Source organism: Falco biarmicus, chromosome Z (genome assembly GCF_023638135.1).
Source record: "Falco biarmicus isolate bFalBia1 chromosome Z, bFalBia1.pri, whole genome shotgun sequence".
Taxonomy (NCBI): Eukaryota; Metazoa; Chordata; class Aves; order Falconiformes; family Falconidae; genus Falco; species Falco biarmicus.
In genome coordinates this window covers 24,725,705-24,797,793 of record NC_079311.1, presented here as the reverse complement: position 1 = coordinate 24,797,793, position 72,089 = coordinate 24,725,705, and the positions used below count along the sequence as shown (strand labels likewise).

At 42.2% G+C, this 72,089-nt stretch overlaps 1 protein-coding gene across 1 annotated transcript; it reads left to right on the top strand.

Annotated features, from left to right (window-relative positions):
- Positions 1-33,587: 33,587 nt before the first annotated feature.
- On the top strand, positions 33,588-48,838 carry SLC25A46 (solute carrier family 25 member 46). The gene is made up of 8 exons (XM_056325030.1): positions 33,588-33,945; positions 35,893-35,935; positions 38,425-38,482; positions 38,990-39,067; positions 39,774-39,874; positions 42,841-42,897; positions 43,362-43,419; positions 46,588-48,838. Exons 1-8 carry the CDS (start codon positions 33,693-33,695, stop codon positions 47,164-47,166), a joined length of 1,227 nt encoding a protein of 408 aa, XP_056181005.1. The 5' UTR covers positions 33,588-33,692; the 3' UTR covers positions 47,167-48,838.
- Positions 48,839-72,089: the final 23,251 nt, after the last annotated feature.

The following is a 72,089-nucleotide window of genomic DNA, read 5'->3' as shown; positions in this document are numbered from 1 at the left end:
CTCTGCAGAAATAGGGATGGTTTAGCCCTTATATTTTATCATTGTTTCAAAATATTTATGATGGTTCAAAGAAGGCTCATCGAAATTAAATTTGCCTTGTATCTTTAAAAGTAGTATTTACTATTCTTTTACTGTCTTGAAAAATCTTTACGAGTTCTGATTAGTCTGCCTTTCTAATAATTCTTTTATAATTTTCATGAATTCCTGGATGATTGTCATGCAAGACTAAAATATTAAAAAAAAAATTCCACAAGGTCTTAGACACTCTTTGCCAAATTGCAATACAAGTGTTTCCCCTTTTTTCTACTATGTGTACTATCTGCAGAGAGCCAGCACTGCAGTTCAGTTTTGGGACATTCTTCCCACAGAGTTAAAGTCATAATGGACTGACTCCATACAAAATGCTTTAGAGGCAAAATCAGCTGGAGGCTGAAATAGATGTCACCCCAGGTATAGCACTTTTCTGACGGCTTGCTGCACTTTCCATTTCTGAGTTAACTGCCAGAGCCAGTTGTCCTACTGGCAGCAAATGGACTACAAGAAGAACCCTGCTGTCTGGTCAATATGTTTCCAAGCAGTCATGCTGTCAATTTGTTCTTTTTTAATATAGAATTGTTATGAAGAGCCATGCTATGATTTGAGGAAAAAATAAATCATATCATATTATTATCAACTCTATGTTAAAACTGTTGTTCCATTTTGTAATCTTTCTGTGTTAACAGAAAGCAAAATCATTTTGACAAGCAGGCTGGCGGATTTTGGGGAGCTTTGTACAGAATTTCTATCTGCCTCAAGTCAACTTGACTTTCATTGTATGTCTGATGGGATTGGATCCTCTAAAATTGTACACACTTTTTGACTTTTCACATAGATAATGTAACATCTCACATTTCTGAAAAACTAGCTTTACTGGAGCAAAAGAAGTTCTGAGCCAAAGAATTCAGATCAGAACAAAAAGACCTGGGATGCTAGAACTGAGCAAATGAAAAATAAACTATTGACATAAGGAGAAGAATCTCGCAGTCCAAAGATCTTGTGGGGTGATTATCAGTGATCTCAAGCCATCTAGAATTTAGCATGGTTAGATAACAAGAGATCTACAGTGGTTTGTTGGCCTGAGGGTTCAGAAAGCTGAATGTCTATATGCTCATTCCAACATAGTAGTTATGACTACCAAACATGGCATATTGAATAAAATAATAAAATCTACTAGCTTTTCAAATTGGTAAGAAAAAATAAGAGTATGCTATCATTTTATTGCACATACTACATCTGGTATAGGTAGTATTAATTCTAAATTTTACAATCACTTGCCTAAGCTCTTAAAAAAAATGGTAGAGGAGAAAAGAGTTACTGGGAGCAAATAGCAGCAGGATCCTCTCTATTTTGTACCTTACAGATAGCCTAATTTTGCTTTTAGCAGGGACATGCCCTTTATTTTCAAGTCTTAAAGAACCACATAGTAGAGAGATTTAGTAGGTAATGCAGTACTTAAATCAGAAGCTCTTTGTGGGAAGTTAATGGTCTATAGGAATGAAAATTTTAACCACATATAGTTCAACAAACTTTATAAAAAATGTTCTTACAGACATTTATTTAAATTCCACTTACTTAGGTTTTCCTTTCTTGATTTTATGTAAAGAACTTTCAAAATACTCTTTGAGAAATCTCTCTTGTATCCCTTCATATTGTGTATTAGACAGTATTGCAACTCTGTAAACCACTGAAAATTTAAGAACTGACATCTTCTGATGCTGTGGTCGATTTAAGAAAAAAAGGAAAATTAAATACAAACTATATTACAGACCTCTGAATTGGTTTTCTGAAATGTGTACTAATAGAGAAATTTCCATTCAAAATTGATATCTAAAAATGCCAATATACTGCTATATTCCCATTCTTCTTACAGAGTTATACTTTTCAAAAGACATTATTATAATGAGCCATATAAGTGTAACTTAAGATAAATCACTTCCCCTCTTTATTGTACACAGCTTATATTTAGGTATGTCATGGTTTAACTCCAGCCAGCAACGAAGTACCATGCAGCCCCTTGCTCATTCCCCCACCCGCTGCCTCCTGGTAGGATGAGGAGGAGAATCAGAAAAAGGTACAACATATGGGTTGAGATACTAACAATTTAATAATTGAAATAAAGTAAAAATAATAATAACAATAATAACTGTAATGGAGATGGAGAGAGAGGAATAAAAACCAAGGCAGGGGGTGCAGAAGCAATGCACAATACAATTGCTCACCACCCACTGACCGATGCCCAGCCAGGCCCCAAGCAGTGATCAGCCCATCCTGACCAGCTCCACCCAGTTTATATACTGAACATGGCATTCTATGGTATGGAATATCCCTTTGGTTAGTTTGGGCCAGCTGTCCTGGCTCTGCTCCCTCCCGGCTTCTTGTGCCCCTGCTCACTGGCAGAGCACGGGAAACTGGAAAGTCCTTGACCTCTAGAGTAAGCACTACTCAGCAACAACTAAAATATCAGTGTGTAATCAACATTATTCTCATACTAAATCCAAAACACAGCCCTGTACCAGCTACTATGAGGAAAATTAACACTACTCCAGCAAACCAGGAGAAGGTAAACCAAAATAAAAAATATCTCCATTTTAATGGCATAGGGATGGAGGGTCTGAGGAAGCTGTATTGGCTGTATTAACTATAGTTAATACATGCATGAAAAATTCTAGGTATGATCTGTGTTCAGTGGACTTTTATACATTTGAAATATATTGTAAGTGAAAAATAGTCGCATTCCTTATGGAATATTTGAGCAAAACAGGAATGCTCTGTCAGCATAACTTTAAACATCATGTTTACAAAGGGCCCCTTTCTGTCTTCTATACAGTATTTTCATGTCCAAAACTGTGCACATACATCTAATAAACTGCATCCACATAAATATATTTGATCTATTGTAGTTGCAAATTACTATGATCAGGCAAACATAGACACCAGACATCCATTCATGTAGGTACAATAAAGATACCATCACCTAACAGAGCTGGTGTTTCAGCTTCTGACCTGAAAATATTGTGCTTGCTTTCTATATCCATGGATCTGACCTGAATCAACAGAAGATATAAGATTAAATGTGAAACTAGGACTTAAACATGCTTCAGTCTGGGACAGATTCAGTAAAAATGAATCTAATTTCTGTAAAATCAGAATTTTGAAAGCAAAAATTTCATTTAATTATCCCCTGCTAGAAAGAGCATCAAATGAGCACAGGGATAAAGATTACATGTAAAAGAAATGTTCCCACACATTTAACTGTGACTTTGTTGGAGCTATGCTATTTAAATAAATCAAATACCAAAATAATCTAGAATCTTTCTTTGACCTTATTTTGTCTTGTTCTTTTTTAAGGTCTGTACACATTAAAAGCTACTAGAGAAGTTCAGGAAACATTTGTTCAAGAGAACATCCTAACATAGTGACTAGCAGGTTCCACAACGCTCCTTTAAAAAGTGCTGTCTTCTAGCATGGACCAAGTAGAGCTGATAGTCAATTACCACACACTGGATATAACTCAGAGAGGAAGCAGCAAGCAAATTACTCTGATGGTAGGACTATTAGTAGGGCATCAAAATGACAGCAAGTACCAAAACCCTGAAAACCAATCAGGCTCCAGAAGAATAAACTTTGGGAAGAAAACATGGCAAAATGCTTTATTTTGACTGACTCTTTGCTGAGTTAATGTAATACATTGACAAAAATACTGTCTATGCTGCTGAGGTTTGACAGAAATGGAAGTCCCTACTCACAATAAAATCTACAAGCACAAAACCCCTGGAAAACAAACTCAAAAACAATAACAAAAATTCTGTTGGATTTCCCTAGAGAATTTGGGTCAAGCATCCTCATGAACTGTATCATTTTCACATGCACAGTGACCAGTCTCCAATTTGCACTGAGTTAGTATTTCAGGCTTGCCTATTACTCAGTCTCAACCAATCCTGCATATAATTGCTAAGGCAAACAGGGTAGAAAAAATAATATTTGAGCTAAACAGGTGAGGAGAAAGCTGATAGACAACTTCTGGCTTAGATTTAAGTCTTTTCATGGCCTGTTAGTATTTAGTCACCTCATTACTGTTTGCAAATTTTGGCTCTTATATACTAATTGCACATTCTAAGAACATAACATTTATACAAATCTAGGGACTGCTTTTACATCCCTGTAATACCATTGGGGGAAAAAAACCCAACACCTAAAACCAAATAAAAAGCAAGCAAACAAACAAAACCAGCGTTGGAGCTATCATGAATAAAGCTCCCTTTTGCTACCTTCAAGTAAGTCACTCTTTTAATTATGCAAAGGGATTTTGCTGAGAATGCAAAAAAATAACTTTTCATATGTTCATCTGTCCTTCAAACAAAGTCTTCAAGCTTTGATTCACTAGATCTAATGATTGAATATCCATTTACGTTGGAAGCCTGGTGAAAGTGGTCATATCTTTTTGCGTACTTATATTTAATATTAAGACTGTAATCACTGAGGGGAGTGGTGACAACACGCAATTTACAATATAGTATTCAAAACTAAAATTAAAAGTGAATTTGACATATGAAACAGAAAAAACTATACATCAAATATGAAATATTTTACAATATATTTTATAACGGACCATAAACAATCTCACACAAATTTTTAACAACACATTAAGTTTGAACAAATAAGGTCCCTAACAGCAAAGCTGGAAGTAGCCTGAAGGAGGAGAAATTTTCAGAACATGCTATTCACAGCTGATCATCAACTGCAATAGCACGTGGAGTCCCAGAATGTCTTGAACACTATGTATTCCATAAAGTGTCCTGCATCACTAAAAATACATCATAAGAGATACTATAAGACTTTGTTTGTGGTCAATCAAATAAAAATATTGACACTCATATTTAAAAATCAGACAGTTATTTACGATAATGTTGAGATGGCTTTAATTGACAGCATAAATTATCCTGAACAGCTTCCCTAAGAAACTTGTTTTAGGTGTGATCTTAGGGATCAGTATAACGAAATTATTATATTCTTTCAGGCTTAGATCCTTGTGTTTAATACTAGGAAAAAGCACAAACCTGTTTAGGCTTTGACATAAAAGGTTTTGATAAAATAGCCTTTTGCACAACAATACACTGTATTAAAATAGAACGAAAAGTCTGAATCAAATGCTTGGTGGTTTATAAAGTTATAATGAATACTGTATCCTATTTTAGGAGACATTCTTCCAGATGTGGGGATTTAGGGATTAAATTGCAATAAGAGTATTAGCCTTCCTTATCGCAAAATGGAAAATTCTTAATCTTTCCGCATATAAAGCTAAACTTCTGCAGCCAAGCTCAGTTAGGTTCTAATCAGTGCCCTCAGTACGTCCTACCAGACAGCCAGTGACCTATCTGTTGAAATATCTGCAGGACTTCACGCACTGACGAAAGGGCAACAGACCAGCTTTGTGATTGGCAGTAAACCTGTGTGGGAAGCAGATCTACAAGTAGGTCTTGTCCAGGAGAGTCATATGTGAGGTCTCTTACTCATTCTTGCCCTTTGAAAAGGCCATTCCCAAAAAGTATCCTTGAGCTACCCAGTAAGGTCATCCTTTCCCAAATAGAAAAGGATTCAGGATTCAGGCATTTTTACAATATTAATATTTTTAAAAAATTAATAGTAACTGACAGTTAACTGTCATTAAATACCTCTTGGTATTTTAATCTTCTTTTTTGAAAATGGCTACATATTTTCAGTTTGTAGAAACATTGCAATTATTGTGCTATAAGTGCAGTCTCTCTTTCTCAGTCTGGTTTTGGGATGTGCTTTTTTCTTTTCAGGACAGCACTGTCTTCATGGAATATTCTTAAATCAGCTGGATGACATTGCATTACAACTTCAGGAAGCAAGAAAATCTGTCAGATCACATCTAGTAAGGCAATTTATTACGGATAATTTTAAATGTTGAGTCAACACATTAAAGTGTCAAGACATGTCAATGTACAAACATCACCCTTTTAAAATTAGAAAATGAACAAATAGACAGTAACATAAATCACTATACAAGATTTTGGGACTTCAAAGGTTTTAAACTACTTAGGCTTACAGAAGCTTTAACTATCACATACCAACAAACATTTTGGTAAGGTTACCACAGAACCCCAGAGTTGTTCTCTTTTGGCCAGAGACAGCACATGAATAGCACAGTGCAAAAGCTTGTTCACTGGTTATGGGGTAGCCAACTGTGGAAGAAAATACTTGGCCATTTACCTTAAGAAATGCTGACAAGCTCCTGTGGTAAGTGCGGTAGGTGAAGCAAATGGGCAATACACATCTCTGCGCTCCTCGCCCTTGACAAATGCATCTCTGGTTTGGGCACGAGTGTTTTCAATAACAAGAGGACTGTTTGCAGGCAGTCAGTGGTCATCAGTCAGAGCTGTACAAAGTCCTGTTTGAGTTTGTTTTCAGGATTCTCCCTGTTATGATAGGATTCCTTTGGAAGTGAATGCACAAGAACCTGTTTGACTTGATCCAGTTTCTCTGTTGGATTATTAAAATAGTAATTTATAAAGACAGCCTAACCCAGCGCCTATTGCACTTGGTAAAATTCTAAAAATCTTAAAGTTAAAAAAAAATATTAAGTTTTGTATGGGGGAGGAATTAAAAAAAAAAAAAAGATGATGTTTCCAAGCATTCTGGATTTCACCATGATGGTTCAGACTATAAGAGAGTAGTTGCATAGGGAGGAGCAGTTATGACTTCATTGCATGCATTAGGAATAAATAAGAAGATACTCAACTGGTAATGGCTATACTTGTTCCTTACAAAAAATACTTTAATCACTGACGAAAACAGTGAGTGGAATTGACTGAAAGAAAAAATTTAGACAGAATAATATGAGTGAATCAGAGGGTCATCAAAGGAAAGAGAATTAACTGCCTCTATTCCTCAAAAAATGTAAAAGGAAAATAGTAAAAGACCAATCAAATTACAAGTGAGCATAAAAGCAGAAATTAAGATCTTTGTTTATGCAACTTGGGAAACATGGAAATAGGTGGCTGTCATCAAAAGGTAAAACTTAGAAACTGACTAGAAAGGCACAAAGGAATCCATCTGCCTAGAAGAGGCAAGGGGATCTCTGGCAGCGGGCTGGCCAGCGGGGTGAGGCGGGCTATAAACTGAAGGACTCGGGGGGAGGGGTCCAAAGTGTCACTGATCATATCATCACATCCAACCAGGGAACAAGCAAGGCCAACCAGAGCACCGATACATGTTCCTTAGCCGCCTCCCAAAATGAGGACAAGAAGGCCAGACACCTCAAGCGTGGGCATGGCTACGGTGGATCTTCTTGCATCCCTCCTGGGAAAGCCGCGTGCTGGATTACCTCTCTGCACTGCCTGTACCCCAGCGCACACAGCCTGGGGAATAAACTGGAAGAACCAGAGATCTGTGTGTGGTCGCAGGGCCATGATCTCGTTGCAATTACAGGGACACGCTGGGACAGCTCGCACGACTGGAACTCTGCCATGGGTGGCTATGTACCTTTTAGGAAAGACAGGCCAGCGGGGCGAGGTGGTGGAATTGCTCCTCATGTGAGGGAGCAGCTGGAATGTATCGAGCTCTGCCTGGGGGTGGATGCAGAGCGAGTCGAGAGCTTATGGGTAAAGCATTAAGGGGCAGGCCAGCACGGGGGACACCGTTGTGGGTGTTTGCTGCAAGCCACCTGATCAGGGAGAGGAGCTTGATGAGCCCTTCTACAGACAGTTGCAGGTAGCTTCACAGTCGCAGGCCCTGGTTCTCATGGGGGACTTCAGCCACCCGATACCTGCTGGAAAGACAACAGAGGTGGGAACACATAGCCCAGGAGGTTCCAGCAGGGCATTGATGATAGCTTTTTGAGCAGGGAGTGGAGAAACCAACAAGGCGAAGTGTGCTTCTGGACCTTGTACTCACAAACAAAGGACTGGTTGGGGATGTGAAGGTTGGGTGCAGCCTTGGCTGCAGAGGCCATGAGTGGGTGGAGTTCAGGGTCCCATGTAGAGGAAGCAGGGCAATAGAAGTAGGATTGAAACTGTGGACTTCAGGAGGACTAACTTTGGCCTCTTCAATGACCTGTCTGGAGGAAACCCATCGGTCAGGGGTCTAGAAAGTAGGGTGGTCCAAGAAAACTGGCTAATATTCAAGCATCACTTCCTCCAAGCTAAAGATCAGTGCATCCCTATGAGTAAGAGATCAAGTAAAGGGGGCAGGAGGCCTGCATGGATGAGCAAGGAGCTTCTGGAAAAAGTCAAACTGAATAAGGGAATTTATAGAATATGGAAAAAGGGACAGGCCACTTGGGAGGAATATAGGGATGTTGTGAGAACATGTAGGGAGGCAACGAGGAAGGCTAAGGTCTATTTAGAATTAAATCTGGTGAGGGATGTCAAGGACAACAAGAAGGGCTTCTTCAAGTACATCAGTAGGAAAAGGATGACTGGGGAAAATGTGGGCCTGCTGCTGAATGGGGTGGGTGCCCTGGTGAGGAAGGACACACAGAAGGTGGAGTTACTGAGTGCCTTCTTTCCTTCAGCCTTCATTGCCCAGGCCAGCCCTCTGGTTTCCCAGGCCCTGGAGGCAAGAAAGGAAGTCTGGAGAAAGGAAGATTTTCCCTTGGTTGAGGATCATGTTAGAGGTCACTTAAGCAAACCTGATACCCACAAATCCAGGGGCCTTGGTGGGATGCACCCCCAAGTGCCGAGGGAGCTGGCAGGTGTTATTGCTGAGCCCCTCTCCCTCATCTTTGAAAGGTCCCGCAGGACAGGAGAGGTGTCTGAGGACTAGACGAAAGCCAATGTCACTCCAGTCTTCACAAAGGGCAAGAAGGAGCACTCAGCAAACTACAGGCCGGTCAGCCTCACAGCAAGTCCTGGAGGTTATCTCAAACGTGTGGAGGAAAAGAAGGTTGTCAGCAGTAGTCAACATGGATTCACCAAAGGGAAATCCTGCCTGACCAAACTTACAGCCTGCTATGATGGAATGACTGGCTGGGTAGACGAGGGGAGGGTGGTGGATGTTGTCTGCCTTGACCTCAGCCTTTGACACCGTCTCCCGTGACTCCCTCACAGGTGAGCTCAGGCAGTGTGGGTCAGGCGAGTGGATGGGGGGTGGACTGAGAACTGGCTGGTGGCAGAGCTCAGAGGGTTGTGATCAACGCTGCAGAGCCTGGCTGGAGGCCTGTGGCTCACGGTGCTCCCCAGGGGTCAGTGCTGGGCCCAGTCCTGTTCAGCTTGTTCACCAGTGACCTGGGTGAAGGGGCAGGGTGTCCCCTCAGCACGTTGCTGATGGTGCAGAACCGGGAGGAGCGGCTGATGCACCAGAGGCTGCGCTGCCATTCAGGGAGACCTGGTCAGGAGAGCTGGGGCAGAGGGACCTCATGGAGCTCAACAAAGGCAAGTGCAGGGTCCTGCCCCTGGGGAGGGACAGCCCCAGGCACCAGCACAGGCTGGGGTGACCTGCTGGAAGGCAGCTCTGCGGAGAAGGACCTGGGAGTGCTGGTGGGCAGCAAGGTGCCCGTGGGCCAGCAGTGTGCCCTGGTGGCCACGAAGGCCGGTGGGATCCTGGGGGGCATCAGGAGAAGCGTGGCCAGCAGGCCGAGGGAGGTGATCCTCCCCCTCTGCTCTGCCCTGGTGGGGCACATCTGGAGTGCTGTGCCCAGTGCTGGGCTCCCCAGTTCAGGAGAGACAGGGAACTACTGGAGAGGGCCCAGCGGAGGGCTACGAAGGTGATGAGGGGACTGGAGCATCTCCCTGATGCGGAGAGGCTGAGGGAGCTGGGGCTGTTTGGCCTGGAGCAGAGCAGACTGAGAGGGGATCTTACCAATGCACACAAACACCTTAAGGGTGGGCGTCAGGGGGACGGGGCCAGGCTCTTTTCAGTGGTGCCCAGCGACAGGACAAGGGGCAACGGGCACAAACTGCAACATGGGAAATTCCTTCTGAGTGTGAGGTAGAACTTTTTTACCTTGAGGGTGACAGAGCCCTGGAACAGGCTGCCCAGAGAGTTTGTGGAGTCCCCTTCTCTGCAGACATTCAAAACCTGCCTGGGTTTCTGTGCATCCTGCTCTGGGTGAACCTCTTTTAGCAGGGGCTTGGACTAGATGATCTCCAGAGGTCTCTTCCAGCCCTGACCATTCTGTGATTATGTGATTCTGTGAATAAGGGAGGTGAACAACATCATAATAATAACCTTAACTGCCAGGGGAGGTGAAAATTACTCAGTCATGTATTTTCCAGTGTAAGGTTCTTTGGTCACACATATGTATTTTACAGTGACTTTTCCTTTAATTCTTGATTTTATATCAGAAAGAAAGCAAATAAAAATATAATAATTGATGCAAATAGAGTGCTGACTCATGCACTGCACAAATACTGTGCAGTGTGCACAAAAGTGCACTGTGTACCACTTAGCAGGATTACTGCTGATAAATTTAATATAAATATACTGAAATGCAGAAATGCCCGAGAAATAAACTACTAACTTACCCAGCTGCAACTAGAAGAAAAGCAGGAATACTATTACCACTGAAAAGGACAGTTAACCAGCATTTTCTGAATTTCTCATTCTCCTGATGAAGAATCAAACTCAGCCTAAACTAAAAGGAAAAAAAAAGAAATATATATATATAACTTATGCTGAAAGCAAATTAATTTGAAGGGGTTTTTTCATGTAAGACTGTACTAAACATATTTTTGTTTCACCTGAGGCACCGTAATGATCTATCAACCTAAAATGGCCAAAATCAAAATGTTCTTTAAACATCCTAAGTCTATCGTAATTACTTAAATTTCTGTACAGATAGATGGATAGATATTTAGTTGCTAAATAATTAAGATTTTCACTGGTATGATAAGGTAAAAGCAAAATAAGTTTAAAATGAGTTTGTATTGATGAACTTGTGCAGTGACTCTTTAAAGCCTTTATGACCTATACTGTTGAATACATGGAAGGGTATATAAATATGTGCTTAGACTATTTCAATTTTCAGAAACATTAACTATGAATTTAACAAAAAAAAGTCTTGGTAAGCAAAATTACCTCTACAAGTACAGATTTGAACATGTTAACAAAAGAACTCAGGATGCTCCATGGTTAATTTTTGGTTTATTTCTTCTCCCTTTCATGGCTATGTCATGTGGGAATAATGTCATACTGAATGGTCTGACGTTTCTAAATCTAATCTCAACTTGTTCCAGCAGAAGTGCCATTTTCGGTTTTAACAAAGGTAGGTTTTTGTTTTTCTAGTTCTCTTCTATGCATGTATCATTTTTCTTAGGTCAAGGAAAACTGGAATTTACACGCTTAACTTCAACAACACTAACAGGACTTACACTCAGTTAATCTCTGTGCAGAATGTCTTCTGTTTCAAACTCTTCTTGAAATAAGTAAAAGTAGTGTCAATTAAAAAAAAAAATAAGAAAACCACAGCACAAAAAAATAAATAAAGAATTTATTTAATTTCTCAGTCATCTTAGGGCTGTTCCACATTGTACATATTCTAGTGTTGTAATGCACCTTTTAAACTTTCCTTGGGATACTACTCTGCACTCCATTATTAAGATTTATTGTGATCACGTCTCCAGTTTTTTAAAAAAACAGTCAATAACACTATGGGAAAACTCAAAGAAAACTCACCAAACTTGCTTCTCTATCTTTCTCTTCTGGAAGGAAAGAAAAAAAAATATATGATTTTCACATTGCAGAATGAAGAGCAACTCAGCTTCCCAAGAGATGTTGTTTTCCCAAAATCGCTCCAAGTTTCCTAAATGCCATCAATGCCCTTAGTTGTATAAAGACAGATTTACTTATGTCACATACTTGACCAGATGACACATACTTGACATTTGATTGCTGCTTTTAGTCCTGGGAGAGCAGCTCCCACAAAGTTCTAGGTCCAGTGAACTAGAACAACCTATAGACACACAGTAATGGGAATGGCATTACTGCATTAAGGAAATGTAAATTATTTCTTATACATTGCAAATAATGCTAACATACAGTCAAGGTAAAGTTAGTCTAAAGTCTCCAAAGTTCAGACTATGCACTGAACTAAACTGAAATAACAGCTCTTTACTATTACAGCCAGGTACATCGTGTTTTAACAGTTTTCAGAAAGCAGATCAGATAGTTTAACCGCAAAGTGCACCACACAATTGTAAACAATCTATAAAAGATGTATTCAATTTTAGAAGAAAAGTTTTAAAAACAGATTCTGATCCTCTAATCATTTCAACACATGTGTATTTGTAATGTTGCTAATAGAAATTGGCATTTGCAAAGCTGATACACAAAGGCATTTCATAAATCTAAAATTCTTCATTACAAAAAGATGAAAGGTTGTTTCACATACTGTTATGATCTATTTCTCTTATTTCAATCATTTTTTGAATAAAAGACCTATTAATAGTAAAAAAAAAATCTAATTACAGTACAATAGAGAAGAAACACAGCAAACTCAGGAAACAATTTTAAATTTTCTTACGGGACATTATGTATTTACTTTACTACTCTACTACTAATACCAAAAGGTTCTCTCAAAGAATAAAAATAATTATGTCCCTAGGTATTTACAGGAGACCCCAAACCTACAGACCAGCCAATCTGTTATCCTGAAGGAATTCATGAAGTTGAAGTGAACGGGACAACGCACTACATGAAACTTTTACAAATCAGATTTTCATTACCTCAGTCTGCAAACATTCACACACGTGTATACCCTCATATTTGTGAACAGGGAAGTCCTTTGGCTTCAGAAAGACTACAGACCTGTGTGAAGTTATGCAAGTACATATTTATAAATCAGAAGTCTATGAAGGAAGAAGACCAAAAGTTTGTTCTACACTGTCATTGGATCAACAACTTTTGCAAGAGCTTAGGTGTCGATGGGTAAGCAGAGGCAGGAAACAATAAGTTGCATTTAGAGAGTAATGAAAATGATGTGAGAAGACCAAGGAGTTGCCAGGGGGAGTATAGAATGATAGAATCATTTAGGTTGGAAAAGACCTCTGAGATTAGCAAGTCCAACTGCTAACCTGGCACTGTCAAGTCCATCACTAAACCATGTCCCTAAGCACCACATCTACGTATTTTTTAAACACCTTCCACCACATCCCTAAGCTGCCTGTTCAAATGTTTGACAACCCTTTCAGTGATTAAATTTTTTCCTAATAGCCAATCTAAACTCCCCCTGGTAACCTGAGGCCATTGCCTCTTGTCCTGTCACTTGTTATCTGGGAGGAGCAACCTACCACCACCTGCCTACAGCCTCCTCTCAGGGAGCTGGAGTGAGCAGTAAGGTCCCCCCTGAGCATCCTCCTCTCCAGACTGAACAAACCCACCTCCCTCAGCAGCTCCTCATCAGACCTGTGCCCCAGCCCCTTCCCCAGCCCCGCTGCCCGTCTCTGGACACGCTCCAGCCCCTCAATGTCCCTCTTGCAGAGAGGGGCCCAGACCTGAACACAGGGTTCGAGGGGCGGCCTCAGCAGTGCCCAGTGCAGGGGGACGGTCACTGCCCGGGTCCTGCTGGCCACACTGCTGGGGACACAGGCCAGGGTGCCGCTGGCCGCCTGGGCCCCCTGGGCACACTGCTGGCTCCTGCCCAGCCGGCCGTCACCCAGCACCCCCAGGCCCTTTCCCACCAGGCCCTTTCCAGCCGCTCTGCCCCAGCCTGTAGCGCTGCGTGGGGCTGGTGTGACCCAAGGGCAGGACCCGGCACTGAGCCCTGCTGAACCTCATACAACTGGCCTGGGCCCATCGCTCCAGCCTGCCCAGGTCCCTCTGCAGAGCCTCCTGCCCTCAGGCAGGTCAGCACTCCCACCCAACTTGGTGTCATCTGCAAACTTACTGAAGGTGCACTTGATGCCCTTGTCCAGATCATCCATAAAGATACTAAACAGGCCTGGCCCCAGTACTGAGCCCTGGGGAACACCACTTGTGACTGGCTGCCACCCTCTGGGCACAGCTCTCCAGCCAGCTTTTTACCCAGCATAGAGTACACACATCCAAGCCATGAGCACCCAGTTTCTTCAGGAGAATGCTGTGAGAAATAGTGTCAAAGACTTTGTCATGTGAAGGGAGGGGGAGATTTTCTCAACCCCCATTGTTTGATCTGCCTATCAGCGCCCCAGGAAAGCTGAGACCCCTGTGCCCGACCAGTTTGCCAGCATCCCATTGTAGGGACCCTTCACTGAACAGTCCTGCTGGATTGGAGTGTGATTTGACTGACTTGTTCAGCGAAGAGCATCCACAGCATCAGGGAGACCCCTCAGCAGGTCTTTCCAGTTTATTCAAATATGTTACCCACTGTCAGCAGCTGCTAGCACCACAAAAGACTAACACTAACAGTTTATGGAATAACACTCTTTATTATAAAATAGTGACAAATTAAAGATTGTGATTGCTGGTGATAGGGACTCTCTGTAAAAACAAGCTTTAAGTGACACACAACCAAACTATATACAACCAAACATTAATCACTAGTAACAGCTAGCATAAGACAAAGTTCTTACCCAACAGGCATCCCTATGTGGGAGAAGACAGATTCAGCCCATTGACTGATCCCAGGAGTTACGATGGAGTCTTCCCTAATTTCTCCCCTCATTCTTTCACTTCTTATACTTTCCTGCGCTCTCAGGCAGAGCTTGTGTAATTCTAGTCATACATTCTTTTATTATTGATTGGTGTAAGGTTCTCTCACTTTTCATTTAAAGACATAGTTGATAAAAAATACAAAGCACATACTCAGTGAGGGGTGGTCGTACCTTGGAGGTGGGTAACTTTGGGATTCAGGTGTGTGTTAGTATTAGAACAAGATTATAATGAGCAAGATTCATCTAAGAAAAATGATTCCACTACAGTTGCTGGCTCAGGAACCGACATCTTCTCTTATACCTCACATTTGACAGCTGCTATGCAGCTTATCAGTTGTAGGGTACCATCAAGTTTCCAACCCTGCAGGGAGTACAGCACAGCCTGGCCATGGTGTCTCCACTCTGCTCCAGCCTCCATTACTCTTCTAGGATAGCAGGTTGTGTTGCCTAGCAAACCATGGTGGAGTAGAGTCCATGCATGCCAACCGTCCTGAAAGTGGCAACTGTATTTTACCCTGAACAGGTTTCTATAATGCTACAGCTTCCTTTAGGTCCCAGTTCTCTCTAGTTCCCTCCTCCAAGAGATCTTCCCACAGGCTTTATTAAGGTCCCAGTAGACAACATCCACAGCCTTTCTGTCACCCACTAGGTGGGTCATCTTGTCATAGAAGGAGATCAGGTTTGTCAAGCAGGACCTGCCTGTCACAAAACCCATGCTGGCTGGGCCTGATCACCTGCTTGTCCTGCACGTGCTGTGTGATGTTGCTCAGGATGATCTGCTCCATAACCTTCCTCAACACCAAGGTCAGGCTGACATGTCCATAGTTTCCCATATCCTCGTTCCTGCCCTTCCTGTAGATGGGCATCATACTGGCTAACCTTCAGTCTGCTGGGACCTCCCCAGTTAGCCAGGACTGTTGATAAATGAGAGAGCAACTTGGTGAGCTCTTCTTCCAGCTCCCTCAGCACCCTCAGTGGATCCCATCCAGCCCCATAGACTTGTGTGTGCCTAAGTGGAGCAGCAAGTGCAGTATTAGTGAAATCTGGGAGGTCTTTCTGAAGTAATTCCATATTAACTAGCAAATAGCTTCCCATGGTAGCTGTGTTTGACTTGGTGAGATTAAAAGCAGCTACCAAAGGAATTCATTTGCCTTAATCAATAGATTTAAGTTTCTTACTATGATAATAGCATTTTAAACTTGTTTAACACATAAAGCAAATAATGTTCTGTCCTAAACTGATTAGAAAAATTAGATTATTAATGGTAGGAAAAGTAGAGGTAATAATGTTCAAATGCCACACAAGAATCAGAGGTGTAATGGTGGGCTTAGCATGATGCCAGAAATGGAAGAAAGCAGGGAGATCTGCAGGGCATCCTTTCCTGTCCATGCATATTCTGTATCCTGTGGGTTTGCCCATTGCAAAGCATCAATTTTGAACCCCTTCCATAATGTGTCTATAGGACCAGAAACCTCTTCAGAGACCCAAAGGATGACACAAAGCCCAAGAAGGATGGCCAGCAATTTAGAAGGACTTGTGCTGCATTTCTTCACACTTCGACATGGAAAACTACCCTTAAAGAGGGATGAAATATGCCCCTTACTCCACAGAGACCTGCTTTCATCTCTCATTATTCAAGACTGTTTTGTTGTGGATTGTGGAAATGTGGAAGGCACTTATAGTAAAAATGAATCCAAAATCATGTATAAATCAGAGATTCATACAGCAATCTCATTCATGTTATGACAAGAGGCAATGACAAAGGCACTAGGCATACTGAGCAACTAGCTTCACTTTCTTTCAGTGTCCTTATCAGGGCCAGAAAAACCTAGTCCATACCTGCCATTGCAGCAGTGTAATGACTATGGCAGAAAGCTGGTATTTTGAAATTCCCAGTGGTCCCTCTATCGTTCTCTCTGAGACTGCTATCTGCTCATTTCCTTTCATTTCAGTGTATTGGGTTTTTTTCTAGCTGTAACCTTGCCTGTGACTAATTCAGTAAGAAAAAAAGCCAGCAGAAATGTATCATTTGCTTTCTTCTACTGATTTGGACAGACAATAGTAGTCTGCAAGTGCTTCTGTCATCACATTCAGAAATGAAATTTCTCTTTTTTGTTTCCAGTGACATTTTGTGTCAAGCCTATCACAAATTCACCACAGTGTTTTGAAGACAAAACTGCAGTAATAACTTTGGAAGAGCATGACACTCATATAATATCATTAACTATGTATGACATTACCAGCTGCATTTGCCCATTGTTGTGGATACTTAACCTTTACTCTCCTTCTACAATTTGAAAGTGCTTTTCAAATACATGTTACAGTGTGATCAAACAAATTTAGATAAGGCTGACACAGACAGTTTCTTCGTTTGGCATTGATTTTTCCCTACCAGAAATTCTATTAAACTTAGGCAAAAGATATTTTTCTTGAGCACAGCTTTAGCACTTCAGTTGATTGAATTTAAAGTCTATATTAATCAGTACAGGCCTCACTGTAAATAAACATGAAATATGGTAAAGTTTCAGAAAGTTTCTTGCCACAAAAACACTGTAACCTGGAGCAGATAATAGTATGTGCATCTTTGTCACAATAAGTTACCCAGATTTCTTCTCTTTTTGCTTTGAATATGGAGAAACCTGTGTTTCCCTCACTATGCTTGAGGCTTTCTAAATGATGGTTTGGAAGCTGGGGTTCACAAGGAGTCAGAAGTGGTGCCTGTGTCCTTTAGTGGTCCTTCTGTTACTGATCTACAGAGCATGTTCACATTCAGCCATGCTAAAAATCTGTAATTGTGCCTTCAGTGGTACTGCCAAAATTAAGGACTATTCTACTTCAGATGAAGTTCCCTGCTCTAGTTCATGCCACAATCACACTAACAGTTGCACTGATACAGCTGAGAAGCAGGATAAATCCTTCCTTTAGCCCGGAGACAGGAACAAGTGGCTGGGGAGGGGGGAAGCAGGCCACACGTTACATCGGTGTCACCCCTGAACACTTCACAATATGAATCCACGTGCTAAGATGCATTTTCTTAATATTATAAAACTAAACGACATACAAACTATATATATTATACAACTAAGTAATGTGCTTCTTGCAAACCACCACAGTCAACTCATCTAAAGCAGTGATCCTACTGTATGCTTGTTAATGGTATGCAGTTCCCTTAAGATGACTTCCTCCCCTTCATCCAGTAATCCATCTAAATTGTCTGTAGATTCTGTTTGGCAATGGTTACTTTCCTCCAGAAGGTTCTTAAAAAGGAGGTAACAATACAATCTGCACAAAAGCCTGTCATGGTTATCCTAGCATTAAAGCAGCCAGGTGACAATGTGTTCACCTGGACCATGGCTGAAAACTTTTCACACATCCCACAGCTCACCCAGGAATAGGGATGGAATGGTTGCCTCTCATTCTGCCTCTTCCTCCTGTTCTTGTGATGTCCCTAATTTCTCCTCCTTTGCTAAAGGAGTTGTCTTTCATGCCCATTTCTTTTTGTGTATAGGGGTGATTGATACCGGCACAGGTTGGTCCTCTGGTTCAGCTGGGGTCTGAGTAGCTGCAGTGCCTGTCATCAGCATCTGGGTAGCTGCAGAGCCTGTCACCAAGGTTTTAGTAGCCACAGTGCTTATCATGGGGGTCGGCGTAGTTGCAAACAGTTGTTTAACCCTAAATAAGACCTGAACCACATTCATGGTTCCTAGCAATAGGACCATGCTGTTTTCAACATCCCAAGGATATTAAACATTTTCAAAGTTCTAACACTGTTATAGTAGCCTGGAGGACAGCAGGAAGATGTGGAAGATATCTCCTCCAGAAGCTGGCTCTCTGAGAAGGCAAAAATTGTAATTATTAATAGTTTCCAATAGATGGCTCCCAAAGTATGGAGTTGAGTGCAATGCTGAGTACATCTACCAGATTAGTTTCACGACCAGCAATTCTATCATATCATAGGCCAGTATTACAAAATACAACAAAATTATAACCTAAGCCCAGATCCTAGAGGTGATAAACATCACAACAGTAAACACATGCTGCAAGTAAGGTGTACATAACACAACCCTGAGGATACGCACAACTCTGAGAGCAAATAAATCAACATTGTGACCAGCAACTGTTAAAGTAATGTAATGAATGGCTATAACAAGTTTTTCTAACGAATTCCAGTCAGATTTTTCAGTATTTCAACCTGCTGGGCCCCATGCTGGGTCCCGAAAAGGACTGTCATGGTTTAATCCCAGCCAGCAATTAAGTACCAGGCAGCTTCTCACTCACCACCTGCCCTGGTGGGATGGGGACGAGAATCAGAAGAAAGGTAAAACCCATGGCTTAAGATAAGAACAGTTTAATAATTTAAATAAAGTAAAATGTAACAATAATAATAATAATATAGTAATGAAAAGGGAGATAACAATAAGAGAGGGGTATAAAACCCAAGAAAAAAAAGTGATGCACAATGCAACTGCTCACCACCTGCTGACCAATGCCCAGCCAGGCCCCAAGCAGTGATCAGCCCCTCCCAGCCAACTCCCTGCAGTTTATAAACCGAGCATGGCATTCCATGGTATGGAATATCCCCTTGGCTAGTTCAGGCAGCTGTCCTGGCTCTGCTCCCTCCTGGCTTCTTGTGCACCTGCTCACTGCCAGAGCATGGGAAACTGAAAGACCTTGACTTAAGGTAAGGACTAATCAGCAACAACTAAAACATCAGTGTGTTATCGACATTATTCTCATACTAATTTCAAAAACACAGCACTGTACTAGCTACTAAGAAGAAAATTAACTCTATCCCACCCAAAACCAGGATAAAGCCCTAAACGGTAAGCATTGTCATTGACAATTGTTTCCACATGGCACCAAGTGTGGAGAATTTTCAGACATGTTACTTTGTTGCGACAGAGGGAAGACACAGTCACTCAATATGAGTGATCAGCAGACTTCGTTTATTGTACCTTACAGTCACCTTTTATGCCTTCTTATAATTAGCTCATACATATGACAAAAGTTAAGCTCATTATTGGCTAGTTGCCTAAATACCAAGCCCACCCCTAGTTTCTCTTCTGTAGTTTTCTGTTCCCACCTGCAACATTCTTTTCCCACCAAAATCTTCCTGTTATTGTGTAACAAGGACAGCCAAAGACAGTGTATTTTGCTTTACTTCAGATAAGCTGAGAGCGATGTGCATTTTTGTCCAGCCAGCTGGACTATGTCTATGTGACCCTTTTCAGCTAGCCAGTTATCCACAATTCCCCCGTTTTTATGTTGGGCAACATAGGCCTGGTTGACCATTTTCAATAACAGCGTTTTAACACAGGAAAATACACAGCCAACTTATAAAATCTCAGTTCAGAAGTATAATTCCAGAAATACTTGAAAAATAAAGTTAGCTTGAAGCTTTAATTTAGATGCTCTTTCTGTTCCAGTGATATAAAAAGTTTAAAAAATTCAAAGGTAATTTTAAAGTTCTGAACCTGGACTAATGCAAGCTCAAAACCCAAAAAGAAACCAAACTGATGTTTGACTAGGAATATTTGCAAATATTTTAGTGGAAAATCCCTGACCATTAACAATTTTCTGTCCAAATAACAACTGCCCTTATGCAACCAACCAGTCCATACAATTTCTGAAGAATACCTCATTGATATCAAAGAATTAACAAAGGGGAAAAATTAGTTCTAAGCTATATACATTCATAAGTGTTTTTTTCAATAGTTACGTACAGATTTACACACTAAGCCATAATGGCTTGTAGGTCATACACACAAGAAGAGTACGTTGCTTATCTGTCTGAATGTCTATGCTAAATTTGACAACTATGCCACAAGCCAAGCCTACATGGGTGCTGTGTGTTATGCACGTTCCTTAACAAACAGAAGTATAATAGACAAATTCCCAAGATCTAGTCCCCAACCTAATTATATTATTTTGTAGCCAATTAAGGAAAATAACACAAATGTGCATATCTACATGTGCACACACCTTTTAGTTCAGAACCAATCTGTGATAAAAGGCCTTAGCTTTATGGCATCATCGAATCTTAATGAGTACAGTAATTAAAAATGCAGTCTTAATGTAAGTGCGATTTATGCTGACATTCCCTCAAATGCTACACGTGAGTATTTCTCACTCAACTGCCTCAAGTTAAAATAGTAGTATTTGTTAATATGTATTAAAAAATCATTAATTCTCTACAATAGCAGTTGACTTCCATAACACTATGTAAGCAAAAGAGGCTTAAGATGCGTTTTCTGAATACTAACTATTTATTTTAGACTGTCTAAACTCAGGTCTTGAAAGATTTCACTCTGCCAGACGTAAAAACACTGTTGCACTCCAGTTGTGATATCCCTTTTCCCAAGTTGTCACATGCACATCTCGCTCAAGCAACATTATTGTCAAAGTTTCTCTCTGCTACATAAAAGCATGTTGCACTTGTAGATATAAAAGACAGCACCCTTACTTAGATTATTACCTTATTACCTCATAACTCTTAGTATACCTTGTATCTCTGATTTCATCACTTCAATAATTCACCAGAAGCAGATAAAACCACAGCCTCAGACTAAACTACACCTTAACTGCTGATTCAAATAAAGGCATTCTCTTCAGATATGCCTAATGCTTACAAATAATTTTGGCTGGTTTTGATCAAAAAACTATTATTACAATAATGATCAAAAATAATAATCCCGTTTGCAAAATGCCTTTAAGCCAGCCTCCTAGTCCCAACCAATTTCCACATTCAGAATACAGCATAAATACAGAATACAGAATAAATTATCTCCATCAAGGCAAAAAGGCTTCTTTTTAAACACGGAGATGTTTGCTAGTTCAAAGCAGAAACCCGTTTCTTGTAGGTGACATCTGAAGCACTTTTTTTTTTTTTTTTTTTTTTTTTTTTTGGGGGGGGGTGTTGGTGGGTTTGTAATCAATTCCGTATTTTTCCTTGAGAAGCTTAAGCTGTTCCTCTTGTTTCAGGAGTGTTTCCAACTCTGAGTTGTCGAATAGGTCCGTATTTCCCAAATAAATCATACATTTCCTCCGCTGTGATTTTATACGGCAGGTTCCGAATATAAAGGACCCGATTGACCTCTGGGGGCAGCCGGATGTCAGCTCGCTTGGCCGCTTGCATCGCCATGGCGCGGATCAGAGCGGGGGGGGGGGTGGGGGTGGGGTGCCGCCTTGGAGAGAAACCGCGGCCGGGACGGGGCCTGCCGGGCCGCACCGCCGCTCGCCGCTGCCGCGGGGGTCCCGGATGCTATCCCATACGCTAATAACCCGGGTAATGCCTTTTTACAATCTATGTCCCGAACGCTCCGCTTTTCTAAAAAGCATATGAGCGAATCGTACGTCGCTTGTCCCTCCATACCGTCGTCAGCGCTGTTGCAGCCTTTGCGAGACTTCGGCGACGCGTGGCCGGCGGGACCCTCTGTAGGTGCTCCCGGGCGCGGGGACTGTGCCCTTCCGCCTCCTGCGCTGCTTTCAGCACCGGTACCCGAATCTCCGTCGAACCGTGGCTCGCAGGTTCAGCCCTCTCTAGGGTCCCTGTTCGGGCGCCATTTGTCGCGACGGAGGGAAGACGCAGTCGCTCAATATGAGTGATCAGCAGACTTCGTTTATTGTACCTTACAGTCACCTTTTATGCCTTCTTATAATTAGCTCATACATATGACAAAAGTTAAGCTCATTATTGGCTAGTTGCCTAAATACCAAGCCCACCCCTAGTTTCTCTTCTGTAGTTTTCTGTTCCCACCTGCAACATTCTTTTCCCACCAAAATCTTCCTGTTATTGTGTAACAAGGACAGCCAAAGACAGTGTATTTTGCTTTACTTCAGATAAGCTGAGAGCGATGTGCATTTTTGTCCAGCCAGCTGGACTATGTCTATGTGACCCTTTTCAGCTAGCCAGTTATCCACATTACTTATCCCACAAAGTCTTTCTTCATCCATGACATCTATTTTCATCAAATCCTTCTTATCTATATGTATGCCCTTAGCAGTGACTTACCAGTCAACCCATCAGCCTTGGTATAAATTAACCAGTTTGTGCCCTGATTACTTCCATCTATTGCAAGAACAAGCTGCAGTGGGAGTCACTATTTCTGACTTTGGATGTAGGAAGAACACCAGTGGACAGCTATAAAACCTTCCAGAGACACCGCTTCGAGAGACATGTCATCTTATGCCACAATTTCGCTTATGTTTCAGGACAAAGCAATCCTCAGCCTCCTCACTTAAACCCTGAAAGACACACACCCAAACATTAAAGCTCTCTGAGTCCTCTGGAGTGGCACAACTTCATGTCTTGCTGCTTGCCAGACGGACCTTTGGAAAACAGCTAAAGGAAACAGAATTTCACAGAAGTGAAAGAAATTCACACTTCCGAGCGACTGATGTAAAGAAAAGTTTCATCATGTTCTTTTACTAGACAAGGTCAAATTTCTAGCTCCCATTAGGTCTTCTCTACCAAGCTTACTCTTTTGAGAGATGCTTCAAATAGTCTAGCATATATGCAGATTGAGCAGTAGGAAAGCATGAGATGCAGTAAACTACACAGGTCTCAGGAAGGGAAGAGTGGATTTCATGTCAGTCACATTAACCCTGAAAGGCAGCCTCACATACTCTAAGACAAGAGCGGGGAAATCTCAGAGGAAACAACTAGGCAAGTTTCAATGAAACATAAACCCATGTCCATTAACCAATCTTTCCTCTGTGAAAGCTTCCTCCTACTGACAGTGTTACCAAAAATCATTAAGCAGCAAAACTCTCCAAACCACATGATAGTTTAGAAAGCCAACATTGGTTTATTGCAGTGCTGGGTGCATGAGGTATTTTTCCTCCTAATATGCACACCAAGCTACTCGAGGGCACACATTATATACAGTAGAGTACTTGCGTATTCATAGTACTTTGTCATTCATGCATAGGACTGGTAATATGTTTCTTGCTTTTAATGCAAATTAGCACACATCCTCAGATAGCGCTGTTGAAGTTTTTTACCAACCATGCATGCTCCCCAAGGTGGGGTTTGCCCTTCTTCAGGGGGAGCTGTTTGAGTTGTAGGTCATGATCTCCCATTACCACAATTACCCTTGTCCTACTTTCAACTAATTTTCTGTGGGTTGCAACACCTTATCTCCTCTAGAGGCCAGAACTTTCTCACTTGCAGGCTTCTTTCTGCATAATTTAGATAACAGTGTTCTTTTCCCCATCTGTTCTTTGTTTCCCAAGGCTGGCTCCCTTGATTAGAAGTCCTTTCATTCATCAGTTTTGATGACTTTAGTGGGTGGGTCAGCTTGACCTAAACTTTGTGCACATAAAAGTTTAACATATAGTTAAACCCTAAATCAGCATTCAGTAATTTGGGAGTTCAGGCAACAACAGGGCAAAGTCCTACACCCAAGAAGTTTGGTTTTCACAGAAGGTTTCAGACCTGCCTAAGCTGTAAGCATATTAATGCTTCACCTAGCAGGTTGTTAGAAGGAAAGCTGGTTTAAAAAGCTTGTTAACAGCCTGCTAAAAAAGCTATCTTTTGTGCATAGTAGTTAATAAATAATTGCTTTGCACTTGAAGTAGTCATAAAATCATAGAAACATAGATTATCTCAGGTTGGAAGGGACCCATAGGATCATAGAGTCCTACACCCTGCTCCTCACGGGACTGCCTACAACTAAAACTAAACCATATGAATAAAACACGTGTCCATTGAACTCTGGCAGGCTTGGTGCTGTGACCACTTCCCTGGGCAGCCTGTTCCAGCGACCAGCCATCCTCTCAGTGAAGAACCTTTTCCTAATGTCCAGTCTGAACTTCCCCTGACAGCTTCATTCCACTTCCCCATGTCCCGTTGCTGGTCACCAGAGAGAGGAGATCAGCGCCTCCCCTCTGCTGTCCCCGTGAGGAAGTTGGTAGGCTGCAATGAGGTTGCCCCTCAGCTTTCCCTTCTCCAAGCTGAAAAGATCAAGTGACCTTGGCCACTCTTCCTAAGTCTTGTCCTGAAGACCTTTCACAATCTTGGTCACCCTCTGTAGAGGAATGAAGCTGGGTTAATTAGCATTGATAATATACAGCTGTGGGTTGCTGCAGGGGCAGTGGGGCAATGGGTTGGCCGATGTAGATAAGGTGCAGCTGTGGCTGTTCTTTTAAGAGGTAGGGCAGCCAATGAAGAGAGGGCAGCCGAGGAAGAGAGAGGAAGAAGCAGAGAGAAGAGAGAGAAAGAAGCAGAGAGAAGAGAGAGAAAGAAGCAGAGAGAAGAGAGAGAAAGAAGCAGAGAGAAGAGAGAGAATGCACACCTGGGATGAGGAGAGACAAGGAGAAGGCAGCAGAAGGACTATATGAAGAGTAAGTTGGTATGAGATGGTTAAATACTTTGTTGCAGCTTGATAGTTTGGAGAGTGCTGTGACAACCTTCCTCTGGACACACTTGCATAGTTTGATGTCCTTCTTAAACGTATCCTGCTTTCAGGGTGTCTCTAAATAGGATAAGGTTGCCTGAGCAAAGTGACCAAAGGAGAAGGGTTACACATATGGAAGAGGGCTGTGTTAGGAATTGGAGGTGGAGGACTGTAAGGGGTGGCTATGAGCCATCAGCATCACTTCTATCATTTCTGCACAACCAAAAAAAGCATTAACTTTGTAACATGGTATGACCCAGATTGCTTTAAATTAGATTTATTTTTTTTTTACATTGGATGTTGGCTGTCCTGTGAGAGGGCACAATGACAATGAGGGATTTTCCCCTCCATGGCAAGGTAGGGAATGGCTAGGGAGCAGGATGATGGGTGTGTATGGTAGGTATGTGAAGTTGTACAGGAACAGTGCTGCCCATTGATCTTTCCCTTAACCATGTGCTCATGCAGGCAGGCTATATGCAGCACTGCAGCCTGTGTGAACATTGCACCAGGGACAGACAGTGTGTAGGAGCAGGCAGAGGCTAGGGCTGCATAAAAAATTACCTATGTTAAGGCAATAGTGTGTATCCCTGCTGGGAAGTGCTTATTTTGAGGAACAGCCAGTGTCCCAGCTCCAGAACAGCTGGCTGGGATTCTGAAGACAAAAAGGGGACACTATTTGAGGGAATGGCCACCAAAGACCACAGGGACATTGAGCAGTCCCAGGCACCTGTGGCTAGGCAAGATCACAACCTGATTTGGCAACTCTGGCCTGGAAAGGAAACACATATGTAGTTTAGCGTCAAGTAATTGCTTCAATTCTACACATTTTAAGCACATAAATACACATGACACAGAGAGAGAGCTACTGCAAAAAGCTGTGTATATGTGGAGCCTGAAAGCAGGGCAGGCAGGAATGAAGTCTTGTCTTCTAACCTTACAGTAAATCTTTAATTGTCTCACTGTGGAACTGAAGATTTAACCTCTCTGCTGTCTTTCCAGTTCCTAACATGGGGGGGTGATTGCACAGAACAGCCTCAATGTAATATTGCAAAGATAGTTAGCTAACAGCTGTAAGGCACTAAGCACTGTATGAAAGCTGAAATTATTAATAAATGTAATTTCTAATTTATTTAATAAATTCTAATTTATTTATTAATAAATAAATTACCTGAGTAAATAACATGGAAAAGAGGATACCCCGAGGTACTTCATTCACCTTGGTAACTGTGTTGGGATGCTTTTCATTCGTCAGTCATTTCTTTTCATACATTAAGCTCCTCGGAAGCAGAGCTGTGTATGTCCTCAGCCCTGCCACAAGAGCATGCTACCAAGTGGAAATACTGTTGCAAAATATCTCTGTCAGGACTATTGGGAGTGTACCACCTTTCACACCCAAGCATCTTTGTTTCTGAGCGTGCTGCTGCTCCCAGGACCATCATAAAGTAAGGAAGTGCTCCTCCTCCACTCATCCCACACAAGGACACAGGGTTATGAAATGCCAGAAACTGTGGCAGCGCAAGGAAACTGCAAAAATCACAAGAGAGCTCCAGAAATCCCAAGGCCCAGGACTGCATCCAGGTGGCACACCTCAGGCAGCTTTGCATAGATATGCCACCCACAGGAGGGCAGTAGATGTGACACATGACCTAAAATGGGACCTGTGCCCTTCTGAACTGATGAGCCCAACTGGATACCCTGGGGGACCTAAAGCACCCAAAGTGTCAAGTGTTTAACACGTCATTATCTTTAGCACTCCCTGCTTATGTTTGAGCATTTGTACCCTGCTCACAGTCCACCCTGAAAGTGGTGACAGAAAACATGACCTTTCCGAGCTAGAGTTATTGGTACCAGGGAGTGTGGCAACCGTGATCTTTGTTTTCATCTGCTTAGATGCTGGTGTCAGGCCCAAAAGCCTGTAAAACACGAGGGCTGGCTTAATTTTGAAGAAATCCCAAGAAACTGCCAGTGACATTAGGCTCCTTCATTTCAGATTGAAACTAGACAGATTCATTACCTTGTCAAGGGTAAGTGCAACCCTCGGATCTCTGCCCTTTGCTCTGTCATCACCCACAGCATCCTTTCTGTCACGCTGCTATTTTCTTGTGGTACTTGCTGTATTACTACTATTTATTATTCATGGAGAGCTGAATGTTATTCATGCTTCAAGCTGGGCAGATGTGCAGGAGAGGATGTGCACTCTCTTCTTAATAGACAGGGAGTCTGTTAAAGACTGCTTAACAGTATTTCCATGCACAGTTTTCCTAACTGTTGCTCAGAGCCTACACTGACATCATTTCCTAAACTTCAAAAACCCCATGGCACTGCCTCACTGATGACACAGACAGGTTGCTTTTCTTCGGTATTTCTCCTCAGCCCTAGCAAGGAAGACAGCCTAACTCCTGGTACATTTTTAACAATGCTAAGAGTTAGCTCATCAGCATGGTGTACTGGCGATGACAGAAGCAGTCCTTCCAAAATGAACCAGAATGACCAGATCTGGAGCCCAGTTCCCAGCACCTCTCTGGCCTGGTGCTCTGGGAGCTGACTGGTTGCTAGATCAGCTGTCCATTTTCAGTTATGTGCAAATGAAACAGAGTAAAGCTGAAGTAGCTGCCAACAGAATGATTTAGGAAGGGGTCTGCAGCTCGTTTGACCAGTGCAAATCCCAGCAGCTGTGTCCCCATGTGGTAAGCATAGCGTTAATACATAGGCATGTAGCCCTACACAGTATTGTGTATGTGTGTCACACGGTGGTGCTGCTGATCAGCAAATGTGCAACCTGTGCCCATATTGGCAAGAACAGATACCTACTGCTGTGAGCGGGTATTGTGCTGGTATTGGCTCGTGTGTGCATATTGTGTGTGTGTATGCATGTCTTCAAACACCGCTTGAATTCTAATGTCTTGATGACAAAATTTTTACTGCAGGTGTGCTACTTTACAGAATTTTACTTTTCCTTGATTTTGTTTTTCTTACGGTACACATACGCCACTGCATATCTCCGTTGTTGTATGTATAGATAAATTAAATCCAAATCTTGTCCAGAGTCAAATTGCTTGAGTTCTTTAATGCACTTTTCTTGTCACAAGCCACATGGATAATATCACTTTGTAGCAGGCAGGCTTACTCCAGTCACCACTTAAAACACGAGAATTTTTCATTGCTTTAGGTCTGAGTCCCATTTCCCATACATTTCTCCAACTCAGCTGGGGAACAGATTGTGAACTTTGTTTATCCATGGCTTTGTATCTATTAATCATATACCCAGCATTTTACAGCATTTGGTATGTTTTTGCCTAATCCATTAAAAAGGCATTAATGCATTGTACTGTACATGGTATCATATATTGACTTTGCCCTTTTTCTGATTTTGATGTAATTTACTGCCATTCTCCTGGTTTGGAAGTATATCTAATACTCCCGGTGCTCTACCTTGGACTTCCAGGGATCAGAAACAAGCAGCAGCTCAGTCTCCAAAGGCTGCTGTAGAGGCAACCCCTGGATGTGCTGAGAAGCAGCTAATACCAGGGAGGAGGGAAATACTCCCCGTTTCTCCTATCCTGCAGCCACAGCTTACAGGGCTGTCTAACAGTCTTGGGAGCAATACTAGTGAGTATTTTGTCTTCTCATGTCAGGGAAAAAAGATCTGTGTTCATGAACACTCAGTTACCCAGAAGGAACAAAACCAGAATGGATGAGTTTGGTTCTGGCAACAGCAAAATGGCACTCAGAAGGTTTGCAGCAGCACAGAACAACTCAGTCCCTGCAGAAACCATTATCTGCCCACCTGCAGATTCAGGACGTTCTTTGCATGCCTGTGGTGGCAACTCAAATGAAGACAGAGAAGTTTTTGGTTGAAGACCATTTCTAACACTGCTGGCTAGCCCCTTGCCTGTCACCCCGCACTTGGCACCATGCTGCCAGAGGTGCCCAGCTGGCCAGAGAAAACAGGGGATTCCTGTGCCTGGTGACTGCTTGAAAAACACATTGTGGACAACAAAAGACTGAAGTTGAGGTGCTATTGCATGGGCAGCAAAGGATGGCCCAGCCACTCACCTTTGGTTTGGAGCAAAAAAACTCAGTGGGGAGGAAAAGAGCCTCTCAGCACAGAAACCAGTAGCGCTGGAGTCCATGACAATTTTCACCTATTTGTGGGATGCTGTAGCTAATGTGGGATATGCTAAAAAAAAACCCTAATTGAATGGTCTGAGCCTTCTGCTGACCTCCTTCCCCAGAGGAGCTGTCACTGCCATGCCTGAGAGGGCCCCCTGCCCAGCCCATGGCCTCCTGCTCCCAGTGTGAGCCCAGCTGCCCCTCCCCAAGGCATCCCACAGCGCTGCCATGGGGAAGGAGCACGGCAGGACTCTGTAGCCACCTGCTCATAGATTGGAGTCATACTGCAATGGAGATCCTAGAGTAGGGACCTCAGGAGCAAGATCTCACTGGCAATGGCCCTGTTGTCCCTACAGAGACATCTACTCAGTGCCCACATCTCTGCTGTGTGGGTACTGTGCGTTTGTGGTGTAGAGCAGGTGGCAGGTGAGTTGTCACACTTGGTGTCAGGGCGAGCCAGGGAGAAGGATGGTGTGGTTCTCCCCACAGGGACTGCAGGTCCCACTGGCAACAGCTTGGGCACTTCAGTGCTGTGGTTGCTGCTCAGGAGGGCACAAGAACAAAGTCCCTGTGCCCTCTCACTCCTACAAAGCTGCTGGTGGGCAAAAGCTCTGCTGCTGATCAAGAAACTCCAAAGGATACAAGGGCACAGGGAGCAGAGCCAAGGCTCCATAGGAGAATGGTTTTCCCCAGCTTCAAGTGTTCTGTGGATGGGATGAGGCAGAGCAAGTTTGTGTGGGTTGTGGGAGGGGAGCCACAGGCTTCTGGTCTTCCAAGCTGTATGAAGAAACAAACCCGGAAGGATCCCTTTAACTTCCACACTTTTTTCTTTTCAGCTCAGAAGTGAAAATCCCCTTGTGAAAGAGATCTGCAGCCTCTTCTTCCTAGCCCAGGTCACTCTTGATGAGCATCGGTGAATGTGCACCAGCCAACCATAGCACAGACATGCTGGATGCCAGGTCTCAGTGTGAGGGAGAAACTCAAGAGCCTGGGACACCTTCCAGCTTCTCGTTTCAATGACTCAGGGAGCTGTGGCGATGGACTCCCCAAGCAGAATCCAGCTCATCTAATAGCTGACACATGCACCCAACATTTAGGGAATGAACTGGGAAAGAACATTCTGCAAAATGGTCCCTCCTCTTTTACAGTTTTCCTTTTCAAATACCTGGTGCCAAACAGCTGCTCTTAGTAAGACTAAAGTTCAGGTGGTTTGTATTACCCCCTCAGGCAATATCAGGATGATGTCACAGGTCCAAGTCTGGACTGCCAGCAGCCCCTGAAAACCCCAGGCTCTATTTTGCTGGCCCTTTTGGGCTGACTCCTACCTCAGGGTTTACCTGTGTGCCTAGTAAAATACTGAGGAAAATCAAAGATTTTCTTGTGAGCACATGCTCACAGGTGGGCGGCTGGAGGGAAAGAGCTCTTTGGACTGATCCACCACTGAGACACGATTAAGGATGCTCTGGAGGTCAGGCCCACCGAGACCTGGGGAAAAGCCAGCCAGTTTGCTGTTCCTTCCTCTGACCTTATAGAGGCCTTTCAATATTTAAAGGGGGCTTATAAGAAAGATGGGGACAAACTTTTTAGTAGGGCCTATTGAAAAGAGGGTAAATTTGAACTAGATATACGGAAGACAATTTTTACAATGAGGGTGGGGTAACACTGGAACAGATTGCCCAGAGAAGTGGTAGATACCCCACCCCCGGACACATTCAAGATCATGTTGGATGGGGCTTTGAGCAACCTGATCTTGTTGAAGGTGTCCCCAGTCATTGCAGGGGGGGGGCAGACTAGATGGCTTTTAAAGGTCTCTTCCAGCTCAAACTATTCTATGATTCTATGATTTGCACAGCTTATAGGGGACTAAATGTATGTAACAAACAAGTTTAGAGCTATGTTGTACCTTTATTTCCATGTGCAAGAGATTTTCAATGTTCATGCTGTCACCTTCCTGCTGCAGGCTGTGTTACTCTGCTCTTTAATGGGCAGCAATTACTTTCAAATCCCTTATTCCTGTAATATCCAGAGCCATCGCATTCATGTGTAGGACTGCATGATCAGATCACCACATGTCCTTAAGGACATGTATATTCAAGTATTTATTGACCTGATCCAGACTGAACCTGTATCAGAAACAAAAGTAACCTGGTTGGTTTTAATACAGATAATTATGTTTACCCAAAAAAAAAGCTTCATTGTTTTGGCCCCTGCCTCCAGAGGTGGCTGGTTCTTCTGCCCATATTTTTGAGATTACAGCACTAGAACACAATGTTCCAAGCAGACTTTACATTAACAAGGAAAATGTTGTGGCCCATTAAAAATGGTGGTAGAGAGAAGGAGGCTCCATGTGGGCTTTGTCTTACTATGGGACAAAAGTGCTGTTGCTCCCTGGGGCTCTGTTCTTCCCATGTCAGACATGGATGCCTGCTCCATACCTAGTTACTGGAAAACACCTGAAGCTCTGTGGTGGTGCACTTCTCCCCCTCCTCTGGGCTGTTCTATGACCTTGGAAGCTGCTGGCTAGATCTCAGTGCCTTGAGTAATGAATTGGGCAGTCAGGCACCCCTGGACTGTACCAGTAACTCTTAACCGACTGAGGCAGAGAATGGCACTGCCTGTGCTGGAGCTCCTGCAGACTGGTGAAAGCAAGGAATAAGAATGGAAACAACCAGTTTTTCTCTGACAACCCCAGAATGTTCCTGCTGGATCATAGCCTGAGTGGTAAACAAGTGGAACAACACATTGCTCCTGGAATTTTTGAGAAAATTACCAACTTAGGTTATGGTTGGGATGGAAATTTGCTGACGACTAAAGCCAGTCATTTCACAGCCTTATAAACAGTGGTCCTAAATGAGACCCTTTGACCTTTCCCGGACCGCAGTGGGCTGCAACCAGCATCTCCCTCGGAGTGGTATGTCGCTCAGAGCTCACAAACCACCAAGTCTGTAATACTAGTGGGACCGTCATGGAAAGTCAGTGACGGGACCTGGCTGATACCCGTTCTCCTCAAGGCTCAACCCTTCACCTGTTGAGAATGCAAAGGCATCTAATGTGAGTATTGCACTCAACTCAAGAGCAAACTTCTAGTAGGTATACACCTTTGCTGTAATGTATATTGCAAGCTTGAAATAGTTAGGTTAATCATGTAATTTTTTTATTTTAAACAAATCGATTTGCTGCTAAAACCTTCTGAACTGTGAATAAACTTTTTCTTACCCTCTCCCCCCACACCTGTCCATGGCTTTAGATCTAATCCATTGTCCAGGTCTGAGGCTAGGAATAGATCCAGCTGCACCTAAACTCTGTGACAGTTCAGAAAGCAAAGGGGTCTACCATAAAACTCATGACTCAATGAGAGAATCTCCTTTACCCTGTCATACCTTTGATCTTTATAACTGTTTCCAACTCTATTCTCACCTGATTTCAACTTGATCTATCTCTGTGCATCTATTCCATGTAGTATGTAATAAACCGAACCCTGACATTGCATCTTATGTCGTTGCATTTCCATATAGTTATATTAAACCTTTTTCACTTAAACTCTTCAGTGATGATTCTTTCAGCAACCTGACCTAACTACTCCTTTTGCAACAAGCTCTACTGGCAATACAAAGCCGGCATTTAAAGGCAGAAGAAGACACCACCCCCCAAGCACACTGTGCGAGGCTGGAAGGGGCCGCAATGACGGGAAAGCACGAAGCAGTAGCAGACTCCTGCCGCATGTGCGATATGAGCCCAGAACGGGCTGACGCTGGCTTAACTTTGTGTACAAAAGAGGGAAAGGCCGTGCGTCAGGCCAAGACCTGGTTGTGGGAGGCCTTGGTGGGCTTCTCAGGGCGGGAGGAGCTCAGAGAGCACCAGGCCCGCGGGGAAGGTGTTCAGCCGGTGTCAGGCACGGATTGCCTCGCTCGGCACCGCTCTGGTGGGCTGAGGGTGCCGCTGGCGATCGTGCCTGTTCCTCCTCAGCCGGGAGGTGCCAGCGCTTCAGGGGAGAGAGACCAAGGGGAGGAAGGGAAGTGCAGGCAGGAGGAGCGGCGGGGTTAAGCCAGGCGGACCCCGCTCTCTAAGCCCTGCCGCCCTGCCTGCCCGGTGGGGCAGTGAGAGTTCACCAGGGTAACGGGCCGGGGGCCGTGCTGGCAGACAGCTGCCCTGCATGCCAGGAGCGCGCCAGGGCTCGCTCTCTTCCGCCCGCCAAAAATGTTAGGCCGGGCCCAGGGCCACGGAGACAGCCTCCTCCCCGGTCCGGCCCGCCGCAACGGCAGGGGGCGCACTCGCCCACCCTCGGCCGCCGTCCCACGCGGCGTCCTTCCCCGCTGACCCCACTGCCCAACCCTTTCCTCCTCGCGCCGGGCAGGAGAGGCTCTATTGGCCCAGCGGCTGCCGGCCCCGCCTTTTTCGCGGTCACGTGGCCTACGAGCCCGGCCATAGGGAGGCGTGGCTCCGTTCCGCAGCCGGAAGTGGCGGTGGGGTGTGGACGCCGTTGTCGCCGGTGCCGGCCTGTGCGCGGCCCCCTCGCTCCGTCCCTCCCCCCACCCCCCGCCTTCTTCCTGCCATGCACCCGCGGCGCCCCGAGGGCTTCGACGGCCTGGGCTACCGCGGGGGCGGCCGGGAGGAGCCGGGCCCCGGCGCCAGGCCCTTTGGCAGCGCTTCGGAGCTGGGCCACTGGGTGACCAGCCCGCCCGACATCCCCGGCAGCCGCAACCTGTACTGGGGGGAGAAGACGCCGCCGTACGGGGCGGGGACACCCCTGGGGGCCGCCGGCTTCAACGAGGAGCCCAACTTCGGGGCGGGCGGCCCCGGCGCCGGTAAGGGAGGGCCCGGCCTGGCCCGGCCCGGCGGGGGAGCCGCCTTCTCGCCGTTCCGCCTGTCCCTCGCTTGTCTCCCGCCACGCTCTCCCCGGGCGGCGCCGCGGCGGCCGGTTAGCGGGGACCCGCCGAGGCGGGCGAGGGCGCGCAGGTGGCGGCCGTGGGCTGTGCCGCGGCCTGGCCGCGCCCGTGCCAGCGCCGCTCGGGTCTGCCGGCGCTGATCGCCACCGCGCCGGGCCCGGAGGGGCGTTGCAGCCGCGGGCTGCCGATGCCGAAACGCCAGGAAAAAAGTTCGATAGAAGACAGAGAACCTGCGCCACCACCTGTTGCGCTCCAGCACCCGCTTCACTGTGTAGCACCACATAGTTACACGCAAATACGATTGAGAGTGCCAGAAGGCACCCTGCAGCTTCTAGTTAAGCAGCGTGTGGTCAGCTCCCCATTGCCCACGTAAGCCATACCCTGCAGAAATACTCAGTCTTCTGTAAGGGCAGGAAGTACCTTTGGATCTTAACAGTATGTTTTGTTACTTAGTGTTGATGTCTCAGACTTTGTGTCTTTTGGCAGCTTTATTGTTATGTTGACAAGGGGTGTGGTATGAGCTGCTGAATTAACTCCACCCCGCCCCCACCCTGCTTGCAGGATGGTGAAGGAGCCATGGAACTGGTAGAATTCGAGAAAGCAAGCGTGCTCAAATCTTTTCCAGTGATTGCTGGGAAACTGGGCAGAAACCCGCAGAAGCACAGTATTATTTTATGTCTGTGAACCAGAGGTGAATTAAGAGAAACTTGATAACTAGACTACTGAACATTGCCACTAATTAAAAAGAATGTTCTGGAGCAGTTTGTATACACTTAAGTAGCAAAGCTTTTTGAAAGACTAAAGTATTTAAAATTTAGTTGTATTAATGGATGAGTCTTCTTTTTTTCCAACCTGTAGTGCAGTGTTTTTTTCAGGTCTTACAATGAGTGCAACCCTTAGCTGGATTTCCATCTGTGCAAGCACAACTTAAATACGCAAGCAGACACTTGAAGACTGCTGCCTTTTTTTGTTGGGGGTTTTTGTTGGTTTTTTTTTGTCTTACCTACTCATGGAGGGTATATTGATCCTGAATTTTGGAAAACTGACAAGGAGTTGCTCTATTACTGGGCACTAAGTCCAGGCTCTCCAAGTGGAGAGAGTCATACTCCTCTTAGGAGGGCTGCCATGTGTGTGTAGAGCTCCACTGAAGTTACTGGCATTAACCATGCTTACAGCCTGCTTGCACCCTGTGGATTGTAGGGCTGAGCGTTATTTTTCAGTTGCCTTTACAGTTCTGATAATCTTCTTAAAATCTCTTCTGATGCTTCCCAATGTGTAAGTGTCTGTCTGGTAGCAGACAACAGAGAACTGAACCCATTACTGTGGTTGCGATTTTAACAGTTCTCTAGTAAATAGATTTTTGCAAAGGAGTGGAGGTAAACAGCTGACTTAAATGTTACATCATCAGTGGTTTTGTGTGTTATTTGTCCCAAAGTTTGTCTCTTATTACTGGTGTTGTTTTTAAAAATAATTTCACCTCAGATATCTAAATGTATGTTTCAGAGTTATTGCAAACTGTTATGCATGCTAACTTTTTCAGTGGTTGGTTTTAGATTTTTTTAGATCTTAAGATATACTCTGTTTTACTGTTCACTTTGTCTCTTTTGTTGTCCCTATAGCTGTTTGAGACAAAAATAATTTTATTTATAGAAGCATGTACAGAATCAAATGCAGTCCAAAGTGCAAATATTCCTGGGGGAATTATTTTTTATATCCTTTCTTGCAGGTTTGCCATAAACGTTCTGGTTTAGTGCTTGTGATTTTCTGAAGTACAATATAAAATTAAGCTTTTCAGATTGTCTTCGTGTCATTTTCTTCCGCTTTGTGATTATCGCTGCTGTATAATCTGTTTCCATTCTTTTTCAGAACAGTTGAACAGATTTGCAGGCTTTGGTATTGGCCTCGCAAGGTAAGAGTTGTATAATAATTTTCAGTGACAATGAAGTAGTAAAGCTGTAGTTGTTTTATGATGCCTGTGTTGTGCCAGGGGAGGTTTAGATTGGATATTGGGGAAAAATCCTTCACCAGAAGAGCTGACAGGCACAGGTTGCTCAGGAAAGTAGTTAAGTCACTATCCCTGGAAGTATGTTTAGACATTGCATTTAGGGATGTGGTTTAGTGCCTGGAAGTATGTGTAGACATTGCATTTAGGGACGTGGTTTAGTGGTGGACATGCAAGTGCTAGGCTAACATTTAGGCTCAATGGTCTTTAAGGTCTTTCCTATGATTCTTTGCGCACTTTTGTGTTGTGTTTTTATGCTAGTAGACTTACACAGCTGACATACCTTTAGAAACTGTCTACCTGAAATCCATGTAGGTTTCTATTATCTTTAACTGAAATGTTTCTCAAAATTACTTAATGGGCAGTGAATATAAGAAACACTTTTTTGTTACATTATGCCCAGGATATATCCATCCTATCAGAGCAGTCTGAAAATAACACCAGAAAACTGATCGCGTTTGCTGCTTTCAGTGTTTTTAGGTAATGTGAATGTTTCCTAAGAATGTGAAAATGTCTTCAAATACATTATCAAAGTATCCTGAAACAGTAATGTTGACTTAGCCAAGTGGTCCAATAACCATTTTAGTCTTTATTATGGTGACATTGATTATTGGTAGTATTTCTGGGAAAGTGGTAGATTTTAACATGTTTAACCATATTTTCAGAGCTTAAATTGTCAAGTGTAAGGATCATGATAAGCTTAGGATTTTTTTGGTGGGATGCCTACTCAGTCACACTCACCTGGTCAGGTTTTTCTCAGTCACTGCACTGATGCAACTTGGGAAATAGTGGGAGGTGGGGTTTTTTGTCTTGAAAGCTTTAGGACTAAAAAACGTTTTACTGTTTGTTGACCTGAATGTGATACTTCTCAGAGAAAAATGCAGTTCTCTTCAGTACATGAGTACTTGTGTCACCCAGTTAGACCAACATGGCAAGCTGTATCAGTTGAGGTTCTTACAGTGTATTTCTACTTAAAGAGGAGGGGCTTTTACTTGACCTGCAGCCTGTCCTGCTCCTTACACCATTGTTATCACCCTTGATGCCCATCAGAATCTCTTTTAACCAGTTTGACTCACTAAAAACAGAAGACCAAGTCAATTGAAGAGCTGGATTATTTTTGCCTTTTCAGTTAGGTTGATTTACCTGGGAGCTGACTGACTGTGAAAGCCAGCAGATGCCAGCTAACTGGATTAGAGAGGGAAGGGATAAAGAAGAACTAGGAATGACCATTTTGGGGAGTTAATGAACATGCTGATCTCCTTCAGGAGCAGAGAGATGTTAGCATGGCTCAGTCTTCCTTTTGAACTATATGCTTTGATTTAGTTATCAAAGTTTTCCACATCCTGAAGCACCATGGTCACTAAGACTAAAATGTGTGGTTTTGGGAAAGTGAGCTGATGAACATTGTATCACTGCTGAGAGAAATTCTCTCTGCTTCTGGATTTGTACCAGATTGAGTCAGAAATCTTGTAGGAAATGCTCAAAAGAAAAGGTTAGGTTTTGTGCGGTTAGTTGAGTTGGCTACCCGGACGGCTTAATAGACAGTAGCTGGAATACAGGGGTAGTTTCACCTCTCTTGGTAGTGGCAAACTACTAATTAGTTAGTTATGAACCTGCAGGCTCAGTACTTTTCTCTGCCAGTCAGTACTTAATTATCCAGAGTAAAATCCCCGTAAGAGACCTACCCCAGATGATCCTGTACATTGGTGGTCAAAGCTGTTACTTGGGATGCTTAGACAAAGCCTGGAGGTTTTGCTTTTCTAATCCGTATCTCAGGTTTGAACTGAGTACAGGTAAGTACACTGATCACTCAGGCACTTTGGAGATGAAGTTTCTCTGCGTGATTGTGACCAGGAATCCCACTTTAGAACTGAGAGAACTTTCCTGTGAAGGTTTGGTTGAAATAGCATTTCTGGGGGTGGAGGGAGTGTTGGTTTGGGGCAGTAGCATTCTCTGGTGAAAAAAAAGTCAGCTGTTAGCACCGATCCTCTGGTCCCGCTAAGGCTTCATGTTGATTGATAGCGTGCTACACAGAATTAACATAAACCTGGAAACAAATAATTTCATAGTTCTGGCTCTGGCCTGTTTTGTTCCCTCATATTTTATGGAGGGAAGTTTTAAGAAATTTGGTATGTTGTTTCGCCTATAAAAATACATACATGCGATATATATGTAAGTGGGCTTTCTTGTAGTGAATGTATGTGTCAGGTTTTTTATTACTTTTTCTTTTATAGTATTGGCAGGCTATCAGGTAGCCATCCAAAATGCCTCGTTAATTCACTAGATAATGTATAGGTTTTTCAAATTCTGATCTAAGTTGTTAGAGAAAAGTAACAAGCCTTTTCTAATAAATTTGTGGGGGCTTCCCATGCTTTAAATACACTTTTCTTTTAAAGCCTATTTACAGAAAATGTGTTGGCCCATCCTTGCATTGTTCTACGTCGTCAGTGTCAGGTATGTCTTTTATATTACCTCTTCTAGTCAGAGCTCCTGTATACTGTGATGTTTCTGTGTTTTCATACTCTGTAGAGTATAAGAAAGCTTCACAGTTCCTAGGGAGACACTGCTACATTAATGTGTTTTCATTTGTATCATACACGTTTTCCATTCCAAAATTTTAACTTACCTTGAACATTCTTACTCATTTTCGTTTGGGCAGTGGAAAATGAATTACAACAAGGGAGTGTCTTCAGAGCAACTTCCAGATCCTCATTTACAAGCAGGATGCTTTGTTTCCAATATTTTCTGGTATAACCTTGCTTTACCGTTCACATTTTCAACATACAAATACTTAAAAGTTGTGCCTGTTTCCCGAAATGTCAGTGACCACTTACTCGTATTTTGGTCACTTTAGCTGACCTTTACAGAAATAAAATCCTTATTTCGGAAGTACTTTTTCCTTTAGAGTTCTAACATCTGCAAGCGTGTTTATAAAACTGCCATTATTTATATTTTTAACAGGTTAACTATCATGCTCGGAATTATCATCTCACTCCATTTACTATTGTGAATATTATGTACAGCATCAATAAGACACAGGTCAGTATTTGGTGTCAGGCTGTATCTGAGCAGTGGAGACGATAGCGCATATGTGCCTTGACATCTTTAACTCTTTATGTAATTGGTGGTTAAGAACATGGCCATTGTAAGGGTTTGCTGTTTTTATAGTTGCAGAAATTTTTCAGGAAGGTAATGATAAATATTTTTTTTTAAAGTAGTATTTAGTGGGGAAGACTTGCATATGTTGGAAAACAGAAAGTCCCTGAAACTATTTTTTTTTTAATTAGGATTCTAAAAAATAACTAATCCTTATATGGATAAAGAGATTATCCAAATGACTACTTACAAAGACAGTATTGTGTGAATTTTCTGTTTGCATGGGAATAGCAGTCCTGACACTCAGATCAGAAGACAGTAAAAAAAAGATTTTCTGGATTTCTTATGGATATGCTTTAACATCTCAAGTTGTCCATAGAAAATGGTGTTAAGTTTATAGTACAGTGTTGACAGTGAGAGAGATGCCTGCAAAATTGTTGACAACTGCTTGGAATTATTGAAGAACAAAAAATTTTTTTCAGAGTTGAAGTTATTTTTCCCCTGAATTTGGTGACAGTGAAGTTCAGTAGTAGAATTGTAGCCCTTTGTGGTCTGAAATTGCTGAAATTTTATAAAAATTAGTGAGATTAAAAGAGTTTTGATTTTTATGTTGCCTAAATCAGAATATGTTCTGTATTTCAAAACACAGGGTCCAAGAGCTCTCTGGAAAGGAATGGGCAGCACTTTCATTGTTCAGGGCATATCCCTGGGAACAGAAGGCATTATCAGTGAATTCACACCTTTGCCAAGGTACCACAGCGTTTTTTTTACTGCTTCTAACAGTCAGACACTGAATAAGTGCTTTCAGCACAGCACTTGTAATTAGTCAATAGTGAGAGACTTTTCTGGGAGCTTTGTGTGTTTGGTATGTCTGCCTGCTGCTCTGAGTGTAGAAATAATGCAGCAAATTGGCTTTCAGTATAATCATACTGTAATAAAACAATTCATAAATTTCTTTTTGTATTTTGGTTTGTAAGTCCAAAGTAAGAAGTCCTAGTTTCATTAATCTAAATACAGAAAACTTATACAGCTAATGAGCCAGCACTGACATCCTGCTGAACATTTCACTGTCTTTGGTAGGTGAGAGAACAGAATGGCCTGCATTAGTAAATGAGAAGACATGGTAAATAAGAGTCTATGTGGCTGTCAGCTTTGTCTTCTGTCCTCCTTTACCAACAACTACATGTACTTTGTTCAGTATTCTCATAATGAAGCAATTAAAACTAAAAATGAGTGACTTCATTTAAAGAGATATTCACCATTCTACTTCACTATGCCTATCTTTTATTTTGATTTGTGACTCTGACTACTTCTTATGCTGAACTTTTACGCCAGGATTGTGGTAAAACATTGTGATGTCTTTCTGCTTTGAGATACAAGTCTGATTAAGAATTTTTGTCTGGAGACTTTTTATCAGTGTTTTATTTTATAATGGTCCAGATCTAACAGTAAGGGCTGACAACTGTAGTAATATATATTGTTAGTTTTGTTACAGGTGTTTTAAGAGTAAGTGGGTTGTGTGAGAAAGTTTATTACGTAAAGTAACTAAAACTTACGGTGAAATGCAAGAAGACTGAGATTCAAAAGTTATGAAAAGATAGCAGACAGTTGCAGGGTGCACACTGAAGCACCAGTGAAACAATAAAAATTTAGCTTGGAAAATATATTAGGGAGGCAGTCTTGGATTTAAGGCTTGCTATGTTTGAATGGACCAGTGGTTTGATGTTAATATTAGTTTCAGAAGAGACAAGTGCCTGGTTTTAATGTGTGGACAGACTACGTACTTGAGGGACATGGAAACTGACCTAGTTTTGAAGATAAGAAATGTAGGCAGGCTGAAACAAGCTACTATTATGACGCATGTGTGCATACTAATAAAAGTAAGTCTTTGCAGGTTCAGGCATTTGTCAAAACGATTAGCAAAAGCATTTCATGCTTACATTGTGTTGAGCGCGTATTTAAGCTTTTTGGTCTGCTGTCTGTCATACGTGACTGAAATTCCCAGGCATACACTTTCCTCCAGGTGCGACTTGTTCTTGTTTTTAAATACTCCTCTAGGAGATGCTTAAGCTCATGAGATGTGATACACTGCTTGTATTTTCATAGTTCTGATTTCTGTCCAGTGTGAGCAAGGAGATTTTTCTTGTGGGCCAGTTGTTCAGTAGCTGGAAAAGTAAGCTAGTGCTGCTGCCAAAAGAAGCAATCCTTTCTGCTGGTACCTGCTCATTCCTTCCTCAGTGATACCTTCATCCTTCTTCCAGTGCAGTATGTGAGCAGTCACAAAGCAAACTAGACTGGGGAAGTGATCTGACTGAAATGGTTGTCTTGTATGTGCACCACCCCTTGCAGTTTTCTACTGGGTGCTCTCCCTTTTTAATGGTAGCATGCACACAGGGAGCTGAAGGTTACTGCTCATAGCAGCAGTGCCAGCAAATCTGATTTAAAAGCTTATTTAACTACTTTATCAAGCTCCAAAGGACGCAAGGAAGTGAGATGTCAATTCCAGTTCTGTATCATAATACCATAAAAGAATCCCTGTGTTTTAAGAGAGGAGCCCATAAATGCGTGTTAACAGCTTTGTTAACAGGCAAGTTGGTGTGGTTCTTAAACTCATTCCGTAATTGTTCTTCCACTTCAGCAATAGTTATAGCTAGTGGATTGACTGTTTAGGCTTTCATGCATTAGTTTGGCTGCCTTCATTTTCCACATCTTTGTAGTATTACAGCTCAGTGGATGTGATGCAAGTGTCTGAAGTACATAATAGTAGATGATCTTCCCTTCCTCTTTAGTAGCTGACATGTATTTAGGAAAGTGATAGCTACTAGTAACACACAATTCTTTAGAGTTTCCTTTCTTGGATTAGAGTTGTAACTACAGGCAGTGGGTGAGTGTGATTCCTGGACAAGAATTGAAGCTGAACACTTTATAGCTTGTTATTAAAAATGCATAATTTAGTGTGTCAAACATTTCAGACAAATATCTTTACCTCATAGCTACAGTATTTACCAAACGTATGCCAAACGTATACATTTGGCATTTGAATGTTACGTTGAGCTAGGTGGGATTAAGTTTTCTGTCAAATGGAATGTAGTTTAACGTGTACGGTCCATATTTGACGTGTGTAAATAGAAAATACTACTTTAAGGGGATTTTATTGAAGTCACCTTTGTGTTAAACACACAGGCTTTCTTTTGTTGTACCAGAATATGCCAAAAGACTTGAGCTAAGTCTGTACAGAATTACTACACAGCTTCTAGTCTGACATACTGTACTTGGTTTGGTGTTGTCTAACTGTGTCAGAATGTGATTTAGGATTTCATGAATGAAACAACTGGGTGAGCATAACCTCAAAGAACAGAAAATGCATGATCAAACTAAAATAATCTAATACTCTGTGAAAATGGCTTTAAGAGTTGGTATGTAAGGATGCAAAATACATGCAGAACACTAAAGCCACTAGTTACAGTGAGAGCTACAGACACCTTTTTAATAATTTGAAAGGTTTTTTTTGCTAGAATATCTAACAGGCCCAAATAACTTGTAAAAGTTAAGCATAATTTATGAAATGTGTTGCGGATGTCTTTCAATATGGGAAATCCTACAACATAAACTGATAGTAGAACACCAATATGAAAACTGCATGTTGACACCCATGGAAGAAATGCTTGAGAATAACGTGTTCTTATGTATATTAAGGTAAATACTTTTCTTTTTAGGGAGCTTTCACATAAATGGAACCTCAGGCAGATAGGTGGACACCTCCTACTCAAAGGGTAAGTATAACATGTTTTATTACCTTACATCTTATTTTCTAAACACTAACTACTAAATGTATATTAGCTTCATCTGCAGCTGTGGTTACTTGACAAGTTGCTAATAGTAATTTTCAAATTTATTTTTTTTTTAAGAATCTTGATTATATAAATCACTTTCACAGATTATTTTATTAGATCCATATGTTTGTATGGAACCTGAGTGATTTAAAAGATTAGATTCTTTTGGTAATTACATTATTATATTTGGGAGACCTGAATAAGTCTGGTCACATAGAAATGGAATTTAACATAACTTTAGACTGAAATTTATCTCAACTTGTGCATTTTAATAATTGAAGTTACAGTTGTTAATTTTCTCTCAGGCTTGACTTGGTAGATAACTTTATCAACTTTCAGGTGCATATTTGGCTAGAATTATAGTATTGTCATTACCTTAATTCTTATCTTTTTCATTTCCACAGTTTAACACATGTGGTAGCAATGCCTTTTTATTCTGCGAGCCTGATTGAAACTGTACAGGTAACTTTACATATATTTGCAACATTTTGAAACATACTATTAGTCTCTTTATAGACTAGATTATGTGGAGAGCTGAGGCAGGCTTTGGATTCAGGTTTATGTTGGGATGGTTGTGTTTGTTTTGCTTGAGGCTGTATGACTTACTAATGGAGATAAAAATCATTTATCATGATGGGCATATTAGTTGTACTATCTAAATCTAGATAGTCTAAATCTAGAATTAGAACATTTAATACAGATAGTTGGAATATATTGTCTATGATATAAGGGCAAGTTACATCTAGTTCTAGCAGACAAACGGTAAAGAAGTTTTTCCTCATGTGAAAGATTTTTGCTCTGCAAGTTGTTGCGGTGACCCTTTCCCTATAACTATAAAGCTTTTCTAGGAAATCAGCTTTGTTTTGTTAAAAGAGTGAACTCTACTATTTCAGGACTCCTTTCATTCAGTTAGGTTTTTGCTTTTAAATTTTCATTTAGCTTTTCCTTAACCATATCAATAAATATCTGGACCGGTCACTTAGGATACTGCTTAACTTGTTCTGTAACTGCACAGAGTAACCCATAGTATTGCAGACTGCCTTTCAGTGAGTTGTTGTATCTCTTTCTCCAGAAAGAGACAGGATTTAGCTATGCAGCAGTGGTCCAGGGTAATTCTTCCAGCGATCACTGTATAATGAATTGCTCGTAATTAACACGATGGTATCTTTGTGCAGCTAATGGAACACACTGTAAAGTGATCTTTCATGTGGAGGGTGGTGCAGGATAGTCACTGTCATGTCATTCAGTCATCAAAACAGTAATTTTCATTCATAGCATAGGCAAGTTGTAAGTATGGTCAAAACTGATTTAGATACAGCTGTTCAAACCTACAGTTCAGCTGCTGGTGTATGTCTACGAAATGGCGCTTTTTCTATGGAGAAGAGGCAGACAAGACTTCTACAGTTCTTAGTTTCAACGTGAACTTTAGAGGCTGGTACTCTTAAAGGACAGGATTCTGCTCTGTGCAGAGAATCCAAATTTAAAGGAGCCAGAAGGTACTAGGAAGAGGCTGTTCTGTCTGATCTGGCCACGTTATGAGTTAACAGGACAGGTGAGATTAAGTGTGTATGCATGGAGGCATGCTGATAGAATCCCAGTAACAAACTCACATTCTCTAAAGTTACTCTGTATGTAAGAAGCCCTATTTCTCTCTCCTGTTGAATTATTTTGAAAGTAGTTTTCCATAAATCCAGCCTGAGTGGATCTGTGAGTCTGTGGAAACCTTGGGAAGGTTGAAGTGGCCTCATGCTGGGAAGGTGACCTAGGAAACTTTTCTATGTCCTGGGAAGCATCTTTACCCTGAGCATGCCATAATCCTGCAACTAGAAACAAGTAGAACACTGTTCATGTTTCTTGGTTCATAGCAGGCTACAGAATAAAATGCTATATTCAGGTATCTTACTGCTTATATTGTTGTCTGAAAGGATGTTATCTATGTTGTTGGACATGAGGAACATAATTAACAATAAATGATAAAAGAGAGCATGACTTAGAGCCTGTCTTCTGTTTGCAAAATAAGTAATAAAGTTTCTTTGCTAGAAAGCAGCTTAATAGGAAAACAATCAAAAAGACAAAACGGCATCTCCCCCAAACCTTTGGACAGGTGATCTATAAGGCATTGCTTATGAAAATAATTCCACTGAGATCTGAGGGCTTTAGGCTTAGTAGATTCAGCTGTGTGCAGGTATTTTACTAAACAGGTGTATATGTGCTGTATAAAATACATTCTTCAGTTCCTGGAAACATCATGAGCTTTCTTACTAGAGACACAACGGAGGTAAATGACAGAATTTGTGAAGATTTTATTTGTACTGTGTTAATCAGTGCAGGGTGGCAACTTAGCTTACGAGGTTTACATTAAGCTGCAAGAGGACAATGACCAATAATGAACTATAAAAGTTATAAATTTTTAAAAGTTATAAAGATAGTGGGATTTGTAACTAACAGTTTTATATTAACTTTGATTGTCTTAATTCTGATAAATATTACTGTTCAACAGTATTAGTTTTACACGGTTCTCCAAGTAAATATATTTCATCAAAATAACTGTAATTAGTAGAAATTTTTAGCTGTCACATTACTGGTTTTGTCTTTAATGTTCCAAACCACATGGTGGCGTGTTTGACAAAAGCAAGCACGGTGTTGAAGTGCAGTGACTAGTAATGATCTGGGGGAAAAGACGGTTCAGTGGGGGTTATGATGCTTACCTTACTTGTACTTAAAGTCTATAACCACATTATATTCTGAACTGTTTGAATTAGTTTCTCTTCTGCGCAGACTGACCATGAAGGCTTTGTAGGCTGTTAGTCTTTCCCCAGAGTACTGGGGAATGGTTTTGTGGTTTATCCTGGCATGAGGTCAGCAGACAGCCAACATGAACTTAGAGACTTGTGCATTGAAAAGAACTCCCAAGTCCTGAATTTTGGATGTAACAGTAATGATAAAACACTGAGTTTGTATAAGCATTGGAAGGGGAAGTAGTATCTTTAGCTTAAACGTGTGGTCATAGGTGGAGTATAATGGAGTAAATGATTACTAAGTGAATTCTTTATTTTCACTACATGAACAAAGTAATTATCTTATTTCTAAAGAGGCAGCATGGGTAAATAGTGCTATTTTAGATGGAATTAATGGAATGGAAATGTTCAGAGGTGACTTAAACTGATACTAAAAATGATCTTTCAACTCCGCTTCAATTATTGAAATCTTTATTATGCAAATTTAAGTTCAAAGGTGAGAGTTATAGTCCTTAAGGAAAAGGACTTTTAAATTAGATAAATAGTTAAGCATTTTGCTCCAGAAGTGGGCGTTTTCAGTACATGACTGTTTTGCAGACTGATACTTCACAGCCGTAGGCTGAGAATTTACTTTCTTTGGTAGCAACACAAATAACTGGAATGTAGATTAAACAAAGACTCTTCAAGATGGGCTCATTTTTTAGAAGGAGTTTACTTGAATGCTATCAAGAGTGTTAGAGCAAAGAATTTGTATCAGTATAGCCATGCAGATACAATAGCATGCAAATGTTTAACTCTCTTACAAAGTTCAGTAGCGATGAAGTGTGGAAGTGGATGTCAGCATGGTTATGAAACGGGCAGCACAAGCGTAACTATTCCTTTGTGCTTGTAGAGCGAAATAATTCGAGATAACCCTGGCATCCTGGACTGTGTGAAAGAAGGCATCGGCAGAGTGGTAGGCATGGGAGTACCCCACAGCAAGCGTCTCCTTCCTCTGATGGTCTTGACTCTTCCAACTGCTCTACATGGAGTTCTTCACTATGTCATCAGTTCCATCGTCCAGAAGCTTGTTTTGTTTGTTCTAAGAAAGGATGATTCCCACAACCTTCCAGCTGAGAGCTCTACTTCTGTGCAGAGCATGCTGGATGCATATTTTCCAGAACTTATTGCTAGCTTTGCTGCTAGCCTTTGTGCTGATGTCATGCTTTACCCACTGGAGACAGTTTTACACCGCCTTCATATTCAGGGGACACGCACAATAATTGACAATACAGACCTTGGCTATGAAGTGCTTCCGATCAATACTCAGTATGAGGGAATGAGAGACTGCATAAATACTATAAAACGAGAAGAAGGGATGCTAGGGTTTTATAAAGGATTTGGAGCTGTTATAGTGCAGTATACTTTGCATGTGGCAGTTTTACAGCTTACCAAAATCATTTACTCAACACTGCTTCAAAATGTTTCCTAATCTGTTCAGCTGTGGATTTAGCACAGTGAACATGATTGACCTACTAACCTAATTATTGTTTAAAATGGCTTAGGAAAATGAAGTTCTAAGAATCCGCACTGGATTCTCCTTACGCTGTAAAAGAACTTCTTTTAAAAATGGGGATATAGATTCCTAAGTGTAATTAATAAAAAGTACTGTTTAAATTTAAAATTACAGGCACAAATTGAGTATTTACTGTGCAGTCATACAGAAGAGAGTTGGATTTCAGATGTGGTTGGAGTGAGGATTTACCTTTCCTCTGACTTAAAGAACGGGTATGAATTCTTAGTATCTGCTTTGTGAACATCACATATGATATTTAATTTGGACTGGTAGCCAGTTGAAAGGAATTTTCATGAGCTGTAAGAACATGCAAGTGGGAGACTGATAGGTTTACTGGTCTTTTCAAATCGTTTTGAAATTCGCAGTTAATGAAGCTGTGAGCAAAATAGAAACTGTAAAAGTAACTGAAATAGACATAAATGTCGTAGTTTACAGGTAACACAGATTTCTTTGCTGCAGTGTAGCAGAAGATGACAAAGAGGAATCTTTTGCTTTGTACAAAATAAAAAGTTTGGGGAATGCAAATTTGGCTGTCTTGCAGTTTGTTTGCAAGGCTTACAGTAATTAAAGTGTGAATAAAGCAATTAGAAACTGATGTGTGCATGTGTAAGTGCCATTTTTAGCCATCTTTCTACTCATAACTTCAGGGTTTAATTTTATTCTGCTACTTTGTGTAAGAGTAGAATAATCTTACAATGTGTGTAGTATCAGTGTTCAAAGTGTATAGAAAGCATAAAAAAAATGACTGTTTCTAGAGTTTCTCTTGTTAGATGAGAGATATGTACACAGCTATCTACTTACTGTTTAGTACTGATGTCCTTCACTTAAAGTCTGTTGAATTAGATATTTTGTGGAGCACAGTAAAGTCTGTTTATATGCAAGTAAACTACTGAAATGTACCATCTTTTTCCTCTTCTCCTAGTAAATCAAGACTTTCAGTCTGAAAGTGAGTTCCGATCATTCTGAACAACTTAGTCCTCCTTGGTTTGATCACTAAATATGAAAGTTGGCAGGGGTGGGGGGGGCACGCGGGCAGGGACTGGGTGGTCGTGATATTTAGCAAATAAAACAAGCATGTGGAGAATCACTTTTAAATTATATGAGAGGCTACTGCCTTCTTCACATTTCCATGTCACAAGTCTATCTTTGAATACTGTAAATTGATGTGCATTTCAATCATTAATCATTGTATAGTAGTTAGAGCTTATGGAAACTAGTCACGGCAAAATAATGAAAAGGTGTTGCAATTCATAAGTTCTGACTCCAAATCATTTGCAGGTCTACTTTGCTATTAATCTAACTCATGTATTTTAAATGCTGTTGTGTTTAAATGGAAAGTATAGTGAACCTGGGAAATGATCTTATTTTGAAATACTGTTAATTGCAAATTCAGTGTATAGAATGAAAGCAATGAAATAAAATGAGAATTCACTGTAAATATTTCAAAGTAATTCACTGAAGAGGCATGTGAAGGAATCTCAATTTGTGTGTTATATTTTATTGTGTAGACTTCAGAATGGCTTTTTCAAGTTTCCCATCTCTCCTAATTGCAAGAACATGTTGAATTAAACTACATGCAAGCACTTGAGTGAGCTATTCTATTCCTGCTTTATATTTTTAAAGTTCCTATGAGTATGAAGAAAGCCATATCAGAGAACCATCCAGATTGGAAAGGGTCTTGGCAGGTTGTTTAGTCCAAATTCCTGCTCTAAGCAGGGGCAGCATTGACTTCAGACCAGATTGTGCAGGCCTTTGTCCAGTGAAGTTCTGAATTCCAACTTTTAATACATAAAATCAGCCTTTTCAAAGGTATTCAATTCAGCTGAAGCCAACTATTCCCTCACAGCTGCCTTGAAGCAGTAACTAAGTCCATGCTGGAAACCAACACTTGCAGATGTATCAGTTTTTCTAGGAATAAAATTTTACAGAAGGCATTTTGTCATAGAAATGGAGGACATGCCTTTATATATTCTGCAAGAGGGAACATAGTGTGTTCTCAGAATTGCACTAGATAATGTGCTAGAGTATTAACTTACGTCAAACTCTCTTGTTTTGGTGGCTGAGAGTTTTACAGTTCTAGTCTATGCCAGAGTCTCAGATCTGTAACTTCAAGCGGGGTGAGAAAGAATGCTGTCAACGCACAGCAACTGTTCTGCAGTGGAAAAGCCATTTGCTTTGGGCTGTTCCTTTTTTGGCCCTCTTCCCATCAGTTAGAATGAACATGTTTTGATTCTTCAGGTATACTTGCTTTACCTTCCAAGTAATACACTCTGGTTTGTTGCTATTTTTGTCCATGCAAAAATGTAAATGAAAGTGCGGTGAAAAAAATCTTTTTTGAACCTTCTTAATTATAAGTACTGTTAATCTATCTATGTTTTTCATTTGGATCATAATTCTAGCTACCCAATTTTTAGCTCAAATGAGAGATCAATAGGTGGCTTTAGCAAGACGCCCCACTGAAAACTACGAAACACTGAATTGCTGTAGAAGAGTTTCTAATTTTCTGGAATATGAAAAAATCTTATGCACCCTGTTCTTCCTGGTACAACCTTAATTATGTATTAGTACATCATTTTTCTGACACATTTTTCATTGGTGAGAGCCGATTTCAAGAAGATAAATGTTACTGAAGACAGACAGATTCAGTGTAACGTAGCCATCTGGTGAAGAATTACTTGGCTTTTTACCCACGCCTCTTAAAAGGAAACCCTTGATGTACGGTAACTGGCAACAGACCGGGCAGGAAACTTTGAGATCTAGGCCTGCTGGAAACCATTGCAATCATCTGTGTGTGCTGTTTCAGAGACTGCCTTACAGATCAGGCTTGACCCTTGGTTGTGTTAAAATACAGCTTTTAGATGTAGTGTCGGTGTGAGTACTGAACTCTTCAACAAGGTTGCAGGCACGTTCGTTCCTTTTAGCAGATTTACTTTGGGGCACACGTGAGCTGATCTGGCTCTGGGTCCTGTCTGTAATGCTTCAGATGTGCAGTCTGTTTTACAGATTGACGCAGAATGCATGAGACCCAATATCAAATTACATGCTTAGCTCTTCTGAATTTAGGAGGAGGTTGGAAGCAACTGTGGAAGCTAGTGTCCTTCCTGCTGCTTGTTTCACCTGAGATCAGCTGGATACATGCCTTCAGCTACAAACACGGTGCACATGACGTGAGGCCTGTCTGCTCTGATATACAAGTTCTTGCTGTGCTCTTAAGATTTTTGTTGGTATAATTCAGGGCTAGCAGGGGTCACTGTCACGCTACTAACCCTTTCAACGGTATCCAAGGAGAAGAGGTCACACACTAAGTTTTTCTACTAAATGGCTGTTGCTAAGAGATTTGAGAGCAGTGTATAGCAGCAGCATTCCCTCACCTGTATGGGAAGAGAGGTGGTAGAAAAATTCTCTAATTTTGGTTTAGAACACATAATACCTATCTCAAACAGGCAGAAGAAGGTAAGTTCGTTATTTAATCAAGAACTGGTGGCAACTGTTTTAAAAGCGTATCTGATTTTAAGGAGTTGGATAAAACCGTATTTTCGATTTTTTCTTAATGGAGCAAAGATAATTTGCTTTTTACTTTCAGCACTCCAGCCTCTCCACAGACAGTTTGTCAAATTGTGAACAGAATTTGAGGGTGGGAAAGAAGCAATGCTGAAAATGGAATGTTGAAATTGCCCAAAAATACAGATAAATGGAAGTCAGCAATTAATGTTCTCAGTTGCAACAAATCAATAAAATCAAGTAGAAATGTCCAAATGTTAGTTTTTATGAAGGGTTTCGTTTGCAAGCCTATTTCTGCCTTTATCTTTCAAAAGGTGTTTTTAAAGATAAGTTAAAATCACAAAATATTTGAAGCCAAACGTACCCTTTTTTTCCCATGATATTTGAAACTAACGCAACCAAAAAGCCGGTTATTCTTTCAGCTTTTTCAATAGGGGGGGGAAAAAGCCACCTACATCTTCCCTTCAAATCGAGGCACCCTTTCAACAGATGTAAATAGCATCATACAGCAGTGTAATACTGCAGTTACAGAGTTGCTTATTTTTGTTACTGAGACTGCTGATGAGTTGGCAGCAGTACGCATTGCCTGTGGCAGCTTGATTTGGGTGAGGTATTTTATCACTCCTCTTGTTTTCAAAGTGTAGGGACAGAATGTGACTTGTGCCCACCTAAGTAATGAAATCAGAAGGGATCGTTCAGCTGTTACCTGAAATTTTGAGTCTTGCTTTTATTTCACAGCCCTAAGCTTGGCATGAAGGCAAGTCCAGAACAAAAGGACTTGTTGCTCAGGACTTGACTCCGTTCTGCATAGGTGATTCGTGTCTTTGCCCAAACTGAGTCTGTCCATGGGCAAAAGGCTTATACATTGGTGTTCCTGATCCTTGATTTTAGGGTACCTTCAGGAAAGAAAAACAGTAGATTTCCTTTTCCTTCAACAGTGAGTGTAAATCACTGAAGTTTCCGATCCCTGAAACGGAATCCTGAATTTATGTATGTAGTATTAGCCTTCAAGCACATTGTGTAGGAATAAGCACCAACAGGCACAGTTGCCTTGATTCCCAGCTCCTAGCCGGTACCAGCGCTATTCAGTACTCCTCAAAATGGGTGTGACGTTTCCCCTGTCCATACAGACCACTGATGTGTTTTATGGTCTCTAAAGGTACAGATTGTCACTCTAAACCTGTTGAGAAGTGCAAGCACAGGCGGTATTTTCGAAATGCTACCCATGGCCTAACTTTATGTATATAAAATGAGGCAGAAGGAAAAACACAAATGAAGGCAATGGGAAAGAGGATTCTTGAAACTAAGTATGTGCTTACCCACATGAGCGCCTTGACAAGGAGGTACACGTCACTTTAACAGCTATTTGAGCACAGTAGAGGGAAGGAGACTTCTTATGTAGCTACATGTGTTTCAGTAGCTTAAAAATGCCTACAGTGTTTTATTTCAAGGTTTGGGGTGGTTTGGGGTTTTTCTTCTTTCCATTGCAAGGGAAGAAAATACTGGCACAAAGGCTGCTGTGATGCAGGTAACTTGCATAATGATTCTGACATGCTTTGAAATGTACTAAATTACATTCACTTTGGCCTAATACAACTTTATTTAACAAAAAGCAGATACTCATCGCATTTATAAAGACTGGTTTTACCAAGAGAATTAATGTGTTGTGTCCTCTTTTGCTGTCAAATTTCATTGATTCAACAATCAATGTATCCTGTAGAAACTCATCTGTGTGTTTTTCTCTCTAGTACTTTTTTGTCTGATAAATGCTAAGAACAGAATTTCCTCAACATAATGCTCTTCAATCTTCATAAGCAGACTGAGGTTGAAAAGTGGTCCCAATTACTCCATAAAAGGGAAAATAACTGCATGTTAAAATAAATAACTGCATATTAAAATACAGATTCAATTTTTTTTCTCAATGGAAATGCTAGACACTTTAGGTCACAAAGGAAGCATACTGCTGACATTAAAAGTTAAAACATTTTGAACTTCCTAAAATGATCTGTGTAAGCTTGTTCTATTAATAAATACAGTTAGGAAAACCTTACAAAGTCTGATATAAAAAATTGGAATCATACATAGGGGCTAACTGGGGAGCTCTGTAACTGGCACTGCTTGAGAAACTAATGCTTGTTTCCACAATAGGGTGGCCGTAAGCATTGCAGTCCTCTCATACCTGAAGGCAGAAGGGAATACAAAGCATGATGGTTCTGCTCTGATGCATGCTTTCCTCTGTCTTTTTGGCAGCTGCAAATTTTCAGTCAGCTATCAGGTATAATTCAGGTATATCCCCCCAAGTAATCCCCCGGCTCGATCAAATAAAATGTCAATAGCAACTTTTTAAATCTGCAGAGTCTGTGCAGATTGTGCAGAGAGTTATCAGGTCAGGATTGTTCCAGGTTTAATAATCATCAGGAGAATGGCATTGGGCACGGGGGATTTGGTGATAATGTTACAGAGCTGCATGAAGTGGAGGATGAGGTGGGGTGTGCTAACACTACTCTTCCAGTGAGGCAGAACCAAAGGAATGAGAATATGCCTTTTCTAGAGTTTGTACAAATCCTACATTTTCTCCCTTATCCCTCCTGCACATCTCCATAGCCAGGTGTTGTGAGCCTGTGTTCTCCATACAGCGCAGACAGTGTTTCATCATCAGTGATGTGATACATGTTATTTTCCACAGAACTCACCTTTGTTTCCTTTCTCCATGGAAGTCTACAGGATAGCTTGATATAGTATTTTGTCAACATCTTGAATTTTTAGGGAAAAAATTGAAGCTTAAATTTTGATCCTTATAATTAAGGTCCCAGGAGAATATCTCTATAGTAGCCCTCAGATTTATTGAACTACTCCTGACTTCAAGTCTGTCTTCTTTTAGAGGGAGTATTTTCTACTTGACAGGAGACACTTTTCACAAAGTAGAGTTTCTCCTTTTTTTTTCTAGGGTTCCTCTTCTATATTCTGCCTGGCTTTATACACCATTTCTGTGCCTCTTCACATATTAGGTTGTCTACCCTCTAATTCTTCCACCTTCTCATCAGTCTTCTCTTGCTCCTTGGTTTTTATTTCTGCCTTTTCTGTCTTCGTCCTTTATGTCTCTCCAGTGAAATCTCTAGCCCCTGTTATCTTCTCTTCTGTGTTTCCTTAGCTGAAGGTCACAGTCAGCACTGTGCATAATGCTGCTCATTGCATGCTATAGAGTATTTACCAAATTTATCACCAGAAGATAGAAATGGAACTTGACATCAAGACTGTAATTTATACTCTGCATTGGTGAATGCACAGGGTGATCAATCTTCCCTTAACATTTCAGATGGATGTTTGAAAGTCATGTAGCTCAGTCCATCTGACATGTTCTGTTGGCAGTTCTTGTTACGTTTTTAATACATACATTAGAGCTAGAACAGCAAATATGTACAAATATAGTAACTGTGTAGGGGTAGGCATGCAGATGTTAAAAAGGAAAATGTTTCTTTCTCATTCTTTGTAGTTCTTCAGAAAATTTTCTAAATGGTGCCTAACTTTCTGTATTTATAGTGATTGTCTGCAATGATTTTATTTCAACAGCTGAAGCAAAAGAACTACTCATTAGGAATGGAATTAGCATTCCAAGAACTGGTGTGTAGCCATCATAGGAATAGATTCACACCTGAGATTATAAAAATCTGGCTTTGGCATAGAAATATTTGCTGTGCCCTCAGTGATGAAGATAAAAGTTCTCATTTGCCAGAAGTTGCACTTAGATTTTACTCCTAAGATCAACAGGATGGATGAGCTGTTACTTCTGTTACTTTTTGTGTGACTTCACCTGTAAAAAACAAGCGTGGTTGAGAGAAGCTAGAATGCTAAGTACTTTTTTGGTCCCCAGTTGCTTTCTGAGATCTGTGTGACTTTTCTTTGTTAATGACTGTTAAGTGCAGCCTCTTTTGGCTTAACTGCTGCTTGTGGTGTGGCCATAGGTGACTTGCATTCTTGGCTTTGCTGAGGCAGTGTTTTCTGTCCTCCACGTCCATTTGTCTTTTTTCCCCAACAGAGTTCTGGCTTAGCACCTTGCAGCTCGCTGTTCTTCAGGCACCAGAAGCAATATCTCACCATTAATGGAGCACTTTGTCCAGGCTAAATCACTGCTGGAGAATTACCAGAAAGGGCTATAATAGTATAATCAAATCAGGTAACCAGGCCAAAGAGAGCAACATCGTAATGCTGCTACACTGATAATTTTGGGGTAACTCTGTTTCTAGTTAATTATGAAATGGCTAGTAGTAATTAGATTTAAAAGTAGTGTAGCCTTGGTGATTGATTACATAAAAAAAAATCAATGCTGAAGTTGGGTAATACAAGATACATTCAAAGAAAAAAAAAAGCTGTATTTATGCAACAGCTATACAACAGGGTGAGTTTGCATTGCGGGAAAAAGAATGTGGTATTGTTCAGATACCTCCTGCTCTACCCTGTGACATTAATGTGAGATTTTCTTTGGATCTAGTACTTGCATGGTTCTGCTTGCTTACGTCTCCGCATACGCATATGTCTTCCCGAGGCCTTTTCTCTTCCAGCCTTTCATTTATTCTGTTCCTGTGGATTATATGGATTGGGAGCTTTGAAACAAGACATTAGATCAAAACAGCACAGCTGTAATCCCTTTGACAGACCTGCTGAGATAGTTCAAAACATCATTGACTTTTCAAGATGTTCCTAGAATCCACTAATTCTTTGACATATGAACAGTAGAATTTCTCATTTCCATTTAGATTTTTAACAACCTTTCCCCACCTCCAAAAAAACAAAAAACAAAAAACAAACAAACCAAGAAAGAAAGCCCTTATTGGGATTCTGCATATAAGTAAGACTAAAACACACACACGCACCAACCTTTGACGTTTTCTGAGCTTCAAGATGCAGGCTCAAAGGCTAAGTTAAGATCTCCAGAATTATAACAGTAACATTAAAAAAGAAATCTCCACTGATGAATGGTAGGCACATGAAGATTTGGAAACAGTATAATTTCTTAATCTTGTGAGCCTCTGCTCTGGTAAGACTTGTTTAGACTTCAAGTTTAATAGAAATGCCTGGAAAACTGATGAGCATGTATTGCTAGCATAGCATTCTGAGGTGGGTTGGCCGTGGCTGGCTGACAGGTGCCCACCCATCTACTAATCATTCCCTCTTCTCAAGAGGATGGTGGGAGAAAAGTATGACAAAAAGCTCATGGCTCAAGATAAGGACACGGAGTTCCTTCACCAATTGCTGTCATGGACAAAACAGACTTGACTTGGGGAAATCAATTTAATTTACTGCTAATTAAATAGAGCAGGATAATGAGAAATAAGAACAATTCTAAAAACGTCTTCACCCCCACCCCTCCCATCTTCCCAGGCTCAACTTCACTCCCAGTTTTTCCACCTCTTCCCCCTGAGCAGTGCAGGGGGGACAAGGAATGGGAGTTGTGGTTGGTTTATCACATGTTCTCTCTGCCAGTCCTTCGTACTCACACTCTTCTCCTGCTCCAGTGTGAGGACCCACTCATGAGAGACAGTCTTTCATGAACTTCTCCAACATCGATCCTTCCCACGGACTGCAGTTCTCCAAGAACTGCTCCTGCATGGGACCTTTCCATGGGGTGCAGCCCTTCAGGAACAGACTGCTCCAGTGTGGGTCCCCCGCATGGTCACAGGTCCTGCCAACAAACCTGCTCCTGCATGGTCTCTTCTCCGCAGGCCACAGCTTCTGCCAGGAGCCTGTTCCAGTGTGGACTTTTCCTAGAGTCAAGGCTTCCTTTATGGTATCTCCGTCCACTCCAGTGTGCAGTTCTGCCCAGGCTACACTGTAGATATCGGCTCCACTGTGGTCCTCTATGGGCTCCAGAGGGACAACCTGTGTCACCATGGTCTTCACCACAGTGTCTAGGAGGCAATGTTCTCATATTCATTCTTACCTGTAGCTTGGGCTACAGCCAGAATCTCTTTGCAGATACAGGCTATGTTTGATGATCAAGTTTAGAGTTAACTGATGTGTCCATGCACAGTCCATGCATAGGGCCCTGCAAAAGCTGTCACTTGAACCAGGTGCCAGATTTTCTATCAGACATCCTGAAACTGAGGTGAGAGCTGTCAGACTTTGACTCAGATTGACTTTGGGAGGAGAAAATTTTTTTTCTGGGAAAATCCTGACTGCATTAGGCAATTCTGGTCTGTTTTGATGATCTCTGATTCCTAGAGATGGTGCTGTTGTTGTTGGAAGGATATATTTCAGTATTCACACTCTTGAGAATGGCCACTGACGAGCTGGGTATTCAGCTGCTTTACAGGGACATTACCTGGATCTACCTGTCTGCTCAGACTGCATCTCATGTCCTTCCTTTATGGTCCCTTAGGCACAATCTGACTTCTCCTGCATGTCAGGACTAGCTCCCAACCTCACAAGAGAGTAGGCAGAATTGAGAGTGGTGATTTTCACAGTAAAGTGAAGAACAAGGATGAATTTGCAAGCAGTTGTGTTTTGGTCATCATTAGATGGTCTCTGTACTCTCAGCTGCTTGTAGAGTGAGTGCCTGAAGGGACACGTTGCTGCTTATTGTAGTGACAGCTTCTTTTTATGTCCTTGTTTGCTTGGTTATCCTGACACTGGCTTCCAGAAGGAGTCTGAGACAACTGGTCTACAGTGCTACTCTGTAATCCTCAGCTGAGCAGAGGGTTTCATTTTGTTCTTACTGATGTGCGGCTTTTTGCAGAACCACACCAGCATTGGAATTTACTGTGAGTACTGGGAGTACTGTGAGTACAGCCATACACCTCCTTGTCACGAGCCCCTGCATCAGTAGGCATCCAGCATCCAGTCACCACTTGACTGTGACCCCAAGAAAATCAGTGTAAACTCTTCTCCATCCAACACAGATATATTTTCTAGCGTAGAACAATTTCTGACTTGTCAACACACCTTGAGACATACATTCACCTTCCTTTTCCACACTAAGCATAGCCATAAACAAAATAACAGGCTAGCTAGATGCCAACTCAAAAGCTTTGTAGTGAGTGGGGGTAGGATGGAAGCTTCATTTTTTTGTTCCTTCTTTACACCTGGCACCTTGATCAAACCTGTGGGCAGTACACTAAATAGGTAACTTGCTGATGGTATGCACAGTAATCATACTAAAGCAGGGATGGGCAGCATCCTGCCATCCTTGTTGTGGCTTGTTGTGGAATGAATAAGAACCGCTGCAACAAGGACAGCCCTCTGGAAGGACTGTTTTGTGCTCTAGAAATGCGGTTCAAGTCAATAGCTAGCTGGAGAGCAGAGCTGCCAACACTCAGGTGGGAGGGAGACACTGAGTCAAGAAACAGGAAGGAAAGATTTGTGTAGGTCCTTCTTTACCATTGTGAGTTACAGCAGCTGATCAATGATCTGCAATTCACAGTTTTTCCACACCGGGTGATTGTCTTCTGCCAAGAGGAATACTCGCCACCTGGTAGGTAATGTGTAGCGTTTGTAATTCACCATTCCAGTAGAGGGAAAAGTGGCTTTGAAATGTTATTTCTTTCTTTCTTTTTTCGTGGTGGAGGGGGAGAGGCAGGTTGTGGGTTGTCTTGTGTGAAATATCAGCACAATAGTCTGTGTTGAAGTGAGAGAAGTGCAGTTTCAGATGCAAGAGAACAGGAGTGGCATTTGCTTTTATCTGAGAGCACTAACCCAGAGGTGGCTTTGCATCCTGCCTCTCTACTTTTGCAATGAGTTTTTTCTCTAACATCAACATAAATTCTTCCATGATCTGTTCTTCAAAGTGCACAGACCAGATTAATGGCTCAAATTTCTATCTTTCTGCTCTTGTCGGTGTGGAAAATACTGTATATATCTGGACAAGCCATTGTGAAACAAATCAAACTAGTAACTTCTGTGCTCTTCTGGCTCCTCTCTCCTTCCAGTCCAGTGCAAGCATTGATCTTTTCCTTGTCACTGCTCAAATACATAAGGAAGAGCATCAGTCTATACCTATATTCAGGTGGGTTCTTCCTACCTTTCCTGAAAAGCAGCTATAAACACTGTGCTTAGCACAACTATGTGCTTCCGTCCTCTTGGCACAGGAACAGACAATGTGGCTGCCTGTTATACTGCTGTAATACAGACACTGTCTTTCTCTGTGTGAGGGCATCATTTAATCGCTGCTAAAGAGGAAATCTGCCTCCTAGCTTTCTGCGTGGTGATATTGCAATCCATCAGCTGTCAATCTGTAAAAAATCTATGCTGAGCCAGCAATTTTCTCCAGCGATTGTGATGGATTAGGTTTTGTCATTTGAGTGATTCATAAAATTTGCAAAAGCGAAGGCCACTAACTCTGTTCTTTACTATAGATTTTTATTATTTTTTCCAGAATAGATGTTGCCCTTGATCATCTCTTCATAAAGAAAAAGTCTTAAAGGTGCAGGAGCAGGCCATCCCCATGTGCCAAAAGATAAGCCAGTGCAGAAGAAGGCTGGCCTGGCTGAGCAAAGAGCTTTGGCTGAAACTCAGGAAAAAAGAGAATTTACCACCTTTGGAAGAAGGGGAACCAAGCTCTGGAGGACTGTAAGGATGTCACAAGGTTATACAGGGCGACGATTAGAAAGTTGAAAGCCCAGCTAGAACTCAGGCTGTCCAATGCCATAAAAGATAACTAAAAACGTTTTAACAAATACATTAGAAACAAAAGGAGGATCAAAGATAATCTCCACCCTTTATTGGATGCGGTGGGGAACATTGCCACAAAGGTTGAGGAGAAGGCTGAGCTACTTAATGCCTTCTTTGCCTCAGTTTGTAATAGTAAGACTAGTTATGTTCAGAGTAGCCCCCTGAGCTGGAAGACTGGGATGAGGAGGAGCAGAATGAAGTCCCCACGATCCAGGAGAAAACAGTTAGTGACCTGCTGCTCCACTTAGATGTACAAAAGTCTATGGGGCAGGATGGGATCCACCTGAGGGTCCTGAGGGAGCTGGTGGAGGAGCTCACCAAGCCACCCTCCATCATTATCAACAGTCCTGGCTAACTGGGGAGGTCCCAGCAGACTGGAGGTTAGCCAGTGTGATGCCCATCTACAAGAAGGGTGGGAAGGTGGATCCAGGGAACTACAGGCCTGTCAGCCTGACCTTGGTGCCAGGGAAGGTTGTGGAGCAGATCATTTTGGGTGTCATCACACAGCACGTACAGGAAAACCAGGGGGTCAGACCCAGCCAGCGTGGGATTATGAAAGGCAGGTCCTGCTTGACAAACCAGATCTCCTTCTATGACAAGACAACCTGCCTAGTGGATGAGGGAAAGGCTGTTCTGAGTGGATGTTGTCTGCCTGGACCTTAGTAAAGCCTTTGACACTATCTCCACAGCATTCTCCTGGAAGAATTGGCTGCTCATGGCTTGGACAGGTGTACTCTACAATGTGTAAAAAGATGGCTGGACAGCCAAGCCCAAGAAGTGCTGGTGAATGGAGTTACATCCAGTTGGCAGCAAGCCACAAGTGGTGTTCCCCAGGGCTCAGTACTGGGGCCAGGCCTATTTAATATCTTTATGGGTGATCTGGACAAGGGCATCAAGTGCACCTTCAGTAAGTTTGCAGATGACACCAAGTTGCAGGGGGAGTGCTGACCTGCCTGAGGGCAGGAGGCTCTGCAGAGGGACCTGGGCAGGCTGGAGCGATGGGCCCAGGCCAGTTGTGTGAGGTTCAGCAGGACTCAGTGCCGGGTCCTGTCCTTGGGTCACACCAGCCCCACGCAGCGCTACAGGCTGGGGCAGAGCGGCTGGAAAGGGCCTGGTGGGAAAGGGCCTGGGGGTGCTGGGTGACGGCCGGCTGGGCAGGAGCCAGCAGTGTGCCCAGGGGGCCCAGGCGGCCAGCAGCACCCTGGCCTGTGTCCCCAGCAGTGTGGCCAGCAGGACCAGGGCAGTGACCGTCCCCCTGCCCTGGGCACTGGTGAGGCCGCCCCTCGAACCCTGTGTTCAGGTCTGGGCCCCTCACTGCAAGGGGGACATTGAGGTGCTGGAGCGTGTCCAGAGACGGGCAGCGGGGCTGGGGAAGGGTCTGGGCAACAGTCTGATGAGGAGCTTCTGAGGGAGGTGGGTTTGTTTAGTCTGGAGAGGAGGATGCCCAGGGGGGACCTTACTGCTCTCTACAGCTCCCTGACAGGAGGCTGTAGGCAGGTGGTGGTTGCTCTCTTCTCCCATGTAACAAGTGATAGAACAAGAGGAAATGGCCTCCAGTTGCTCCAGGAGAGGTTTAGATTGGACAGCAGGAAAAATTTAATCACTGAAAGGGTTGTCAAGCATTGGAACAGGCTGCTCAGGGAGGTGGTGGCATCACCATCCCTGGAGGTATTTAAAAAACACATAGATGTGGTGCTTAGGGACATGGTTTAGTGGTGGACCTCACAGTCCTGGGTTTAACTGCAGGAGCGGGCTGGAAACTAGGACCATGCGTGGCAATCAGTTAGCTGAGGGGAATGTGCTCGAGCTTGTCTAGACAACAATTAACATGATGAGACATGTTTACAGAGCACAGGGGAGTGGGAGACTGATGGTGCCTGGCGCCAAGGAAAGGTAACACCTTGCTGTTAATTGATGGCAGTTAACCACCAATCAGGGATTGCCTAGTATGCAATGCTTAGCTTCAAGAACCAATCTGTTTAAAACGCGCAGCTTCTGAAAGTGTATATAAACTCGTGCTTCTGTACAATAAATTGACATTTGCTTGCATCAAGCTGCGTCCCGTCTCTTCATTCGCCGCATTTAACGGTTGGACTTGCTGATCTTAAAGGTCTTTTCCAACCTAAAGGTTTCTATGAATCTATGTTTCTATCTGTAAGTTCCTGGATGTCCCCTAAAGGACTTTTGAAAGATGTGTTGGTGTCACAGCTATCACTTTCTAATCTTCAGGTAGCAAAGAATTTGTTAAGTGGTGCTGTACTGAAGCCACTGAATTAAATTATTTCATTGGCTGAGTTTCTTTAAAGATCTAGGGGTTAACTGTGGCTGTTGTTTCTCTTTATGTTGTTTGCTTGTTCTGTCAGTTGTTTTGTCACTGCCTTAGTTTGAGATAGCATGTATGATATATCCCCCACAGAGAAGAGTTTCTTTCTGAAAATTCTGCAAGCCCTTCCACTGTGAGCACATACAGAAAGCTCTCCTGAGTTCTGATAAGGCCATGTTTTCACTACCCCTTTTACATCCTGATGCTCTGTTGGTGCTGTATGCTCTCTGACAGGTTTCCTGTTCCAGGTGTAATGGGGAAATGGCTGATCATTAGTTTCTGTGCCCCCTGTGAGATACTTCTCTAGGTCCCTAGCCCACTTTACTGTGTTTTTCATATTTCTTCTGTCTCTGTTTATGATACCATCTAATCTTTGGAATGGAACTAGGATTTTATAAAATATGTTTTTTAACAATTTCCCTTACTTTTACTGTGCTATCTGGTCACACTTTCTTCTTTTTTCCTTTCATCATGCTTTTCTTGCTCCATGTCATTTTTTTTCTGTGCCTCTGTCTTGGGGACAAACAGTCATTGCTTGTGTTTTAAAATGATCTCTTGACATCTTGCTCAATGGTGATGTTGGCCTATAAATTGGGGTAGCTGTGTTAATCTGTTACTTGTCCATTTTCTGCCATGTAGCTATCCTGGTCTCCCTTAGCACATCGGCATTAGTGTAGCATCCTGGAGGGCCAGTTAGTAACACATGACCCAGTGCTCTGGTGAGGCCAGGAACTTCAGCCCGTTTGGTTTCTACGTCACTCATTGGCATAAACAATCTTCTAACCCCACTTGATCTGCTCATCCTTCACCCAGAGCACTACGCTGGCATTTTGTCTTTCTTGCGTGCTGTATACCCCTGGTCTTAGTATGCCCCATCTACCATCTTCAGGTTTCCGCTACGATAATCATTTTGATGTCCTCATTACAAGTTAGCCATTCCAGGTCCCACAGCTTATGTCTTGGACTTCTGGCACTTGTGTGGAACCTAATTTACACTGATTCTTCATTTTCTTATCTGTGCCTTGTTTAGGTGTCTGTTACCTGGGGAGCAGAATTCCCATGGCAGCAATTGTAGTGTATGCCTCCTGCTGAAACAGGTTCTCTTCTACCTCTTCCCCACTCTTCATTTCAAGAAGTCATATCTAACTGTCATCACTTTGAAATGAAAGAGTGTACAAGATTTTCTCTATGTGCCCACAATTATGTTTATTTGGTTGGAAAAATGATGGTAGTGGGAAAGAAAGGACTTAAATGAGCTGGGAAGTTTTCATGGAGTAAGCAAAGAACTAGGTCTTTCTTTCATGAAGGTCAAATATATTTAAAACGTGGACACATGAAATGGTTGCTGTGAGGAACAGCAGGATCTCCTACTCTAGTTTTCACCTTGTGCTGGAGAGATGCAGATTTAAGAACAGTTGTCAGACAGCAGTAATCAAACTGTATCTGCATTATCCTCAGTGAAATTTGCATTTTTTACGCATATGTACAATGGCACATTGTTATTGTAACCACACATGCCAGTTTTGTATTTACTTCATAGTCCTGAGGCAATCCATGAATGTACAGATGAAGACTGAAGGACAGAATATCTGTGAAAGAATCTGTCAAAATGTCAGGATGGGTCCCTGGAGACACCAACATACAACTTTTCTTTAGAGTTTTAAACACCTTACAACAAATATAATCACAACTGCAATGCATAAGAAAGACATGCTCACATCTCTGGATTTTACACAGGATTTCTGGCCTGTACACTGGCAAAGCATACTGCTTGCAAGAACTGCTCAGTCAAAGCATGTAGAAATTACTTGCAAAGGGGGGTTTTGAAGGAAACTAGTCAAACTTCTTCAAGTTTAACTCATATTTTAACTGTACATTTTTAAAAAAATAAATCCAATTTATCAAAGTGCATCTATCTGGTTCTATTTGACTGTGTTGTCTAACTTGGACAACATAATCAGTGCAAGATTTCTGGGGAAGAAAACTTCTGCAGGATAGCTGTTTTCTAACTTCAAAAAGCAAATAACTCAGTAGCATGTCAAATTATGGTCAGATTATTTTAATGTTCCTAAATAAGCTGATAAAAAAATTAGTATGTCAAACAGTAATGAATTAATGTTAAGGCAACATGGGTTTGTGAGCTTCTTACTTAATTAAGTTCCTATGATCCTAAAGCAAAATTTCATATGTAGATGCTACAGAAATCATCAGTATGATATTGAATTTCTCAGACAGTTGACATATTAGCCACTACTCCCTTGTACCACTGTTGTAAAAGACTTACTGAGTTAGCATCATATTGACTAAAGCAGATGATTAAATAAATTAGAAGCTAGAATCACCCTGAGATTCACCATAAAAAAATGTAAAAAGGAGTGGAAACAAGTAAAGAATGAAAAAAAAAGGGGAGTAAAAAGAAAAAATTAAACATTGTCCACAACTATCTCATATTTTTAGCAAAAGCTTGGGCAAATGTGTTAAATCATACCAGTAACATTTTTAGGATGGTAGAGGACTGTTAAGCAATCAGAAAGTTGTATATGACTACTTTGTGCAGGAAAAGGGTCTCATTTCAACAATTTCTGCTTGGATATGGTAGGACAAAAATGTTGCCTAAGAGCAACTATCTATCCCTTTTACAGGACAGGAACAGTGCCATGCTGGCTAGGGCTTGGCCTAAGGATAAGTAAATAAGGGAACAAATGCCCAATTGTGGCAGCAGGGCAAATACAGGGAACCCATCAGTGTGTTAGTAAGAGCATAAAGCTGGGAGGTTGAATACATCTTGTACGTCATTGCCTCATGTTTAGCCTTGTCAGCTTGATAATAATGAGACTCTGTTGTGTTGAATGGATCTGCCAAAAGGTTAAGATGTAGCGGTCACCACCCAGAAACCTTAAAAAGAAAAAAAGAGAGCTTTTTAACTCTTCAACCAGCCAGAAATGTTCATCACGTGGGCTGCCGCTGGACAAATTTTCTTCCAAGAATCAGGGTAATTAATTACTGTTCCATGATGCAGATGTGAATTTTATACCATGCCAAATCTTTAAGTGAAGACCAATTGCTTTTCAGAAAGGCATGCTGTCTCTGAAATTTAAAGGGTCAGAAGCACAATATAGCAAGAGTGCTTCTGCTGGTCATGTTGATGAATAGGACAGAGCAGAGCAGAGCAGAATAGAATAGAATAGAAAGTTAAATTAGCATGACTAATTATTAGAGAATGTGATTATACTGCGTTTAGCAGTAGTTGAGCCTCACCCTGTGAACAAGAGACTGGGCTGATGCAGCTGCATCTTTTCTGGGAGTTGCACCTGGATAATTGTGAAACTCCCCTGCCTGCCACTGCAATATTTTTAAAACGACTCTTACACTGCGTGATTCCCTTCTCAATCTACTGCTAAAGATCAGTATGGAACCGGATTACAGAAGCTGTATGGCCACAAGCTCCCCGGTCTGTTCCCTTTACCACAGGACAGGACCACAGAGAACTATCATTCAAGGTGTGTTTCTTACAACCTCGGTGGTAGCAGAGGTCCTGCTGTTCCCCCCAGGCAGCTTCCTGTGACCTCCCACACCTGGAAGCTTCTGCAAGGGGTTCCTGAAGTCTGACCCTGCGCTTCCCGCTGGGACTGCAGCCCTGCGCTTCCTGGGCTGCCCGTGGATGATGTGCGGGCAGAGCTGCTGAATGTCGGCTGCCTTTCACACAGCGCACTTCTCAAGTTTCACCTTCCTCTTCGCAATGTGGGGAAACCCTTCCTTGTGAGTTGTTTTGGGTCTTTTTCACGCCTTTGATCAGTCCGCATAGAGTTTTGTTTCCTAGACATCTGTTAAGTTTTATTATTCCTCTCTGGTTGACTCCTAGATTTTTTTCTGAAGAATTTGGAACAATTTTAAGTGTAATTGCAAGTGGCATATGTTATGCAATAAAAATAAAATACTAGTTTATGCAGAATAAATAGGGCACAGTTGGTAGGAAATAAATCTAAAATTATACATTTTTGGCTAATAGCCTTGGCATCTGCTAATATTATTCACCGTCTTTTGCCCATAAAAACTCTTCAGATTTGTTGTTGAGGAGCTGACAACAAACACAGTACCCAATCTCATGGGTTGTCACACAGGCAATATAAAGTTCTGTTTTGGCATCATAACATAGTTTGTTTATGTTGAGAAAGCTTTTGTAATTGTTTTGAGTTGGAACATCATGAATATTGAGCCAGAGCTTCAAAAGCCCTTTTTTAATTTTACTTTAATATTTCAACCATTCCTAAGTTGCTGTATTTGCTTACATTACTTTCTGTGATTTGAAAGAACTGAAAGGAAAAAAAGTCACAAAAAACCCCCCATCCCAAACTATGAAGCTATGAGAAATCATTTATTGCACAAAATATGTTCCTGTTTGCCTTTTCGAGTGCATAGATAGTCCTTCTGGGAAAACTCTCAATGTCAAAAGATTTAAGAAAATTTTGCATCTTATTTATTCCCTAAAGACTTGTTTCTTCTTTAGACAAACAACTGGCAACATAGCAGGTCTTTGAAGAACTCATTTATAATTAAGACCTATTGGGGTTAAAATTTGAACTAAGTCACTCAAAAAAAGAAAGAAGAGGAACACACTTGAGATGATGAGATCTATGGGGAATTTTATTTGCTGGTTTATATATTGAGTAATACTAAAATGGAAATAGACTTATCTTTGTTCAGTTAAAGTTTCTGACAAAAGATGTCATTCTAGCAAATACTGCGGAGAAGAGCTTTGTTCAAGAGTAGGAAATGCTGGAAGCAAACTTGAAAAATGTCTGCTGGAGGTCTCCAAAGGCAAGGCTGAAACAAGGAGTTTTCCAAATGAAGCAAAGACTCAAACTGTCCTGAAACAGAGCAAGTACTAGCAGAGTCATGCACCTCTCCACTTTCTGCTTTATTTGAGAAATTATTATTTCAGGCAATTCATGTAATTGTTCAGAAAGCAATCTGGAATTCCACTCTGTTCTTCATGATTACTCAGATTTTTAATTATGAAAAAATGCTGATGCTAATTAATATTAATTAATTAAATTAATAAAAATTAATTTTCAAAGAGTCTTCTATGTACAAATTATGTTCTCAACATCTGGATCTCATTTTATATGCCACGCTGGATTCAAATGCTTTACAAATGTTTAGATGTTTAGGTGTCACCAGATAGAAATGGAAGTTTAAAACACGTAATTTTTCTTCTAAACAAGGGATCTGACTGTTTCACTGAAGTCTGTTTAGCTACTGAATTAGCAGAGCTCCTTCTGAGACCTTTCAAAATAATTCCTACAACAGCTGATATAAATTGTACTTTTGATATATTTCCTTAATTAAAATGTCTTTTTTTCCACTAAAAATAACCTTTTTTTACTTCTTCCTGATTTTATTACAGTATCACCTTTGAAGTTTTTCTAATGAAAAACCTACTTACCACAAAAGAATCTATTATATAAATATATAAATAAATAGTGGTGGGTGGACCCTGGTTGGATGCGAGGTGCCCACCAAAGTGGCTTTATCATTCCTCTCCTCAGCTGGACAGGGGAGAGAAAATATAAAAAAAAGCTTGTGGATCAAGATAAGGACAGGGAGATCACTCGGGAACTACTGTCATGGGCAAAACTGACTTGACTTGGAGAAAATTAATTTAATTTATTACCACTCAAATCAGAGTCGGATAATGAGAAATAAAAACTAAATCTTACAACACCTTCCCCCCACCCCCCTCTTCTTCCCAGGCTCAATTCCACTTCCAGTTTCTCTCCCTCCTCCCACTGAGCAGCACAGGGGGATGGGGAATGAGGGTTGAGGTCAGTTCATCACACGCTGTCTCTGCCGCTCCTTCCTCCTCACACTTTTCCCCTGCTCCAACACAGGGAAGACGGTTCTCCATTAATTTCTCCAACATGGGTCCTTCCCACAGGCTTCAGTTCTTCACTCACTGCTCTAGTGTGGGTCCCTCCCATGGAGTACAGTCCTTCAGGAATGGACTCCTGTGGGGTCACAAGTCCTGCCAGGAGCCTGCTCCGGCACGGGCGGCCCACAGGTCACAGCCTGCTTTGGCCATCCCTCTGCTCCAGCGTGGGCTCCTCCACAGGCTGCAGGTGGGTACCTGCCCCACCGTGTGCCTCCACGTGCTGCAGGTGGGTATCTGCCCCACCGTGGACCTCCACAGGCTGCAGGCGGGTACCTGCCCCACCGTGGGCCTCCACTTGCTGCAGGTGGGTACCTGTCCCACGGTGTGCCTCCATGGGCTGCAGGTGGGTATCTGCCCCACCGTGGGCCTCCACAGGCTGCAGGTGGGTACCTGCCCCACGGTGTGCCTCCACGGGCTGAGGGGCACAGCCTGCCCCACCGTGGGCTTCACCACGGGCTGGGGGGAATCTCTGCTGCAGCCCCTGGAGCCCCCCCTGCCCCTCCTGCGGCGCTGGCCAGGGGGGCTGCAGGGCTGTTCTGCCCACAGAGTCTCACCCCTCTCTCTAGCTGCAGTTGCCAGAGTTTGTTTTTTCTCCTTCTATCTATCTGTGCTATCCCACAGGCACCACCACCATCAATGATGGGCTCAGCCTTGGCCAGCGGTGGGTCCCTCTTGGAGCCGTCTGGTGTTGGCTCCATGGGACATGGGGGAAGCTTCTGGCAGCTTGTCACAGAAGCCGTCCCAGCAGCCCCCTCTGCTACCAAAACCTTGCCACACAAACCTGATACAATATGTATTTATATAGAAGAAACTAAAATATAAAACTAATTAGCAATTAATAGGTAGATGCATAAATATATCTTTAGAGACTGCAAGGGTTCAGTATCTGGTGAGTTTTGGTTAACACATTTTTCAAGGGAAAGAAAAAAGTACAAAACTTCAATTCTGAGCATTTGACAGGCAGAAATTTTAACAGCAATTTTAGCACAGAGAAACTCCTTTGTTTAAATGCTGGTATTTTGTCATCTAACCTTGCCCACAAGGTTAAATGGTTTGAAATTCATAAGAGGGAGGCTTTCCCTGCCCGTACTGTGCCAAACAAGAAGAAGAAAAGCCACAGGAATGTGCCTATTAGAGCTCACTCTTAAGGATTCTGCCTAAAAATACATTACAAGGAGACCAGCTTTGTACTCAGTGTCTGACCTGTGACCTTCTGGAAGTCATTGCAGTTGCACACACACAAGAAGTGGGACCAACAAGGCAAGTACATGACTGGCACTAGGCATTTTGTGGCTGCTGTTGCAGGAACTTTGAGGTCTACTGTACTCAGGAGCCATTTTGGCAGATGATACAGAAGCAGGACTTTGCTGAAGCTAAAGGAGGTCTCACTACAGTTACGGCAATTCTCATGAGATCTTTCATAACCAACCACAAAATAAAACCAACAAAGGTGAAGACCATTTGGGTGGGACGTAATGCATGATCAGACTGTAGTTCTTGAGGGACTGGTAGCCAGTCACTAAGTAAATATATTTGGACTTTGAATTATTCAACACTAACACAAATCTGTGTGTGGGATCCAGCAAATGGGAATAAAACAATGATTACGGTAAGAGGACACCTGCACATTAGATGTTTACACAGGATATTTTAAAAAATTACAATGTGGCCAAAAAAACCTAAATAAGTTACTCAGTCCTTTTTACCATCTGATAGAGTTATGATTTTTAGCTTTGTGGTGGGTTGACCCTGGCCAGCCACCAGGTGCTTGCCTAGCCTCTCACTCCTAACTCTCTCGCTCCTACATGTCAACAGGATCAGGGAGAGAAAAACATGGCACAGATCTCATGGGTCAAGATAAGGGCAAGGAGATCTCTTACGAATTGCCATCAAAGGCAAAACAGACTCAACTTAGAGAAATTCATTTATTGCTAATTAAACAGACAAGGACAATAAGAAATAAGAACAGATGTAAAAAACACCTTCTCCCTGCCCCTCCCTTCTGGACTTAACTTCACTCCCCTCCTTTACCTCCTCCCCCCGAGCGGCGCAGAGGGACAGGGAATGGGGGCTGCGGTCAGTTCATCACACATTGTCTCTGCCACTCCTTTCTCCTCACGCTCTTCCCCTGCTCCAGCGTGGGGTCCCTCCACTGGGGACAGACTCCCACACAGCTATCTCCAATGTAACTCATCTCCATGGGGTGTGGTTCTTCAGGAGAAGACTGCCCCAGCATGGGTCCTCTGCAGGATCAGAAGTCCTGCAAGCAAACCTGCTCCAGCCTAGGCTCGTCTCCACAGGCTGCAGCTCCTGCCAAGAGCCTGCTCAGATGTGTTCTCTATGGGGCCACAGCTTCCTTCAAGGCATGAGTTGCAGGTGGTATCTGCCCCACCGTGGACCTCCATGTGCTGCAGGTGGGTACCTGCCCCACGGTGTGCCTCCATGGGCTGAGGGGCACAGCCTGCCCCACCGTGGGCTTCACCACGGGCTGGGGGGAATCTCTGCTGCAGCCCCTGGAGCCCCCCCTGCCCCTCCTGCGGCGCTGGCCTGGGGGGCTGCAGGGCTGTTCCACCCACAGAGTCTCACTCCTCTCATACCTGCTGTTGCACAGCTAGGGTTTTTTTAGACTTTCTTAAATACATTAACCCAGAGGTGCTACCACCATTGCTGATGGGCTCTGCCTTGGGCAGCAGTGGGTCTGTTTTGAAGCTGGCTGACATTGGCTCTGTCAGGGAAGCTTCCGGTGTCTTCTCACAGAGGTCACCCCTGCAGCCTCCTGCTACCAAAACCTTGCCGCATAAACTCAGTACAAGCTTGCAGGCTCCTCAGTTGAATGCATTTTGTAGGTTTCCCCTCAGAATCAGGACTGAGAGATCAGAGAGGCATGCTTTGGTGCTGAGAAATAGGCTCTCCAAGGCAAGTGGGCATTTCCTTTCCTTTGTTCATTATATGAATTGAGTATGTTGTGATTGGCTGATTGATTTTTCACCTACAGTTTCCACAATAGATTACTGTGAATACAGGCATGTGAACAAAAACCTGTATCTCAGATTCTGACCTGCTCATATCCAACATTCAAGTATCTTTTTAACCCCATCGGTAACTCTTTCTTACCTGCTGAGAACTGTTTCAAGTTCACTGGTAGCTTACAGTGTCCAGATGTGTGCTCAACTGGCCAGCTGCTATTCCAGTGAGCTGCCTGCCTGGACCTCTTCCACAAAGGTCATTACCCAGCCATGTTATCATAGCATCAGTGTATTGAGCTTTTTTTTTTTTTTTCTTTATTCCAAACTCCTGTCCAGTTCTGTGGACAATTATTTTTGTTCAGCAACATGATTCACAGAAAATAAATATAAATGTGTCATAGGTCTGTTCTGAGGAAATCACCTCATTATGCAAGTCTCTTAATGAGATCATAAAATCCTTTTTCCTATTCAGGGCTTCCTTGCCCATTTTATAAATATTAAGACAACAAGACAAATCAGGGAGTATAAACTAAGTGTCTATGGTAAAAAACTGAGAATCCAAGTTTAAAATTAGGGCCAGAGATAACATGATGTGTGTGTGTGTGTGTGTGTGTGTGTATAAACACTTGCCAAAAGATTTTCACTTTTGAAATCTCAGAACTAATCTGAAATAAGAAGCTGAGAGAAAAAGCCATACTGTTGTAATTTCGCATTTGATTGCAAATTAAAAAAACAAGTCCAGACTTAGTCAGCCTTAGTGTTAACATCCGCTGCTGTGACCTTCTACTAAAACAGGAATGACACACCACGTTTTTCAGATTCTGGTGATGATTAGAACTGACTCAATGCATGGCTGGATTCATACTGATATTGAATTACCAGATAATCACATTTCACAGATAAAGTACAAAAGTGAAGAAACAGTCAATATTTTAATCCAAGCAATTCAGAAATTGCAGAGGCTGTTAAATCTCAAACAACCCTTAAAGGTCAGACTAACAGAAAGTCAGCAGAGCTGACAGAAGATTTTTAAGTGTAGCTCAGACTATCTCAGCTCTGAAAGCAGCACTGAGACCTCTGCAGTTTCCATTTTTTATGCTTCCAGTTATCTTGGGTTTTCTACATGTGCACATTTTTCCTGGCCATAACGTTCTCCATGTGGAAAAAGAGACTGTTGCTCAATGCTGTTACCAGAGGACTGCTTAGATGTTGCATGTGGAAAGTTTTTTTAACTCTCTGCTGAGATCACATGCCTATGCTATCACATAAATATGCACACCATATATATACGTCTCAGTAAGGAGAAGGAGTGCTCAGGTAGCTCCCAGTGAGGTGGTATTCATGCAACCAGGTGACATGATTTCTAAGTGCTGGCAGGTTCCCCATGCACGCAGGCTGAGAGAGGAGAGAGGCTGGCATAAGCTACCAGGCAAGACCATCTTCTTCTGCAATG

Bases quoted from the DNA above. Each gene is read 5' to 3' on its own strand.
- SLC25A46 (XM_056325030.1), top strand. From the start codon at position 33,693: ATGCACCCGCGGCGCCCCGAGGGCTTCGACGGCCTGGGCTACCGCGGG. The intron at 42,898-43,361 runs GTAAGTATAACA...TCATTTCCACAG, and splicing joins GGACACCTCCTACTCAAAGG to TTTAACACATGTGGTAGCAA. The intron at 43,420-46,587 runs GTAACTTTACAT...TTGTGCTTGTAG, and splicing joins GCCTGATTGAAACTGTACAG to AGCGAAATAATTCGAGATAA.